The sequence below is a fragment of the Triticum urartu genome, chromosome 5A (assembly GCF_056163025.1).
Source record: "Triticum urartu cultivar PI428250 chromosome 5A, HENAU_Tu73, whole genome shotgun sequence".
Classification (NCBI taxonomy): domain Eukaryota; kingdom Viridiplantae; phylum Streptophyta; class Magnoliopsida; order Poales; family Poaceae; genus Triticum; species Triticum urartu.
The window spans coordinates 638,905,590-638,977,678 of NC_141877.1; positions in this window are offsets into that span (position 1 = coordinate 638,905,590).

Here is a 72,089-nt window from a genome sequence, read left to right on the forward strand (position 1 = left end):
CGGGGTAATAATAAAACTTGCTTTCCTTCGTCGACCATGGACAGATCCTTGGTCGATTCATTGAGCCAACTGACTGACTTTCGAGATTTGCAACGCTGCTACTTCTGAGGTCTCCGCCAAGGACGACGACCAAGAGATGGAGGATGCTGTTACCTCCAACCCCGGTACGATTACTGACGTTCTGCTTTGAGTCGACTAAACATTTATTGCAACCCTGGTCGATTGAACTTTTCCTTTGTAGCACCTCCTCATGTTATCGACCTCCCGGATGACGACGACAACGGTCCGTTGCGGGTGAGGAGGCACAAGAGGGCGTCGGCTGACAAGACCCCCCAATCCGCTCCGGCGTCCGAGGCCGTGGCTCGGGATGGTGGTGACACCACTTGGGCTTCTGTGACCTTCGCCGTTCCTCTGGCGAGTGCGCGGCCCTCGTCGTCGACTGCGGATCCATCTTTGCTTTTTGCCGGATACCCCGTCCCTGAGGACCAAGCGGCTGCTGCAAAAGAGGCTATACGCCAGGCGGGGATCATGATGGAGCAAGTGAAGATGGCTCGGGAGGCCAGCCAAGCAGCCTATGACGCGAGTTCGGCTCTTCAGAGCAACGTCCAGGTCAGTCGACTCAACACTTGGTCTGTTATGATATGCTGTTTGAAGAGTCTCTTTTCCGAAGATCTTTTGTATCTGTATCTGTACACCCACTGGGTGTGTCTGTCAATCCTTGGACGAGTGGGGGCACGCTAAGTGCACCCACTGGGTGTAGTCCCCAAGACTACGGTGGACTGCTGGCAGTCGACTGTAGTCTTTACATTGTGTTGCTGTAGCTGTATTTCTTCACTCGGTTTGGTCGGGCCAGGTCGAGTGGAACTGTATCCGGTCGACTGCGGGCAGTCGACTTTTTCTCTCTTTCTCTTTTTTTTGGTCGAACCAGTGGGGGCACGCTGAGTGCACCCACTGGGTGTAGTCCCCGAGACTACTGTCGAATGTTTTTGATTCGGCTGTGGTCTTAGAAACGTCATCATTGTCTCTTAGTTACTCGGAAGCAACTTATCTTGGACGTCTGTCGACTGATTTTTCTTTTTACAGAAATCTTGCGAACTTGTAGCTCGCTATACTGAGTTGGAGAATCAGCAGATCCAGCTCAACCTTAACTTGAAGCTTGCTCAGGAGAATTTGAAGAAGGCGCAAGAAGAAGCAAAAGGTATGGCTGGTGAGGTTCTCCATTCTTAACGGGTGGCTTTTATTTCCTATCCATTATTGATGTTGGTTCCACTCGACGCGGCGCAGATAAACTGGAGGAAGCTCTGAAGAAGAAGGATCAAGACCTTGCAGAGGCACAGAAGGAGGCCTCGAGCAAAACGAAGCTCGCAGAAGAGAAATTGGCTTCGGTCGGAGCTCTTGAACAGGAGAACTCCAGACTGAAAACTGCCCTCGAGACAGCTAATCGAGATGCCAGTCGATAGAAGAAGGAGAAGATGGCTCTGCACGACAAGGCGGGCGAGCTGGCGGGGAAGGCAAAAGATCTGGAGGCTTATCTCGGAGGACTCGCCAAGAAGCTGTTCGTCATGCTCGAAGGTAATTATTCCAACCCGGCTGTCTTGTAGTTGCCGAGCCCGCGTACGGCCACTGTCTTATTCTTGAATCGTGTTTGCAGAATTCTGCCGGAGCTTCGAAGAGGAAACCAGTCGAGTGGAGCCAGGCTTGGATCCCGCCAATTCTCTCGTGAAGGATGAGGCTTCTATGAACGTGCTCCGACTGGAGTCTCGTGTTACCAGCGTCGTTGATTATCTTGCTCGGCTGAAGGCTGTGATGTCGCGGATCGACACATCACTCTGGCCCGGAACGACACTTCAGAACAACCTCGAGTCCCTGATGGTCCGATTGAACGAAGTCCCGGGTCGAGTGGCGGAATGGAAGAAATCTTCTGCTAGATGTGGTGCTGATGTCGCTCTGTCTCTGGTCTGCGTCCATTGCAAGGAGGCGCGAGAAGAAAAGCTGGCCGCCATCCAAGTTGCCAATACCAGGAAGCACAACTTTCAGGACTTCATGGAGACTTTTATTGCTGCTGCCACTCGTATTGCAGATGGGATCGACTTGGACAAGTTCGTCGCCCCTTCCAGTCCTCCTCCTGAGGAATGAAAAACTTCTACGCTTCACTTTAAATTTGCCTCGGAATGCCGAGTGGATTGGTAACCGTTAAACTCCGCCGAGCCGAGGGCTTGAGTACTTTGATCTGAGGTCTGGGACCTTTTAGGCTTTATCTGATCTTGATTTGTCGTTGAATATCTTCATGGTTTGATTCGTCGAGCGGATCTTGATCTTCACTCGGAATAACCTTGTATTTGCGGCGCAGCTCCGAAGGGGAAGGTAGCAGTCGACTCGCGGATTGGGTTGTGTCTTGTACTTAGGCGAGCACTGGGCTGTAGCTAAGCCTCCGAGTGAGAGGTTTGTTCTCCACTCGGTAGGATTTTTAAACACTTAGGCGAGCACTGGGCTGTAGCTAAGCCTCCAAGTGGGAGGTTTGCTCTCCACTCGGTAGGATTTTTAAATGCTTAGGCGAGCGCTGGGCTGCAGCTAAGCCCCCAAGTGGGAGGTTTGCTCTCCACTCGGTAGGATTTTTTCAAACTTAGGCGAGTGTCTGACTGCAGCTAAGCCTCTAAGTGAGAGAACTTAGGCGAGTACTGGACTGCGGCTAAGCCCCCGAGTGGGAGGTTTGCTCTTCACTCGGTAGGATTTTTAAACACTTAGGCGAGCACTGGGCTGCAGCTAAGCCCCCGAGTGGGAGGTTTGCTCTCCACTCGGTAGGATTTTTTCAAACTTAGGCGAGTGCCTGACTGCAGCTAAGCCTCTAAGTGAGAGAACTTAGGCGAGTGCTGGACTGCAGCTAAGCCCCCGAGTGGGAGGTTTGCTCTTCACTCGGTAGGATTTTTAAACACTTAGGCGAGCACTGGGCTGCAGCTAAGCCCCGGAGTGGGAGGTTTGCTCTCCACTCGGTAGGATTTTTTCAAACTTAGGCGAGTGCCTGACTGCAGCTAAGCCTCTAAGTTAGAGAACTTAGGCGAGTGCTGGACTGCAGCTAAGCCCCCGAGTGGGAGGATCGCTCTCCACTCGGTAGGATTTTTTCAAACTTAGGCGAGTGCCGGACTGCAGCTAAGTCTCTAAGTGAGAGAACTTAGGCGAGTGCTGGACTGCAGCTAAGCCCCCGAGTGGGAGGATTGCTCTCCACTTGGTAGGATTTTTTCAAACTTAGGCGAGTGCCGGACTGCAGCTAAGTCTCTAAGTGAGAGAACTTAGGCGAGTGCTGGACTGCAGCTAAGCCCCCGAGTGGGAGGTTTGCTCTCCACTCGGTAGGATTTTAAACACTTAGGCAAGCGCTGGGCTGCAGCTAAGCCCCCGAGTGGGAGTCTGGCTGTCCACTCGGTAGGATTTTTCAAACTTAGGCGAAACGGATTCGCGGCTAAGCCACCCACTGAGGGATTTTGCACGCAAACAAAAGTGACAGCAATTATTGGAACACTCTTGTCTTTGATAAAAATGAACTGCGGGAATTTTTTTTTCTTATTACATCCCGTCCAAGGGAGAACTCAAGTGTAAAATGGGCGGAGTAGTTCCGCATTCCAAGCTCGTGGCTCGTCGATCTGGTGATCAACATTGTAGAGGTGATATGCTCCATTGTGGAGGACTCTGGTGACGATGAAGGGGCCTTCCCAAGTAGGAGCAAGTTTGTGCGGTTTCTGTTGATCCACTCGGAGGACCAAATCTCCTTCCTGGAAGGCTCGGCTCTTCACATTCCGGGCATGGAATCGACGCAAGTCTTGCTGATAAATGGTCGATCTGATCATGGCCATCTCCCTCTCTTCTTCTAGAAGGTCGACTGCGTCTTGCCGGGCCTGTTCTGCTTCATCCTCGGTGTAAAGCTCGACTCGGGGCGCGTTGTGAAGAAGATCACTCGGCAGGACTGCTTCGGCTCCATAAACCAGAAAGAATGGAGTTCTTCCAGTCGACCGGTTAGGGGTGGTCCTCAATCCCCATAGAACTGACGGAAGCTCGTCGACCCAAGCACCTGCCGCGTGCTTGAGATCACGCATCAGTCGAGGCTTTAGTCCTTTGAGAATCAGACCATTTGCTCTTTCAGCTTGTCCATTCGACTGGGGATGGGCGACCGATGCGTAGTCGACTCGAGTGCCTTGAGAGGCGCAAAAAGCTCTGAACTTGTCCGAATCGAAGTTTGACCCATTGTCAGTGATGATGCTATGCGGGACTCCATATATGAATGTTAGCCCTCTGACGAAACTGATAGCAGTGCAAGCATGAAGATTCTTGATAGGCTTAGCTTCAATCCATTTGGTAAACTTGTCGACTGCCACAAGCACACGAGTGAAACCACTTCTGCCTGTTCTCAGTGGACCAACCATGTCTAGTCCCCAGACCGCAAAGGGCCAGACGAGTGGAATGGTTTTCAGGGCTGATGCAGGCTTATGCGACATGCTGGAGTAGAACTGGCACCCTCCACACTTGTCGACTATCTCTTTTGCCATCTCATTTGCTCTAGGCCAGTAAAATCCCGCTCGGTATGCTTTAGCCACAATGGTCCGAGAGGACGCATGGTGACCACAGATCCCCAAGTGGATATCATCAAGGATTATCCGACCCTCTTCTGGTGTTATGCACTTCTGACCAATTCCCGTTGCGCTTTCTCTATACAACTGCCCCTTTATGATTGTGAAGGCCTTGGATCGGCGGACGATCTGTCGAGCCTCTTCCTCGTCTTCTAGGAGTTCTTTCCTTAGGATATACGCGATGTACGGTATCGTCCAGTCGGGAGTGATTGCCAAGACTTCCATGATTAGGTCGACCACAGCAGGAACTTCGACTTCAGTCGGATCTGTGGCACTTTTCGGCTGCGGGGCTTCTTCTATGAAAGGATCCTCTTGGACTGACGGCGAGCGGATGTGCTCCAGAAACACATTGCTGGGAACGGCTTCTCTCTTGGAGCCTATCTTTGCCAGATCATCAGCTGCTTGATTTTTCAGTCAGGGTATGTGATGAAGCTCTAACCCCTCGAATTTCTTTTCTAGCTTTCTCACTGTGTTGCAATAGCTAGTCATAGCCGGACTTCTGACGTCCCACTCCTTCATCACCTGATTAACTACCAAATCTGAGTCGCCATAGACCATGAGGCGACGGACGCCGAGTGAAATGGCCATGCGCAACCCGTATAAAAGTGCTTCATATTCTGCTTCATTATTGGAGGAATCGAAGTGAATCTGGAGAACATATCTGAGCTTATCTCCTCGGGGGGAGACTAGAACTACCCCAGCACCGGAACCATTCAGCATCTTAGATCCATCGAAGACCATGATCCAGTGCTCCGAGTGAACTTGAGTCGGAAGTTGCTGTTCAATCCACTCGGCGATGAAATCTGCGATTGCTTGGGACTTGATAGCCTTCTTTGCTTCAAACTTGATATCTAGGGGGAGGAGTTCAATCGCCCACTTAGCCACTCGACCAGTTGCATCTCTATTGTGCAAGATCTCTGACAGTGGAGCGTCGCTGACGACTGTAATGGAATGGTCAGAGAAGTAGTGTGCAACCTTCTTCGTGGTCATGTAGATCCCATATACAAGCTTCTGGTAGTGAGGGTATCTTTGTTTTGAAGGGGTCAAAACTTCAGACAGATAATAGACTGGGCGCTGAACTCTGAAGGCCTTTCCTTCTTCTTCCCGCTCGACCGTAAGTACTGTATTGACAACTTGTCCTGTGGCTGCAATGTAAAGCAGCAGAGGCTCTTTGCTGATTGGGGCAGCAAGCACCGGCTGGGTGGAGAGCAGAGCTTTGAGCTCTGCAAATGCTGCGTCAGCTTCTGGAGTCCACTCGAACTTGTCAGACTTCTTCATCAGTCGGTAAAGAGGCAACGCCTTTTTACCGAGATGAGAAATGAATCGACTTAGAGCGGCCAAGCAGCCTGTAAGCTTTTGGACATCGTGCATGCGTACAGGACGCTTCATCCGGACTATGGTGCCAACTTTTTCAGGATTGGCACCGATCCCCCGTTTGGAAACGAGAAAACCGAGTAACTTTCCACCTAGAACTCCGAACGTGCACTTTGACGGATTGAGCTTGATATCATACCTCCTGAGGTTGGCAAAGGTTTCAGCAAGGTCAGCCCGCAGGTCGGAACCTTTCCGTGACTTGACCACAATATCATCCATGTATGCCTCCACATTCCGACTGATTTGAGTGAGTAGACACTTCTGAATCATTCTCATGAACGTGGCTCCGGCGTTCTTGAGGCCGAACAGCATGGTGACGTAACAGAAGCATCTGAATGGAGTGATGAAAGTTGTTTTGATCTCGTCGGGTCCATACAGACGGATCTGATGGTACCCGGAATAGGCATCTAGAAAAGACAATCTCTCGCACCCCGCAGTCGAGTCGACTATTTGGTCGATGCGAGGGAGAGGAAAATGATCTTTTGGGCAGGCCCGATTGATATGTTTGAAATCAATGCACATGCGAAGTGACTTGTCCTTCTTGGGGACCATGACAACATTGGCGAGCCACTCGGAGTGGTAGATCTCTCCGATGAACTCTGCTGCTAAGAGCCGAGCCACCTCCTCGCCAATAGCTTTCCTCTTCTGGACGGCGGACCCTCGAAGATGTTCTTTCACGGGCTTGAACTTCGGGTCGACTCGTAGACGGTGCTCAGCCAGCCCCCTGGGAACTCCAGGCATGTCAGATGGCTTCCATGCGAAGACGTCCTAGTTCTCACGGAGGAACTGGATGAGCGCTTCTTCCTATTTGGAGTCGAGCGTCGTCGAGATGTGAGTCGGAGCAGCATCGGGGTCGGTCGGGTGAATGTGAGCTGTCTTAGTTTCACCGGACGACTGAAAAGCAGATTCTGAAGCAGGCTTCTTGGCTCGTAGCAGTTCACTCGGATCAGCAGTCCTCTGGTACTCTTGTAGCTCAACAACTGCCATCTGAGCGTCAGCAATCTTCGATCCTTTCTGAAAACACTCTTATGCTTTCTTCCGATTGCCGGTAACGGTGATCACACCTCTGGGGCCGGGCATCTTCAACTTGAGATATACGTAGCATGGTCGAGCCATGAAGCGTGCATAAGCTGGCCGGCCCAAAATAGCATGATAAACACTTTGGAAGTCCACAACCTCAAATGTCAACTTTTCCCTGCGGTAATTCTTTGAATCACCGAAAACCACGTCGAGAGCAATCTGGCCGAGTGACTCGGCTTTCTTTCCAGGAATGACTCCATGGAAGCTCATGTTGCTGGCACTGAGCCTGGACATCGGAATGCCCATCCCTTTCAATGTTTCAGCATACAATATGTTCAGGCCACTGCCACCATCCATCAGGAATTTGGTCAGTCGAGTGCCTTCGACAACTGGGTCGACCACCAAAGCCTGCCTCCTAGGGGTGGCAATGTGCGTAGGGTGATCGGACTAGTCGAATGTGATGGCAGTCTGAGACCACTTCAGATAACTGGGTGTTGCCGGAGCAACCATATTCACCTCACGGTTAATGACTTTCAGTCAACTTTTGCTTTCGACATCAGCAAAAATCATCAGGGTGGAATCGATTTGGGAGTATCCATTGTCACTGTCTTCCTTGTCCTTGACCCTGTCCGACTCCTTTTCCTTATCCTTGGACTGTTTGCCCTGAAACTGCTAGATCAGGAGCCGGCACTGTCGAGTGGTATGCTTTGGGTAAATGAAATTACCCTCTTCATCTTTCTTGGTGTGGATGTGACATGGCAGATCCAAAACATCGTTTCCATCCTGATCCTTGACTTTCTTGGGCTTCCAGGTGCCCTTGGGTTTTCCCTTGAAGTTTCCCTGGGCTACGGCCAGGGCCTCCCCAGGAGCGGCTGGCTCGGCCTTCCGCTTCTGTTTCCGACTGGAGTTTCCTCCGGTTTCTTGGGCGACTGCCTTGTGCTTGCCACTCCGGAGTCGGTCCTCGTCTTCACCATTAGCGTACTTGGTGGCAATCTCCATCATCTGATTCAGAGACATCTCTCCAGTTCGACCGAACTTCAGATTCAACTCTCTGTATCTAACGCCTTCCTTGAAGGCACAAACTGCTTGATGGTCTGGCACATTCTCAACCGAGTGATGAAGTGTGATCCACCTCTGGATGTATTCCCTCAGAGTTTCATTCGGCTTCTGCACGGAAGACCGCAACTCTGTAAGGCCTGCAGGTCGCTTGCATGTTCCTTCAAAGGTTGTGATAAACACTCGGGAGAGGTCCTCCCAAGTGTAAATGCTGCTGGGTGCCAACTGATTTAGCCACGCTCTGGCTGAGCCCTCTAACATGAGAGGCAAATTCTTCATGGCCACCTCATCATTGCCACCGCCAATCTGTATAGCCACTCGGTAATCTTCGAGCCAAGTGTCAGGCTTAGATTCACCGGTGAACTTGCTGATCCCAGTCGCCAGCCTGAAATTGGGAGGAATCACTCCGGCTCTGATGGCTCGACTGAAACACTCTGGCCCTGAAACACGTATTCTGCTGCTGGAGGGCGCATTTCTGTTCTGGCCTTCCCGATGAGCCATGTTCCTGTCAACCAAGCCTTGAACGAGGACAGATCTCGCGTCAAAGCCTGGGTCCCTGGGATCGACGGGAATCCTCTGCCCAACGCTATGAGGGCGCCTGTCATCTCGATGTCGAGGCGCATATGACCCACTCCTCAGGGGAGGGGTTGGCACTCGACATCGATCATCACGATCGGATCGGTGATCATACTACTCATTCCTTCTATATTGATCATGCCGGTCGCCACGTCCCTCACGCCTCGAGGGCGACCGCGGGCTGTGAGCCGACTGGACTGTATCTATTGCAACGGATCGACTGTGGATCCTATTCCGCAACTGGGAAACAACGGAATTCTGGTTTCCCGCCACCCGGAGCAACGCTCTGATCTGTAACAAGCCCCTGCCAGCCTCTGACTGGGAGGGCTGAATCGATTCTGCTATACGGGCCGCGGCGGCCAAATTCTGAACTAGGGTTCGGTATACCTGCGTCGGCGGGAAGAGCTGACGTCGAATAGACTCGGGAGCCCGCTGACGCGTTTGCTCATCGAGTGCTCGCTGGAGATTCTCCAGTCGAGTGCGCTCGGCCAAATTAGCCAAGCGCACGTCCTCCAAGGCCCGGGCCTCGGGGGACTCTCTGACGATAGGGGTGCGGAGGGCGTCCGTGTTCCGGCGGCGAAGCTCCTCTCGCTGTGATGACGTGAGAGGTTCGGGGAGATACTCATCGTGGGGATGCGACGGGTCGCCCCCACCCGCGCCTCCATCAGCGCGAGGGAAACCGGGAGGACCGTGCGTTCCATCGACCGCCAGGATCTCAGCCGCGGGGTCGCTGCTGTCGCACTCGGATGCGGTCTCCGCGGAGCCAGTCGACAGGTCGAACAGGCCGCAGAGGGATTCATCGGGCTCGATTGCCGCGACTTGCGGGGCGGCCGACTGGCGAGCCACGGCGTGCCTCACCCACCTTTGAAGTCTCGACCGACCGGAGCGCTTGCGCCGCTGGGAGACAGAGCGGGGAGACGATACGGGGCCGACCGATACTGGGTCGACGGCTGCCGTAGGAGGACGCCACGAACGCATGCGCGGAAATGCGTCGCACCGGGGACGGGGAGCGCGTCGACGTCGAGTGGCGCCTCCTGAAGCCAGGCGGAGTCGTCGGCGATGAACGTGAGCGCGCCGAGGCGGATCACGCGGCCCTCCACCAAAACTCCGCACGAAACCATGATCAAAGGAATCGGAAAAAACGCAACTTCTCCAATCAGGCGCTAAGATTCCTGCCCCACGGTGGGCGCCAACTGTCGTGGTTCTAACTCTGACAGTGATGTAGGGGGGTATGTATGGAGAGGCTAGATCTCAGCTATTGGGAAGTTTTGAACACACCAAGATGTACGAGTTCAGGCCCTTCGCGGAGGAAGTAACAGCCCTATGTCTCGGTGCCCGGAGGCGGTCGACTGGATTACTGGCGTGTGAATAACAGGGGTGCGAACCCTTCATACTGAGGAGGGGGGTGGCTTATATAGAGTTCGCCGGCCCCCTCCTGCCCTCAGTAATGCAGGGTTTAAGGTACATTTAAGGTGGGGCGTTACTGGTAACACCCCTAATAAAGTGCTATAATGACCATAAAGACTACTTAACAGCTGACCGTTTGCCTGCGGAGTGACTACAGGTCTCCTGGCGGTCGAGTGGTCGAGTGATAGCTTTCTGGTCGAGTGTCTTGAATCCGTCGAGTGGGATACCTTCAAGTCGATTGAAAGGTGACTTCTCCTGGGGATGTCCTAGGGTAGGGCTTCTTGGATAGGTCTGTGCGCCTACCCTAGGTACATGGCTTCATCACCAAATACTTGGGGTAGTTCCGCTTCCAGTGACCAGTCACTTTGAAGTAGAAGCATTCAGTCTCAGGCTTAGGTCCAGACTTGGGCTTCTTCACTTGAGCAGCAACTTGCTTGCTGTTCTTCTTGAAGTTCCCCTTCTTCCCTTTGCCCTTCTTGAAACTGGTGGTCTTGTTGATCATCAACACTTGATGCTCCTTCTTTATTTCTACATCTGCAGCCTTTAGCATTGCAAAGAGCTCGGGAATTGTCTTATCCATCCCTTGCATATTATAGTTCATCACGAAGCTCTTGTAGCTTGGTGGCAGTGATTGAAGAACTCTGTCAATGACACTATCATCAGGAAGATTAACTCCTAGCTAAGTCAAGTGGTTGTGGTACCCAGACATTCTGAGTATATGTTCACTGACAGAACTATTCTCCTCCATTTTAAAGCTGTAGAACTTATTAGAGACTTCATATCTCTCAATCTGAGCATTTGCTTGAGATATTAACTTCAACTCCTGGAACATCTCATGTGCTCCATGACATTCAAAACGTCGTTGAAGTCCCGGTTCTAAGCCGTAAAGCATGGCAAACTGAACTATCGAGTAGTCATCAGCTTTGCTCTGCTAGATATTCTTAACGTTGTCAGCAGCATCTGCAGGAGGTGTCGGTGTCAAAACCGACGGATCTCGAGTAGGGGGTCCCGAACTGTGTGTCTAAGGCGGATGGTAACAGGAGGCAGGGGACACGATGTTTTACCCAGGTTCGGGCCCTCTTGATGGAGGTAAAACCCTACATCCTACTTGATTTATTCTTGATGATATGGATATTACAAGAGTTGATCTACCACGAGATCGGAGAGGCTAAACCCTAGAAGCTAGCCTATGGTATGATTGTATGTTGTCCTACGAACTAAAACCCTCCGATTTATATAGACACCGGAAAGGGCTAGGGTTACACAAGGTCGGTTACAAAGGAGGAGATATACATATCCGTATTGCCTAGCTTGCCTTCCATGCCAAGTAGAGTCCCATTTGAACAAGAGACGAAGTCTTCAATCTTGTATCTTCATAGTCTAACAGTCCGGCCAAAGGATATTGTCTGGCTGTCCGGAGACCCCCCAATCCAGGACTCCCTCAGTAGCCCTTGAACCAGGCTTCAATGACGATGAGTCCGGCGCGCAGTATTGTCTTCGGCATTGCAAGGCGGGTTCCTCCTCCGAATACACCATGGAAAAATTTGAATACAAGGATAGTGTCCGACCCTGCAAAATAAGTTCCACATACCACCGTGGAGAGAATAATATTTCCACCAATCTAATTTGATGACTTGTTTTGGCAACATGACATTATGCCATGGCCTGGTGATTATTCGAACCGTTTCCTTTAACTAGCCCCGCACATAACGCGTGGCAGTTTTTTGACACGTCTTGTCAAAGCAGAGATCGTGTCCCCCCTATTATGGGATTCTCATCAATACGGGCATGGGTAACACAACTGCGCCATCGATCACAATGCTTGGGGGACAAGCGAGTTTCACCAAGCTAGTGGGGTGCGTAGTTTCGGCCGCCCTTATAAAGGGACAAGGTTTAACCTTTTTCTACCCACGCCTTCTTCCTCCTTGCCCATCCATTCTTGTGCACTCGAGCTCCAACGCCCAAGTCCACATCCTTCCCCTCAACCTTCTCCAATCATGTCCGGAGCGGGAGGCAAATGGATGGCTTCCTCCGTTACGGAGGGACAGATCAAGAAGTTGCGTGGAGCCAGATACATAGCTGCGAACATCGCGCGTCGGCTGCCCGCTGCGGGGCAGATCGTTCTTGCCCCTGAACCTCACGAGAGGGTAGTCTTCCTCCACCACTTCCTCCGCGGACTGGGGTTTCCCCTCCATCCATTCGTCCGCGGTCTTATGTTCTATTACGGGCTAGACTTCCATGATCTGGCCCCGAACTTCATCCTCAACATCTTGGTGTTCATCGTCGTGTGTGAGGCTTTCCTCCGCATCCGCCCCCACTTCGGCCTATGGTTAAAGACCTTCAATATCAAGCCGAAGGTGGTGGGCGGCCAACAAGCAGAATGCGGCGAAGCCATGGTGGGAAAGATGCCCAACTTCATATGGCTTGAAGGCTCCTTCGTGGAGACCATAGAGGGGTGGCAATCGGCGTGGTTCTACATCACCGAGCCGCACGACACCAACTGGGTGGCTACCCCTGAGTTTCGATCCGGAATCCCCACACGGATCACCTCCTGGAAAGAGAAGGGCCTATCCTGGGGTTCATCGGTGGAGCTATACGGACTCCAGAAATGTATCCAGAATATGGAGAGCAAGAAGCTCAAGCTTGTCAATATAGTCCAGGTCATGCTCATCCGCCGGATCCTCCCGTGTCAACAACGGGATTTCAACTTGTGGGAGTTCGACCCGGCCCAGCACCAGACTCTAAGCGAGCTCTTCGACACGACGCGCAAGGACGTCTGGAACGTGTTGTTCAAGGGCGCCGAGGTCCCTCCCTCCCTCACCGAGTACCGCGGGCTAAGCACGAAGCGCCGAGCGCATTCGGTGAGTTCCATACATCCGGTAGGATATTTTTTTCCCCTAGCTTAATCATGTGCGGGGTCTGATCTCCATGCCTTTGATAGGACTGGGTGGAGATGTCGGGGCAGATTAACTGTCCGGCCCCTCTGCCCGAAGACACTGCGGACGCTCTCCTTACGGAGATGCTAACTCCGCCCCCTTATAAGGTGCCAGAAAAGACCAAGAAGGTCAAGGGAACCCGAAAGAGTTCTCGACGCCAGGTGTTGTCGGACTCATAGTCTGATAACTCTCCGACACACTCCTCCCCCGAAGACGAGGAGGAAGAAGAAGATGCTCCCCCTTCAGTTGGGGGAGACAAGAAAAGGAAGGCCGCCCCAACCGGGGGGGGGGGGGAACGAAGGGTCCAAGAAGGGAAGGACTCTTCTTCCGGACTATTCCACTGCCGCCGCCGAAGGCGAAGACGAGTGGCTGCTCAGGTCCAAGCCCCTGGCGAAGTCGTAAGTATTCGGATGCCAGAATAACTCATAGCATACCTTTGTCGCACGGCCTCTCCTAACGTCGAATTATGACTATGCAGACCACCGCGAGCCCGTATCGACGTATCGTCGGACGGCTCCCTGGGCTCGTCGGATATGGATAGAGATCCACTTCTGACCGCCACCTCCCCTTGCCCTACGGACGACGCCTAGGTATTGTCTCAAGAGGCACCGGGCCGAGGGGAGACAGTCCCGGAGGCGCCTCAAGGCGACCTTCCGGACTCCGGGAGCAGAAGGAGCAAGGCTCCCGAGGTGTCCGAGTTCGGCCCTCAGCCGAACACCACGCCAGAACCCCCAGTGGTTCCGGACTCGGGCAGGCGGCCTCCTTCCAAAAGGGGCAAAACGCCTGTGCTGGTGACCTCTGTCCATCCAGAGGCACCGGACAATCTGCTGGGAGTGCTTCGCAGCGCTTCCATCGACGAAGAGCACCGCACTATTATGAGTGCGGTGGTCCAGAAGGTTCAGTCCGCCAAGAGCGGACTGACTGAAGACTGTGCCAGCCTTCTAAAAGGCTTTGAGGTAAGTTTTTGAAATGTAGGAAAAATATTACCGCATAGATAGTAGCCCCTGATGCTCTGTTCGGTGTTCAAAAAGAAAAGCTGAACGGAGGATCAAACAATATCGCAGGAGTCTAATATAAGTATGTCTATATGCGGATGCAGGCTTCGCTGTTGGCCTCTGCCGCACTGACTGTGGAGGTCGCCGCACTGAAGGAGGACCTTAAAGGGTCCAAGGACGAGCTCGACCTTACCAAGAGGCAACTCGAGGAGAACAAAGGTAAGTAGTACCTAGTCCATGGATATGTATAAAAAGAATGCGGTTGCAAAATGACAGGATCATCGTAAATTTGCCAGGGGCCACGACCGATGTGGCGACCCTGAAGCAAGCGCTATCCGAGGACGAAAACAAAGCGGCCAAGGAGCGCACCGAGTGGGAGAGGCATGAGGCTCGGGTGGCGAGGTGCAGCAAGAGCTCCACGCTCTCGTGACGAAGCACGAGGCGTTGGAGCTTGACTTGAAGACGCGAGAGTCCGAGCTTGCCGCGGTCCTCGAGAGCGCAAAGAGTGCCAAGGCCGAAGCCTAAAAGGCCCTCTAGGAGATTGATGCGATGAAGAAGATAGCGGCGGGTAAGGCATTCTATATGCAAAGCAAGCATGTGAAAGTGAATTACTTGTTACTTACCCGAATCCGGAGCTCTCCAGGAGCATTCGTAGATTTGCCCCGCAGCGTGTCGGATGCCGCACCGTTTTACCAGGCCGAGGAGGGAAGCTCAACGGAGAAGCTGTTCTGGTCTCAGTATACTGGGACCGAACACCCGATGCCTTTGAGCGACCAGCTGAAGCAACTGGTCGAGCTGCACAAGGCGGCCGAACAGGCCATGAAGAGCTTTATAGTCCGGATGTGGCCTGGTGACGCTCTTCCCAGCAGCTACTTCGGCCTGGTGAGGCGGCTTGTGGATGCCTGCCCGCCGCTTGAAGTCATCAAGCGGTCTGTCTGCATCGAGGTTGCATGCCGGGCTTTCGCCCGTGTGAAGGTGCAATGGGCCAAGATGGACGCCGTGAAGCTGGTGAAGGAAGGGCCGCCACAAGGCAAGGAGCATCGCCACCCCGAGATGTACTATGAGGGTGTCCTGAAGGGTGCTCGTCTCGTAGTGGACGAGTGTACGAAAGATATAATATTCGAGTAAACTTGCTCGTGTAATCATGTATTTATGAAAACTTGTTCATATGCGCTATGCAACGCTTGTTTGAATTTAAAATATTACCTTCTGTTCGGCTGTTTATCAAATCTGAGAGATGGCTAGTCGTCGGCTTCTGCCCCCATGCCACAAGTGCTAGGGTGTTCGGGATAAACCTGAGCACTCTTGTTCCCATTGTTGGGTCCTTCGAGGGAGGTGCTCAGTACAACGAACAAGGCAATCGAACTATAATGCGTTATCACTCTCACTGAGCCATAGAATTCTATAATTTTAAATTTCGGCGAAGCCCCTCGTATTCGGAAGGCCGAACTCGGGGCGTGATACACGCCTTAAGCCGGACAGGGCCGATTCCTCGCTCTAAGAGGCATAAGTCTTTAGGGACTTGAAAACCTCTCGAACAGCGACCAGTCTCTCGCCTTATCATGACAGTCAGTTTTAGCTTTCTCTACTGAGGTGCTTAGCCCAGCAGAACCGGGGCACAATCACAGTAGTTCTCCCAATGCTACCTTAGCCGATATAGCGGAACGTAAGCTACCAAAACATGGGAGCCGGGCAAACCCAACTATTGACCCAAGACATGATTCGGAGCTGATGCATATAATGCTATAAGTTCGGGGTGCCGCACTGTCGAAAGTGTTCGAACTTCTCATGCCGTATTATGGGGTATGCTTAAGCCCCTAGCGTATTGGCCGTACCAGAGTGTACGGGTGCTGGATGTCATGAATGAACATATATGTATATAAAAGAAGAATGCGATAATAGTCTTAATGCTAAGCATTTTTTATTCAAAAGGGTGCGTTAAAGCATAATGATACAAGTAGTGCGATAAGCAAAAAGTAGGACTGTTTAACGTGTCCCTTCCAATGGCAAGCTGAGGAATAGTATTAAAACAAATATTTCACTCGTTATGGTAATCCACCTGGGAGTTCCGTGGCGTGACGTAGCTTTCTGCCTCCTTGGTTGCTGCATCATGTGTTCGGCAATCACGCTGCCGGACAGGCTTTCCGGAGATTAAAGTCCTGAAAGAGAAAAATAACAAAGCGGGAAGCCCCTAGTGCGTGCCCCCGTCGTGCCCCCCTCCCCGCCTGTGCCCATGGTATTTTTAATGCATAATTATGTATGTGTGGCACAGATTTCGCCGTTTGGCTGGGGCCGGGGTGGGGGCCAGATTGCTATGCGAGATCGGGACGTGCCAGGCGGTCCAGTTGTCGATTACTCCGGGCGCTTGAAGTTGTCCGGGTCCTTGATCGCCGAACTAGTGGATTGCCTTAAGAGGATGCTTTGCGCCTCTGCTGCGAGGGCCGCAGTGTGCTCCTCCGTGCGGAGAGAGTGCTCTGTGTTTCCATTGACTGTGATGACCCTCGAGGCCCTAGCAGCTTGAGCTTGAGATATGCATAATGCGGTACCGCATTGAATCTTGCAAATGTGGTTCGCCCAAGCAGGGCATGGTAGCCACTGTGGAAAGGGACTATGTCAAAGATTAATTCTTCACTTCGGAAGTTATCCGGAGATCCGAAGACCACTTCCAGTGTGACTGAGCCTATGCAATGGGCCTCTACGCCTGGTATGACGCCTTTAAAGGTCGTTCTAGTGGGTTTGATCCTTGAGGGTGTTGGGGAACGTAGTAATTTCAAAAAAATTCCTACGCACACGCAAGATCATGGTGATGCATAGCAACGAGAGGGGAGAGTGTGATCTACGTACCCTTGTAGATCGACAACGGAAGCGTTAGCACAACGTGGTTGATGTAGTCATACGTCTTCATGGCCCGACCGATCAAGCACCGAAACTACGGCACCTCCGAGTTCTAGCACACATTCAGCTCGATGACGATCCCAGACTCCGATCCAGCAAAGTGTCGGGGAAGAGTTCCGTCAGCACGACGGCGTGGTGACGATCTTTGATGTACTACCGTCGCAGGGCTTCGCCTAAGCACCGCTATAATATTATCGAGGACTATTGGGGAAGGGGGCACCGCACACGGCTAAGAATATGATCACGTGGATCAACTTGTGTCTCTATGGGGTGCCCCTGCCTCCGTATATAAAGGATCAAGGGGGGGTGCGGCCGGCCAGGAGAGGGCGCGCCAGGAGGAGTCCTACTCCCTCCGGGAGTAGAATTCCCCCCTTTTCCTAGTTGGAATAGGATTCGGGAGGGGGGAAAGAGGAGAGAGAGAAGGAAGGGGGGCGCCGGCCCCCTCTCCTTGTCCTATTCGGACTAGGGGGGAGGGGCGCGCGGCCCAGCCCTGGCCACCTCTCCTCTCTTCCACTAAAGCCCACTAAGGCCCATATACCTCCCGGGGGGTTCCGGTAACCTCCCGGTACTCCGGTAAAATCCCGATTTCGCTCGGAACACTTCCGCTATCCAAATATAGGCTTCCAATATATCAATCTTTATGTCTCGACCATTTTGAGACTCCTCATCATGTCCATGATCACATCCGGGACTCCGAACAAACTTCGGTACATCAAAATGCATAAACTCATAAAATAACTGTCATCAAAACCTTAAGCGTGCGGACCCTACGGGTTCGAGAACAATGTAGACATGACCGAGACACGTCTCCGGTCAATAACCAATAGCGGAACCTGGATGCTCATATTGGCTCCTACATATTCTATGAAGATCTTTTATCGGTCAGACGGCATAACAACATACGTTGTTCCCTTTGTCATCGGTATGTTACTTGCCCGAGATTCGATCGTCGGTATCTCAATACCTAGTTCAATCTCGTTACCGGCAAGTCTCTTTACTCGTTCCGTAATACATCATATCACAACTAACTCATTAGTTGCAATGCTTGCAAGGCTTATGTGATGTGCATTACCGAGAGGGCCCAAAGATACCTCTCCGACAATCGGAGTGACAAATCCTAATCTCGAAATACGCCAACCCAACATGTACATTTGGAGACACCTGTAGAGCTCCTTTATAATCACCCAGTTACGTTGCGACGTTTGGTAGCACACAAAGTGTTCCTCCGGTAAACGGGAGTTGCATAATCTCATAGTCATAGGAACATGTATAAGTCATGAAGAAAGCAATAGCAACATACTAAACGATCGGGTGCTAAGCTAATGGAATGGGTCATGTCAATCAGATCATTCACCTAATGATGTGATCCCGTTTATCAAATAACAACTCTTTGTCCATGGTTAGGAAACATAACCATCTTTGATTAACGAGCTAGTCAAGTAGAGGCATACTAGTGACACTCTGTTTGTCTATGTATTCACACATGTATTATGTTTCCGGTTAATACAATTCTAGCATGAATAATAAACATTTGTCATGATATAAGGAAATAAATAATAACTTTATTATTGCCTCTAGGGCATATTTCCTTCAGTCTCCCACTTGCACTAGAGTCAATAATCTAGATTACACAGTAATGATTCTAACACCCATGGAGCTTTGGTGCTGATCATGTTTTGCTCGTGGAAGAGGCTTAGTCAATGGGTCTGCTACATTCAGATCCGTATGTATCTTGCAAATCTCTATGTCTCCCACCTGGACTAGATCCCGGATGGATTGAAGCGTCTCTTGATGTGCTTGGTTCTCTTGTGAAATCTGGATTCCTTTGCCAAGGCAATTGCACCAGTATTGTCACAAAAGATTTTCATTGGACCCGATGCACTAGGTATTACACCTAGATCGGATATGAACTTGTCACGACCGGATTCTCGGGGTATTGACTTCCCAGAAAATGGCCGTTGTGCTCACCAGCCCCAGGATTACTGTTAGCTGATGAGGCACCAACTTGATACAGAAATCCCAAGCAAAAATACAAAATATGCAATACAAGACCATTCGGGCCTGTGAGTACAATAATTAGTTTCTAGTGGTCGATGGCGGAAGCGGATTGTGGATCATCAGAGTCTATGGGACTCCATTTCCCACAGGAACAGCTGACCAGGTCAACTCCTATCTTCGCGAGGCTGCTATCACCGTTGCTTAGTTTCCGGGGCTGTCATCGCAACGCTCCTCTTCATGCAGAAATCTGGCCAAGATAATAGCCAGGGACAAGCCAGTGAGTACTTTGAATGTACTCACAAACATTATGAACACTGGGATAATATAATTGATAATCATGCACTGAAATATTCTATGATCACATCGTCAGTCATAAATAAAACATCTTTTAAGCACGCAAGCAGTTGTTTATATGCAACATGAATAAGGAATAATGGAGTGGGAATAAAATGCCGCAGTCGGGCGTCTGTGCGACACCACATAAAGGGCTTATAATGTAAATAAATAACAAGCAATGCCACAGTCGGGCGTCTCAGCGACACCACGTAAAGGGCTTATAAAGTAAATAAATAACATGCAATACCATAGTCGGGCGTCTCAGCAACACCACATAAAGGGCTTATAAAATAAATAAATAATAAGCAATGCCACGGTCGGGCGTCTCAGCGACACCACATAAAGGTCTTATAAAATAAATAAATAACAAGCAATGCCACAGTCGGGCGTCTCAGCGACATCACATAAAGGGCTTATAAAATAAATAATCACAATGAATATCCAAGAGGTAGAACTGTCCCAGGGATACTCAATGATATAATGGGTTAGTCCATAATAATAATAATCAAAATCTTCACAAGTCAGAAGTCACAATCCAAGTTCTGGTTTAACAATTTCTCCTCCGAAGACCGACACTAAGACCAACCCTTGACCCATCCCAGACTGAAATCCTTAAACATGGACACGGCTATTCGAATAGGTTTAATCTCTACAGAGGGTGTACTCTTTACCCACGAGTAACGGATTCCTTTAGTCCATCGGGACTAATTCCGTCTACGGTCTTTTAATTGAAAACACACCTGACTTGCACACGCCAGCTTAACTCACCGGTGTCTGGAATCACCCACGACACTTGTTAAGCTAAACTCTAAGTGGGGAGGCTACAAGCTCGCGTAGCATGGGATCAAATTTATATCGCGCGCTCTAAGGGGTGGGCTCCCCTCTCGGTCCCAACCAGAAACACCCATGCCCCCGGACCAGGTGGCCTGCCTACCGACTACAACCGGTATCTTCCACCATGGCCTCTCTGTACGATGTGTGCTTGAAAGGGGTTGACGACTTACTGAACCGTACCCTACCTGCGGCAGGGACAAGTGGTAGTACAAAACAAGTATGGGGGTTACTGGAACAAGACTCGATCTACAGTCGACTCAGGAGGTTTATAAATTCCCTGCATGACATGTATAACAAATATATTTCAACCAATAAAATAAACACTCATTATACCTTACTATGCCATACCGGACATAACCGTCCCGACGGAGACCGGCGACAAGCTCACGCCTACCCAAGGCTGAGGTTTTCCCGGATTCCTTTTCGGCATGCATGCAAGGCACATGAGGATGATTACCATCACAGGTATATTCATTTCCAATAGCAAGGAAATCACTAATATGCATTCATGCAAATGATCGTATCACCACATAAAATAACGAGTTTTTCCGAAGTAAGGTGGTGTTATAACCGTGTCAACTAACACACCAAAATATTATGTCGGGGTTCAGGATGCTTGCCTTCAAGTTGTGGAGGGGTGAGGTGCTCTCCAAAACTTTTGAAAGTTTTCTCCTCTCTCCAAAAATCCTATTCAAAATATTTTTGAATCAATATGTCGTTTCAAAAATAGTACCAAAAAGTTGTCTGAATTTTTTTTGAAATAAATCTTAAAATAAACTAGACAAAATTTGAGGAAGGTAGGAAAAAGAATCAACTCATTTGGAGTTGTATTTAAAAAGTTATAGCCAGTCAAAGATTTGGTCAAAATATGTTTTGAATAAAATCAGAAAAAGAAAATGGTTCACACGAGATTACGCTTTCGGGCAGAGAAAACATACTACGGGTTTTACACCTCCACTTATCCAGCATGGACCGCGCGGGGAGTCACTGACAGTGGGTCCAGGGGGCCCACTAGTTAGGTTTGACTAGTCCCCACTCCCTCCTCTTCTCTGCCCGAGCAGAGGCGGGACATCCGGCGATTGTCGCCGGCGAACGGCGGTTCTTCGCGGGCATCTTAATGCAGGGATGGATCCGCCACTCCTAGGCAGTCCTCCCGGTGGTTGTAGGGTCGTCGGGGGTGGAGGTAATCGCCGTCGACGAGCTTCGCGGCGGCCAGTGGCTTCGGGAGCAAAGTGGATTTGTGGCTTCGGTGGCTCTCCGTCGCGGCTGGGGGTCTGGGTGGCTCCGCAAGATGGAGTGGAGTCGTTTGGTGGCGTTGGGAGGGCCGGGGAGGCTCTGATTGTGCCGAACGGAGCCGGGAGGCGGCGGTGGCCGAACTGGCCGGAGTCGGGGAAGACGGCCCCATCCTTTTCAATTGACGGCAATGGGGGCACTAGGAGGACGGTGTGAGGCTGCCCGAGTGCTCTGAGGAGCTCGGGGCTCCTTAAATAGGCGAGTCAAGGCAGTTCCGCGGCGGCCGGGCATAAGTTCACCGGCGAACCGCCTCTCTGTTGCGGCAAAGCATCGTGGCGGCGACGAGAGCTAGCGGACACGCTTGTGGATGAGCTCGCCCTGCTCCAGGGGGCAGGTGGCGAGCGGGAGAGGCTCGGGCGGCGCCGACATGAGCAGGGGCTGTCGGGCGGCCGTGGCGGCTAGCTCCTGGCCTGCCGGGGACGTGGCGAGGGGCTGCTTGGCGTGATGCGGTGAGAAGGGGAGTGTGTGGCGAGGCTCTGCAGTGAGGGCAAAACCAGGGGCGCGACGTGGCGGCTCGGGCGCGGCACGTGCAAAACACGCGCTCTGCTCGTGCTCTGGGCGTGCACGGCACTTGTTCGACGAAATGCCAGGGCGACCAAAATTGCTACGGAGCTAATGCAAATCCACAGGCCTGGGTTAGAGACATATTGAAGGCTACTAGACAACTTGGTTTGGATAAGGGACAAGTTCACAACACAAAACTTTCAACCATGCCAAATCTATCTATGCACACAGGGTGTTTGACAAAATGCCAGAGGCATTTAGGAAGTTCTTGGAGTGGTCAAAACTTCCAGAGTGGGGTCTCTTTAGATGAATAAGAGGGTTGTGAGGTTAGTTTGCCAAAGACAGAAACTTGTTAGTGCAAGTTTTGCAAAACATCAATTCTGGACAGGAGACAAATGACATCACTTCATGAACCAAAAATGATCCAATGGGTGCATGCTCCTGGACTTAGGGGTTTGGTAGGGCTGAATACAAGTAGGAGAAAGCACAAGGTCACTAGAGCAAAAATAGATAGGGTTGTAGTAGAAATCACAAGGCTGGACCAGAATGAAAATGAGGTTGATTCACTCAATTTTTTCAAAGGACATCACTGGGTTTTTGCATAATGTTGAATCATGTGCAACTACCAACATCCCATAATTTTGGTGGAGTCTAGAAGAAAATATTTATATGGGTTGTAGTGCAAAATTGCACTCTGGACCAGAGAACAAAATTGGGTGTAGATCTCAAAATATTTCATGAATAAAAGATACTTTTGCATAAAAGTGATTTAAAAACATCACATGACATCTCCAAATTTTGGTTGGAATTGTAAGTGAATTTATCAAATGGTTGTAGTTCAAATATGGCCATATAACCTTGAAAAAACATTTTTCAAGAAAATAAAGATCAAGCAAATTAATTATGTAATTAGTTCTACTAATAAAAGAAGAGTTTTTCTTGAGAGGTTAAACAAGTCCAATAACATACTTGAAAAGTTTTCTCTTTGGGGAAAAACTCCATAATAACAAGGGAGAAAATGGTTCAAAAAAATCAAAAAGGGAGCCCAGAAAATAAAAGTTTTAATTTCTTGGCAAAATTTTAATTTATTAAAACAAGGTCAAAATTTTGGGGTGTCACAGCACTACCCCTCTTAAGAAAAATCTCGTCCTCGAGATTTGCTAAGAGATATTTTAAAAAAAATATGCATTACAACAATAGTGGCTATAGTGAGAGGGCAATAAGTGGTGCAAAAATACAGTGTGAGACACTGGCGCTGCGTGGAAAACTCCACGGCTTTGGGGAAAAACGAGCGATTTCTACGTCGGACGCAGTAAATTTAGAATAAATTCTAAATCTTGTAATACGCTGGTCGTACCTGAGAGCACAGTGCTCCCTCTGGCTGACAGGTGGATCCGGGGCCCACTGTCAGCCTCTTCTTCTTCCTCTGGCTCTTCTTCTTCCTCTCTCCCGTGCGCTTTCCCGTGCTTTCTCCACTGGCGACGTCTAGCGCGTAGGGCATCTAGGCCGTACCGCGGTAGTGCGCGGCGTGCTAGCTGTCGGGGCAGCGTGCACTCACCTCGCGGGCCAGCGTGCTGTCGGCACTGCTCGCGGATTCGCCTCCGAACACCGGCGGTCGGGCGACGAGCGGTGCTGGTGGACCTCGCCCACCGTACACCGAGCTCGAGCTATAAAACGGCCGAGGTGTTCCTCTCTTCTTCCTCACACTTGGCCTGGTTTCTCCTCCTCCTTCTTCCCGCATTTCTGTTTCCAGAAGCTCGAGACGAGGCTCTAATGGTGGAGGTGATGCCGGATTGGTTCGCGATCCTGGTATGCGGAGGGCTGGCGACACTGTTGGGGCTCTCCGTGCTCCTGTGCGCGATGATCCTCGATGATCATCGTGATGCTGCCGCTCGTGTGTTGGCTCTCCGCGGTGGCGGTGATCACGAGGAGTAGGTGGGGTGTGTCGGGTGCTAACTGTTGTCGGGAAGTGCTCAGTTAGATGCAACACAGTTTTAGTGTGTGTGTGTTCGAGTGATTGTGGTTGTGAGTCTGCTGCCGTGGTGCTGCGTGAAAAAAAATCCCATGCCATGAGAAGACATACGACGCAGCAGCTCCAGGAAAAGAAATCTTACTCTGGAATTTTTCGCGAGGGAAATCGGTTAATTTAAAGGAGCATAAACCACAACAAAAACTACACACATTAGTAGAAGCCAAATAATTGACTCGTCGTACAAACTTAGGGTATCACGCATAAGTCACACACATAAATTAATGTTGCAATAATGAACACAGCAGTGACGTCTAAAATGGAAACGGTAACTGGACGGGGTCCCGAGAAAACGTCTCTGGTACTGGGACACACTCCTCTTCTATCGGGGAAAGTGGATTGAACAGTCGATGTATGCGTCTCTCTTGGTCGGGCCTCAGAGTTCTGCCGATGGCGATCTGAGGATTTAAATCCGCGAGGCTCTGGAGGTAACCCATCACACGTTGGGTTAAACGCTCTTGAGCGATGACGTACTGGACAAGGTTGGCCAGTACTGGGTCTCTCTCAAATCGTCCTCCGAGAAAAGATGTTACTTCTCCGGGTGCTGCACGGCTCGAAAAGTAATAATACCCTCGTTCGCTGGCATAGGGTACCGCGAATCGAAGGCGAGCAAGCGCTTCATATGCAACAGCTTCTATGGCCATATGTGGGGTTGGCATAGATTTCCCCACGAAGGAGACCTCCGTTGGATCTTGGTTTGAGTTTACGGGAGGGATGTGTACTGCTGCCCAATATCTCGAGGTGGACGGGGTGATTCTCGATTTGAACAGCTCGTACTGGGGTGGCTGGGTAGCGCCCATGGTACTGCAGGTAAAAAATCCCACAATATTTTGACAAAACTACCCGGGGTTGCATCTGGAGTTCTTAGATAAATACTAGGGCTCAGCATGGCAAGAAATGGTTGTGAGGATGGTGCACAACATGAGGGGTGCTTGGGAAGGTCACGCGGTGGCCTTTTTATAGCACCGGAGCTGGGTCATTTTTACCGTGGTGAATGGTAATGAAATTTTCAGCTCTGCTCCAAGGGTCGAGGTCAAGCCACAGATACACACATTTCACTAAAGTGACGTGTTACTGTGGGGGTTGTCGGGGAGGTTTTTGGTAACTGTGTCTGGCATATCCATGCAAAGCTACTAGAGGCACGACAACATGCAGCGTTTATATACAACGCCACACGATTACAAAGCGGGGACTACACTGATACTTGACACTACTCGAGTGACTTAGTCTACCTCGTTTACATCCAAGCGGGCGTGCCTTGTGGATGTCGAGGCTTCTCCACGGGTCTCACCGTCGGAATTAGTTGGAGTGGGTTGAGGGGCTGCAGGCTCGGGGTAGCGATGATGACCATCTCGGGGATTGTTGGCCACCACCCCGTTGGAGTGTGCTCCCAAGAGGCAAAGAAGCACTTCTGGGGTCATCAGAGTACCTTAGCCAATGGCTGGGGCAGATCTCAGGGACTCGATCGGGTGTCCAAACAGCACGACTGGGTTGTCGGCGTTGGGCTCGTTCTCTTCTCTCACCGGGGCTTCACGAACCAGCTCTCCACGAGCTGCGATTAGATCAATGGTGATTTGATCGAACAGTTCCTCTAGTGCACTTACATAGCGCACTAGGTGCAACAATGCAGGATCTGTCTCGTGATCTCCGTTGGCAACTTGGGGTGATCTACCATACCCTTCACGTCTGGGGTAGTAGTGGAACGAGCGACAGTTAACTCTGGGCGACAAGTGCCGGAGATGAACTATAGCTTCTCGAGCAGCTAGTTTCATGGCTTGTGGCTCAAAGGAAGTTGTCCTTCCGGTGAACCTGTAGGGGCGCTCGGGCTCTAGACCCCTACCGTAGATGTGTACAGTGGCCCAGAATTGACGGCTCTCACCGCTCATGGGCCCTTGGTACACAACATATTCCGGGGGCTCTTCTAACGCATAGGCACGACGGGTGAGGTTTGCGAGTATGGTCACAAAGCCTCCAAGGTTGGTTGCTGTGGTCTCATTGTGCATGACGGGGCCATGCATTAAGGCTCGGTTTTGGGTAGCGGCTGTGCTGTGCTGAGTTGGGGCTAGCATGCCCTTTTTTATAGGAAAAGGGGACAGAGTCTTCCTTCGCACGCTTGCGAATGAGACACCTTGGGTGCTGGTCACTGGTGCGTGATCGACAGGCTAGGTTGATAGGTTGGGCACCGACTGCAAAAAGTGTCGGGGTCACTATGTGGCTATCTTGCATGAGAAGCTTGGCTGGGGTTTGGTTATGGCCTGGTCGGTTAGTTTACCTAGGTTTTTCGACCCGGCTAGATAGGATTAGCCAATGGTGAGCCTGGCTCTGATACCAAGTTTGTCACGACCGGATTTTTCGGGGTATTGACTTCCCAGAAAATGGATGTTGTGCTAACCAGCCCCAGGATTACTGTTAGCTGATGAGGCACCAACTTGATACAGAAATCCCAAGCAAAAATACAAAATATGCAATACAAGACCATTTGGGCCTGTGAGTACAACAATTAGTTTCTAGTGGTCGATGGCGGAAGCGGTTTGTGGATCATCGGAGTCTATGGGACTCCATTTCCCACAGGAACAGCTGACCAGGTCAACTCCTATCTTCGCGAGGCTGCTATCACCGTTGCTTAGTTTCCGGGGCTGTCATCGCAACGCTCCTCTTCATGCAGAAATATGGCCAAGATAATAGCCAGGGACAAGCCAGTGAGTACTTTGAATGTACTCGAAAACATTATGAACACTGGGATAATATAATTGATAATCACGCACTGAAATATTCTATGATCACATCGTCAGTCATAGATAAAACATCTTTTAAGCATGCAAGCAGTTGTTTATATGCAACATGAATAAGCAATAATGGAGTGGGAATAAAATGCCACAGTCGGGCGTCTGTGCGACACCACATAAAGGGCTTATAAAGTAAATAAATAACAAGCAATGCCACAGTCGGGGTCTCAGCGACACCACGTAAAGGGCTTATAAAGTAAATAAATAACATGCAATACCACAGTCGGGTGTCTCAGCAACACCACATAAAGGGCTTATAAAATAAATAAATAACAAGCAATGCCACAGTCGGGCGTCTCAGCGACACCACATAAAGGTCTTATAAAATAAATAAATAACAAGCAATGCCACAGTCGGGCGTCTCAGCGACATCACATAAAGGGCTTATAAAATAAATAATCACAATGAATATCCAGGAGGTAGAACTGTCCCAGGGATACTCAATGATATAATGGGTTAGTCCATAATAATAATAATAATCAAAATCTTCACAAGTCAGAAGTCACAATCCAAGTTCTGGTTTAACAATTTCTCCTCCGAAGACCGACACTAAGACAAACCCTTGACCCATCCCAGACTGAAATGCTTAACCATGGACACGGCTATTCGAATAGGTTTAATCTCTGCAGAGGGTGTACTCTTTACCCACGAGTAACGGATTCCTTTAGTCCATCGGGACTAATTCCGTCTACGGTCTTTTAATTGAAAACACACCTGACTTGCACACGCCAGCTTAACTCACCGGTGTCTGGAATCACCCACGACACTTGTTAAGCAAAACTCTAAGTGGGGAGGCTACAACCTCGCATAGCATGGGATCAAATTAAATCGTGCGCTCTAAGGGGTGGCCTCCCCTCTCGGTCCCAACCGGAAACACCCATGCCCCCGGACCAGGTGGCCTGCCTACTGGCTACAACCGGTATCTTCCACCATGGCCTCTCTGTACGGTGTGTGCTTGAAAGGGGTTGACGACTTACTGAACCGTACCCTACCTGCGGCAGGGACAAGTGGTAGTACAAAACAAGTATGGGGGTTACTGGAACAAGACTCGATCTACGGTCAACTCAGGAGGTTTACAAATTCCCTGCATGACATGTATAACAAATATATTTCAACCAATAAAATAAACACTCATTATACCTTACTATGCCATACCGGACATAACCGTCCTGACGGAGACCGGCGACAAGCTCACGCCTACCCAAGGCCGAGGCTTTCTCGGATTCCTTTCTGGCATGCATGCAAGGCACATGAGGATGATTACCATCACAGGTATATTCATTTCCAACAGCAAGGAAATCAGTAATATGCATTCATGCAAATGATCGTATCACCACATAAAATAACGAGTTTTTCCGAAGTAAGGTGGTGTTATAACCGTGTCAACTAACACACCAAAATATTATGCCGGGGTTCAGGATGATTTCCTTCAAGTTGTGGAGGGGTGAGGTGCTCTCCAAAACTTTTGAAAGTTTTCTCCTCTCTCCAAAAATCCTATTCAAAATATTTTTGAATCAATATGTAGTTTCAAAAACAGTACCAAAAAGTTGTGTGAATTTTTTTTGAAATAAATCTTAAAATAAACTAGACAAAATTTGAGGAAGGTAGGAAAAAGAATCAACTCATTTGGAGTTGTATTTAAAAAGTTATAGCCAGTCAAAGATTTGGTCAAAATCTGTTTTGAATAAAAGAAAACGGTTCAAACGAGATTACGCTTTCGGGCAGAGAAAACGTACTACGGGTTTTACGCCTCCACTTATCCAGCATGGACCACGCGGGAAGTCACTGACAGTGGGTCCAGGGGGGCCACTAGTCAGGTTTGACTAGTCCCCACTCCCTCCTCTTCTCTGCCCGAGCAGAGGCGGGACATCCAGCGATCGTCGCCGGCGAACGGCGGTTCTTCGCGGGCATCTGAATGTAGGGATGGATCTGCCACTCCTTGCGGTCCTCCCGGTGGTTGTAGGGTCGCCGGGGGTGGAGGGAATCGCCGTAGACGAGCTTCGCGGCGGCCGGTGGCTTCGGGAGCAAAGTGGATTTGTGGCTTCGGTGGCTCTCCGTCGCGGCTGGGGGTCAGGGTGGCTCCGCAGGATGGAGTGGAGTCGTTTGGTGGCGTTGGGAGGGCCGGGGAGGCTATGGTTGTGCCGAACGGAGCCGGGAGGCGGCGGTGGCCGAACTGGCCGGAGTCGGGGAAGGTGGCCCCTTCCTCTTCAATTGACGGCAACGGGGGCACTAGGAGGACGGTGTGAGGCTGCCCGAGTGCTCGGAGGAGCTCGGGGCTCCTTAAATAGGCGAGTCAAGGCGGTTCCGCGGCGGCCGGGGATAAGTTCACCGACGAACCGCCTCTCTGTTGCGGCAGAGCATCGTGGCGGCGACGAGAGCTAGCGGACACGCTTGTGGATGAGCTCGCGCTGCTCCAGGGGGCAGGTGGCGAGCGGGAGAGGCTCGGGCGGCGCCGACATGAGCAGGGGCTGTCGGGCGGCCGTGGCGGCTAGCTCCTGGCCCGCCGGGGACGTGGCGAGGGGCTACTTGGCGTGATGCGATGATAAGGGGAGTGTGTGGCGAGGCTCTGCAGTGAGGGCAAAACCAGGGGCGCGACATGGTGGCTCGGGTGCGGCACGTGCAAAACGCGCGCTCTGCTCGCGCTCCGGGCGTGCACGGCACTCGTTCGACGAAATGCCAGGGCGACCAAAATTTCTAGGGAGCTAATGCAAATCCACAGGCCTGGGTTAGAGACATATTGAAGGCTACTAGACAACTTGGTTTAGACAAGGGACAAGTTCACAACACAAAACTTTGAACCATGCCAAATCTGTCTATGCACACAGGGTGTTTGACAAAATGCCAGAGGCATTTAGGAAGTTCTTGGAGTGGTCAAAACATCCAGAGTGGGGTCTCTTTAGATGAATAAGAGGGTGGTGAGGTTAGTTTGCCAAAGACAGAAACTTGTTAGTGCAAGTTTTGTAAAACTTCAATTCTGGACAGGAGACAAATGACATCACTTCATGAACCAAAAATGATCCAATGGGTGCATGCTCCTGGACTTAGGGGTTTGGTAGGGTTGAATACAAGTAGGAGAAAGCACAAGGTCACTGGAGCAAAAATAGATAGGGTTGTAGTAGAAATCACAAGGCTGGACCAGAATGAAAATGAGGTTGATTCACTCAATTTTTTCAAAGGACATCACTGGGTTTTTGCATAAAGTTGAATCATGTGCTACTACCAACATCCCATAATTTTGGTGGAGTCTAGAAGAAAATATTTAAATGGGTTGTAGTGCAAAATTGCACTCTAGACCAGAGAAGAAAATTGGGTGTAGAGCTCAAAATATTTCATGAATAAAAGATATTTTTGCATAAAAGTGATTTGAAAACATCACATGACATCTCCAAATTTTTGTTGGAATTTTAAGTGAATTTATCAAATGGTTGTAGTTCAAATATGGCCGTATAACCTTGAAAAACCATTTTTCAAGAAAATAAAGATCAAGCAAATTGATTATGTAATTAGTTCTACTAATAAAAGAAGAGTTTTTCTTGAGAGGTTAAACAAGTCCAATAACATACTTGAAAATTTTTCTCTTTGGGGAAAAACTCCATAATAACAAGGGAGAAAATGGTTCAAAAAAATCAAAAAGGGAGCCTAGAAAATAAAAGTTTTAATTTCTTGGCAAAATTTTAATTTACTAAAACAAGGTCAAAATTTTGGGGTGTCACAGAACTCCTTCATCCAGACTCCTTCATTTGCTGCTTCTGAAGTAGCTATGTATTTCGCTTCACACGTAGATCCCGCCACGACGCTTTGTTTAGAGCTGCACCAACTGACAGCTCCATCGTTTAATGTAAACATGTATCCGGTTTGCGATTTAGAATCGTCCGAATCAGTGTCAAAGCTCGCATCAACGTAACCATTTACGATTAGCTCTTTTTCACCTCCATAAATGAGAAACATATCCTTACTCCTTTTCAGGTATTTCAGGATGTTCTTGACCGCTGTCCAGTGATCCACTCCTGGATTACTTTGGTACCTCCCTGCTAGACTTATAGCAAGGCACACATCAGGTCTGGTACACAGCATTGCATACATGATAGAGCCTATGGCTGAAGCATAGGGAACATCTTTCATTTTCTCTCTATCTTCTGCAGTGGCGGGCATTGAGTTTGACTCAACTTCACACCTTGTAACACAGGCAAGAACCCTTTCTTTGCTTGATCCATTTTGAACTTCTTCAAAACTTTGTCAAGGTATGTGCTTTGTGAAAGTCCAATTAAGCGTCTTGATCTATCTCTATAGATCTTAATGCCTAATATGTAAGCAGCTTCAGCGAGGTCTTTCATTGAAAAACTCTTATTCAAGTATCCCTTTATGCTATCCAGAAATTCTATATTATTTCCAATTAGTAATATGTCATCCACATATAATATCAGAAATGCTATAGGGCTCCCACTCACTTTCTTGTAAATACAGGCTTCTCCAAAAGTCTGTATAAAACTAAATGCTTTGATCACACTATCAAAGCGTTTATTCCAACTCCGAGATGCTTGCACCAATCCATAAATGGATCGCTGGAGCTTGCACACTTTGTTAGCTCCCTTTGGATCGACAAAACCTTCTGGTTGCATCATATACAACTCTTCTTCCAGAAATCCATTCAGGAATGCAGTTTTAACATCCATCTGCCAAATTTCATAATCATAAAATGCGGCAATTGCTAACATGATTCGTACAGACTTAAGCATCGCTACGGGTGAGAAGGTCTCATCGTAGGCAATCCCTTGAACTTGCCGAAAACCTTTTGCGACAAGTCGAGCTTTGTAGACAGTAATATTACCGTCAGCGTCAGTCTTCTTCTTGAAGATCCATTTATTCTCAATTGCTTGCTGATCATTGGGCAAGTCAACCAAAGTCCATACTTTGTTCTCATACATGGATCCCATATCAGATTTCATGGCTTCAAGCCATTTTGCGGAATCTGGGCTCACCATCACTTCTTCATAGTTCATAGGTTCATCATGATCTAGTAGCATGACATCCAGAACAGGATTACCGTACCACTCTGGCACGGATCTTACTCTGGTCGATCTACGAGGTTCAGTAGTATCTTGTTCTGAAGTGTCATGATCATTATCATTAGCTTCCTCGCTAATTGGTGTAGGTGTCACAGAAACTGGTTTCTGTGATGTACTACTTTCCAATAAGGGAGCAGGTACAGTTACCTCGTCAAGTTCTACTTTCCTCCCACTCACTTCTTTCGAGAGAAACTCCTTCTCTAGAAAGTTTCCGAATTTAGCAACAAAAGTCTTGCCTTCGGATCTGTGATAGAAGGTGTATCCAATAGTTTCCTTTGGATATCCTATGAAGACACATTTTTCCGATTTGGGTTCAAGCTTATTAGGTTGAAGCTTTTTCACATAAGCATCGCAGCCCCAAACTTTCAGAAACGACAACTTTGGTTTCTTGCCAAACCATAGTTCATAAGGCGTCGTCTCAACGGATTATGATGGTGCCCTATTTAACGTGAATGCGGCCGTCTCTAGAGCATGTCCCCAAAACGATAGCGGTAAATTGGTAAGAGACATCATAGATCGCACCATATCTAGTAAAGTACGATTACGACGTTCGGACACACCATTACGCTGTGGTGTTCCGGGTGGCGTGAGTTGCGAAACTATTCCACATTGTTTCAAATGTACACCAAACTCGTAACTCAAATATTCTCCTCCACGATCAGATCGTAGGAATCTTATTTTCTTGTTACGATGATTTTCAACTTCACTTTGAAATTCTTTGAACTTTTCAAACGTCTCAGACTTGTGTTTCATTAAGTAGATATACCCATATCTGCTTAAGTCATCTGTGAAGGTGAGAAAATAACGATATCCGCCACGAGCCTCAATATTCATCGGACCACATACATCTGTGTGTATGATTTCCAACAAATCTGTTGCTCTCTCCATAGTACCGGAGAACGGTGTTTTTGTCATCTTACCCATAAGGCACGGTTCGCAAGTACCAAGTATTTCATAGTCAAGTGGTTCCGAAAGCCCATCAGTATGGAGTTTCTTCATGCGCTTTATACCGATATGACCTAAACGGCAGTGCCACAAATAAATTGCACAATCATTATCAACTCTGCATCTTTTGGTTTCAACACTATGAATATGTGTGTCACTACTATCGAGATTTAATAAGAATAGACCACTCTTTAAGGGTGCATGACCATAAAAGATATTACTCATGTAAATAGAACAACCATTATTCTCTGATTTAAATGAATAACCGTCTCGCATCAAACAAGATCCAGATATAATGTTCATGCTTAACGCTGGCACCAAATAACAATTATTTAGGTCTAATATTAATCCCAAAGGTAGATGTAGAGGTAGCGTGCCGACTGCGATCACATCGACTTTGGAACCATTTTCCACGCGCATCGTCACCTCGTCCTTAGCCAATCTTCGCTTAATCCATAGTCCCTGTTTCGAGTTGCAAATATTAGCAATAGAACCAGTATCAAATACCCAGGTGCTACTGCGAGCATTAGTAAGGTACACATCAATAACATGTATATCACATATACCTTTGTTCACCTTGCCATCCTTCTTATCCGCCAAATACTTGAGGCAGTTCCGCTTCCAGTGACCAGTCTGCTTGCAGTAGAAGCACTCAGTTTGAGGCTTAGGTCCAGGTTTGGGTTTCTTCTCTTGAGCAGCAACTTGCTTGCTGTTCCTTTTGAAGTTCCCCTTCTTCTTTCCTTTGCCCTTTTTCTTGAAACTAGTGGTCTTGTTGACCATCAACACTTGATGCTCCTTCTTGATTTCTACCTCCGCAGCTTTCAGCATTGCGAAGAGCTCGGGAATAGTCTTATTCATCCCTTACATATTATAGTTCATGACGAAGCTTTTGTAGCTTCGTGGCAGTGATTGGAGAATTCTGTCAATGACGCAATCATCTTGAAGATTAACTCCCAATTGAATCAAGTGATTATTATAACCAGACATTTTGAGTATATGCTCACTGACAGAACTGTTCTCCTCCATCTTGCAGCTATAGAACTTATTGGAGACTTCATATCTCTCAATCCGGGCATTTGCTTGAAATATTAACTTCAACTCCTGGAACATCACATATGCTCCATGACGTTCAAAACGTCGTTCAAGTCCCGATTCTAAGCCGTAAAGCATGGCACACCGAACTATCGAGTAGTCATCAGCTTTGCTCTGCCAGACGTTCATAACATCTGGTGTTGCTCCAGCAGCAGGCCTGGCACCCAGCGGTGCTTCCAGGACGTAATTCTTCTGTGCAGCAATGAGGATAATCCTCAAGTTACGGACCCAGTCCGTGTAATTGCTACCATCATCTTTCAACTTAGCTTTCTCAAGGAACGCATTAAAATTCAACGGAACAAAAGCACGGGCCATTTATCTACAATCAAACATAAATAAGCAAGATACTATCAGGTACTAAGTTGATGATAAATTTAGGTTCAATTAATCATATTACTTAAAGAACTCCCACTTAGATAGACATCCCTCTAATCCTCTAAGAGATTACGTGATCCAAATCAACTAAACCATGTCCGATCATCACGTGAGATGGAGTAGTTTCATTGGTGAACATCACTATGTTGATCATATCTACTATATGATTCATGGTCGACCTTTCGGTCTCCGTGTTCCGAGGCCATATCTGTATATGCTTGGCTCGTCAAGTATAACCTGAGTATTCCGCGTGTGCAACTGTTTTGCACCCGTTGTATTTGAACGTAGAGCCTATCACACCCGATCATCACGTGGTGTCTCAGCACGAAGAACTTTCGCAATGGTGCATACTCAGGGAGAACACTTCTTGATAATTAGTGAGAGATCATCTTATAATGCTACCGTCAATCAAAGCAAGATAAGATGCATAAAAGATAAACATCACATGCAATCAATATAAGTGATATGATATGGCCATCATCATCTCGTGCTTGTGATCTCCATCTTCGAAGCACCATCGTGATCACCATCGTCACCGGCGCGACACCTTGATCTCCATCGTAGCATCGTTGTCGTCTCGTCAATCTTATGCTTCCATGACTATCTCTACCGCTTAGTGATAAAGTAAAGCATTACAGCGTGATTGCATTTCATGCAATAAAGCGACAACCATATGGCTCCTGCCAGTTGCCGATAACTCGGTTACAAAACATGATCATCTCATATAATAAAATTTAGCATCATGTCTTGACCATATCACATCACAACATGCCCTGCAAAAACAAGTTAGACGTCCTCTACTTTGTTATTGCAAGTTTTACGTGGCTGCTACGGGCTTAAGCAAGAACCAATCTTACCTACGCATCAAAACCACAACGATAGTTTATCAAGTTGGTGTTGTTTTAACCTTCGCAAGGACCAGGCGTACCCACACTCGGTTCAACTAAAGTTGGAGAAACTGTCACCCGCTAGCCACCTTTGTGCAAAGCACGTCGGGAGAACCGGTCTCGCGTAAGCGTACGCGTAATGTCGGTCCGGGCCGCTTCGTCCAATCAATACCGCCGAACCAAAGTATGACATGCTGGTAAGCAGTATGACTTATATCGCCCACAACTCACTTGTGTTCTACTCGTGCATGTAACATCAACATATAAAACCTGGCTCTGATACCACTGTTGGGGAACGTAGTAATTTCAAAAAAATTCCTACGCACACGCAAGATCATGGTGATGCATAGCAATGAGAGGGGAGAGTGTGATCTACGTACCCTTGTAGATTGACAATGGAAGCATTAGCACAACGTGGTTGATGTAGTAGTACGTCTTCACGGCCCGACCAATCAAGCACCGAAACTACGGCACCTCCGAGTTCTAGCACACGTTCAGCTCGATGACGATCACCGGACTCCGATCCAGCAAAGTGTCGGGGAAGAGTTCTGTCAGCACGACGGCGTGGTGACGCTCTTTGATGTACTACCGTCGCAGGGCTTCACCTAAGCATCGCTATAATATTATCGAGGACTGTGGTGGAAGGGGGCACCGCACACGGCTAAGAATATGATCACGTGGATCAACTTGTGTCTCTATGGGGTGCCCCTGCCTCCGTATATAAAGGATCAAGGGGGGGGGTGCGGACGGCCAGGAGAGGGCGCTCCAGGAGGAGTCCTACTCCCTCCGGGAGAAGGATTCCCCCCCTTTCCTAGTTGGAATAGGATTCGGGAGGGGGGAAAGAGGAGAGAAAGAAGGAAGGGGGGCGCCGGCCCCCTCTCCTTGTCCTATTCGGACTAGGGGGGGAGGGGCGCGCGGCCCAGCCCTGGCCACCTCTCCTCTCTTCCACTAAAGCCCACTAAGGCCCATATACCTCCCGGGGGGTTCCGGTAACCTCCCGGTACTCCGGTAAAATCCCAATTTCACCCGGAACACTTCCGATATCCAAATATAGGCTTCCAATATATCAATTTTTATGTCTCGACCATTTCGAGACTCCTAGTCATGTCCATGATCACATCCGGGACTCCGAACAAACTTCGGTACATCAAAATGCATAAACTCATAAAATAACTGTCATCAAAACCTTAAGCGTGCGGACCCTACGGGTTCGAGAACAATGTAGACATGACCGAGACACGTCTCCGGTCAATAACCAATAGCGGAACCTAGACGCTCATATTGGCCCTACATATTCTACGAAGATCTTTTATCGGTCAGACCGCATAACAACATACGTTGTTCCCTTTGTCATCGGTATGTTACTTGCCCGAGATTCGATCGTCGGTATCTCAATACCTAGTTCAATCTCATTACCGGCAAGTCTCTTTACTCGTTCCGTAATACATCATATCTCAACTAACTCATTAGTTGCAATGCTTGCAAGGCTTATGTGATGTGCATTACCGAGAGGGCCCAGAGATACCTCTTCGACAATCGGAGTGACAAATCCTAATCTCGAAATACGCCAACCCAACATGTACCTTTGGAGACACCTGTAGGGCTCCTTTATAATCACCCAGTTACGTTGTGACGTTTGGTAGCACACAAAGTGTTCCTCCGGTAATCGGGAGTTGCATATTCTCATAGTCATAGGAACATGTATAAGTCATGAAGAAAGCAATAGCAACATACTAAACGATCGGGTGCTAAGCTAATGGAATGAGTCATGTCAATCAGATCATTCACCTAATGATGTGATCCCGTTAATCAAATAACAACTCTTTGTCCATGGTTAGGAAACATAACCATCTTTGATTAACGAGCTAGTCAAGTAGAGGCATACTAGTGACACTCTGTTTGTCTATGTATTCACACATGTATTATGTTTCCGGTTAATACAATTCTAGCATGAATAATAAACATTTATCATGATATAAGGAAACAAATAATAACTTTATTATTGCCTCTAGGGCATATTTCCTTCAGAGGGGTCTATACCCATTTTGCGCACTGTGTCCTGATAAAGCAGGTTCAAGCTACTGCAGCCGTCCATTAGGACTCGAGTGAGGTGAAATCCGTCAATGATTGGGTCTAGGACCAGTGCGGTGAATCCGCCATGACGGATGCTAGTGGGGTGGTCCCTGCGATCGAAGGTGATCGGACAGGGGGACCATGGGTTGAACTTGGGGGCGACTGGCTCCAACGCATATACGTCCCTGAGCGCACGCTTCCGCTCCCTCTTGGGGATGTGGGTTGCGTATATCATGTTCACCGTCCGCACTTGTGGGGGGAACCTCTTCTGTCCTCCGGTGTTCTGCTGCCGGGGCTCCTCCTCGTCATCTCTATGTGACCCCTTATCTTTGTTTTCGGGATTTAGCATGTCGGCCTTCTTGAACACCAAACAGTCCCTGTTGGTGTGGTTGGCTGGCTTGTTGGGGGTGTCGTGTATTTGACACAAGCGATCGAGTATACGATCCAAATTGGACGGGCCCGGATTGCTTCTTTTGAATGGCTTTTTCCGCCGACCGGGTTTAGAGCCTTTGAATCCGGCATTGACTACCGTATCCTCGGTATTGTCGCTGTTACTGCGGCGCTTATGCTTGTTGCGACGTGACCTGCCATTACCGTCCTTGGTATCCGAAGTACCATGGTTCTTTGATATGTTATTATTGCGAGCCAGCCAGCTGTCTTCTCCCGCGCAAAAGAGGGTCATGAGTGTCGTGAGGGCTGCCACAGATTTCGGCTTTTCATGACCAAGGTGCCAGGCTAGCCACTCGTCGTGGATGTTGTGCTTGAAAGCTGCTAGGGCCTCTGCATCCAGACAACCGATGATTTGATTTTTCTTTATTAGGAACCGTGTCCAGAATTGCTTGGCCGATTCCTCTGGCTGCTGAATTATGTGGCTCAAGTCATCGGCATCTGGTGGTCGCACATAAGTTCCCTGAAAGTTGTCGAGGAATGCGGCTTCCAGATCTTCCCAACAGCCAATGGACTCTGCTGGCAAGCTGTTGAGCCAATGCCGAGCTGGTCCTTTGAGTTTGAGTGGGAGATATTTGATGGCGTGTAGGTCATCACCGCGGGCTATGTGGATATGCAGGAGGAAATCCTCGATCCATACCGTAGGGTCTTTTGTGTCGTCGTATGATTCTATATTCACGGGTTTGAAACCCTCTGGGATTTGATGATCCATCACTTCATCTGTGAAGCATAAGGGGTGTGCGGCGCCTCTGTACTGGGCTATATCGCGACGCGGCTCGAATGAGTCTTGCCCGCTGTGTTCGGCCCGGCCGGACTTACTTTTACTGTGCCCGGCGTGACGATTATCGTCCCGCATAGTGGCGCGCCCTCTTGATCCATAGATCGATCTTGCATGTTTTTCTTTGTCCTCTAATACGTCTCGCAGGTCTGGCATATTTCCCCCTGCCTTTTTATTTGAATGACGTCATGGTGCGGGCTGAGCTTTTGGCTGGAATGTCTCTCTGTCGCGGCCACGAGGTGGCCGATTAGCTGCTGTCGGATTTCGAGTTCCGGCAGACCCTTGAGGTTCGAACACTAGGGTGCGCGCGGAGATTTCGCCTCCTACCTCCCTGCACCCCTCCGCCACGCTAGGATCAAAGCTACGAAAAGAACAACACGAGGGACACAGGGTTTATACTGGTTCGGGCCACCGTTGTGGTGTAATACCCTACTCCAGTGTGTGGTGTGGTGGATTGCCTCTTGAGCTGATGATAATGGACAGTACAAGGAAGAACAGCCTCGCGAGGGTCTGTTCTTGGCTGGGGCGATGAACTGCTGGGAGGAGTTCAGCCACCTTTCTCTATCTCTCTCTCTCTCTTTACCACCTCTCTACTTGTCGAGCCCTTGGAGGAGACTGAGCCGAACCCCCTGCTACGCGGGTGGCCGGTCCTATTTATAGTGGCCCTGGTCCTCTCCCCAAATATTGAGCGGGAAGGGAGCCAACAATGGCGGGCTAATTTGAAGGGGGACATCAAGTATCAACTATCCTGACAAAAGTAGTCTTCGCCTGCGCAAAGCTCTGGTGATGACGCCGTCTTGGGCTCCACGGTGACCTCCATCTCGTAGTCCTCCTGGTCTTGGTCTCGTTGCACCGAAACGGCAACCTTTGCCTGATGCCTCGGTACCCCGCGCCTGCGCTTGCCCCCTTTGCGCCAAAGAGGAAAGAAGGACGATGCGCGGGCTGGCACCCGCCTGGCGCCCTGAGTCGTCATGGCTTGCGTCACGGGCACCTCGCGAGGTACCCCTCCTTGATCTCTCCGCCTCCTCGTGAGCCAGCCTGACGAGGCCGTGCCTGAGGAAGCTCCGTGTCGTCTGCCCCGCGAGGCTTGGCCCCTCGCGAGGGTCTTGAGTTTGTGTTGGTGAAGATGGGCCGTGCTGGGCCCCCCTTTGAGCCACGCCACAGGCCGCAGGCAGGCAAGTCTGGGGACCCCCGTTCCCAGAATGCCGACAGTAGCCCCCGGGCCCAAGGCGTGCCCGGACTTGGCCGTGCAGGGAGGCGGAAGGGCAAGAGCGAAGCGCCGCGGGCCCTAACAGCCTGCGGCCTTGGGCACCGCGTGGCGGTTGATTGGACATGGGCGTCTCCACTTCCCCACGGTGCCTCGGCAACTGCACGGATTGGACAAGCCCTTGCATGCAAAGTGGGTTATAATTACCTGCGATCGTGGGGGCCGTTGGTTGGCCATCGCCAGCCATAAGTATGGACCAGCGCTTGCCCTTCCAGTTCATCCCCCCTTGCTTCTCCTTTTTCTTCATGGCCCCGTCGAGGAGGTTCTCAGCCGCCGAGAAGGGGAAGGCTTGCCGGGTTGAGCCCACCTCTCCCACACCCAAGCGCGGCCGAGGGCGCCCTCGCAAGCATCCTGTGGCCACCGCGGTGGCTCCCCGCGGCCGGGGAGGCGATCTTCAGCACGGCGACGGGCGGATTGCTGCAGCCGGGGGGCGCGCTCCGGTTGCGTGTCCCCCCAAGCCGCGCGTTCGTGCTGCTGAAGTGCTGCCGGAGTTCATCGTGTGGTCAGCGGAGCCCGCTAGCACCGGGCTTCCGCTTCCTCGCTTCCTCCTCGGCGAGCTCCCGGCCGGCGCCCTAGGCGGCCTCTGGCTCCAGGCCAATGGCTGCTGCAGCCAGGCCTGATGGGTCTCTCTGGAGGCCTCCGCAGCCGGGAGCCTGTCCCTGGCCCGCGGTTGGCAGACGTTTGCCCGCGCGCGTGGCCTGAGCCGTCGGTGCACCCTACACTTCAAGTTCGACGGAGACACCACCCTCGACGTGAGTGTCTTTGGGGAAGATGGTCGCCTCGCAGGGTGTTTCCCCGAGGATGACAACCGCGGCTGGGAACCCAGCTCCGGTGATGGTGGAGAGAGCAGCGCTCGCACGGCTGGCGGCGTTTGGGGTTCCCCAAGCTTCTCCGGTTCTTCTTCAGGCGGCGACTCCTCTAGCGGTGGCCGCGATCAGCCTCCACGCCGTCGTATCTTCTTGGGGGGTGGTAACGTGTCCGCCCGCTGCCGCGCCCTGGTGAAGCGCGAGAGGGAGTCCGCCTGAGCTCCGGAGGCAGCTCGGGCCTTCCCTGCGGGCCGGTGTGAGGCGAGCCGCGCCGGATTTGTTCTTCCTCTTCCCTTTTTCCTGCGTAACAAAGACAATAGTGCGGAGCCCCGCGGGGGCATGTTTGGGTTATTGCTTGTTAATCATCGTTTTGCTTTCATTACCGTACCTTCCGGCTATGTGCTCGAGCGTGGATAGTTCCCGGCCCCGGCCGTGGGGGGCGACCGACACAGGCCCTTTGTTTGTGTCGCGGTGCCCGTGGGGCACGGACTGGAGGGGTGCTCCTGTAAGGGGCCTAGGTCGCGAACTCTTTGAGTGACTAGGATAGGAACACTCGCGAGGGCGCCCGGCTCTCCCCCTCGCGAGGCCTTGCACAAGAGAAACCGAGGCAGGAGAGCGAAAAGCCGAAGAACCGCAAGCCAAAGACGACAACAACTTCAACAAAACTCCAAGCGAAGAGGAACAAGCCAACTACGGAAAGCAAATGAAAAGCCGCATCCGGCACCTAGTCTAGTCTTCGACGTCTTCTCACCAGCGCGGAGCTAAGTGCTGCCACTAGGCGTGGGAGGGAGCCCCAGGGCCTGAGGCCAGCGCTCCTGAGACTCCGGGGCATGTACAGCACCAACTCATTATTACGTGAGAGTGTCACGGGCGGCGAGCTTCACAGGCGTTGGCCTTCTTCACAGGCTCCGGGCCTTTTCCAAAACGCGATAGCTTCACAGGCACTCGCCTTGCTTCATAGGCTCTGGGCCTTTTCCAAAACGCGATAACTTCACAGGCTCCGGGCCTTTTCCGAAACGCGATAGCTTCACAGGCACTCGCCTTGCTTCACAGGCTCCGGGCCTTTTCCAAAACGCGATAACTTCACAGGCACTCGCCTTGCTTCACAGGCTCTGGGCCTTTTCCGAAACGTGATAGCTTCACAGGCACTCGCTTTGCTTCACAGGCTCCGGGCCTTTTCCGAAACGCGATAGCTTCACAGGCACTCGCCTTGCTTCACAGGCTCCGGGCCTTTTCCGAAACGTGATAGCTTCACAAGCACTCGCCTTGCTTCACAGGCTCCGGGCCTTTTCAGGGGTAGAACCTCTGGAGGTGCTGGATGTTCCATGCATTATGGACCGGCACTCTCTCTTGAGTCTCCAAGCGCGCGGAGCCGGGCCTGGAAACATGAACAACCTTGAACGGTCCCTCCCACATGGGAGAGAGCTTGTGCAATCCCTCCCTGATGAGAACCCGCCTGAGCACTAGGACTCCTACCTCAAGAGTCCTGGGGCGGATGTTGCGGTAGTGATATCGCCGTAGTGCTTGTTGGTACCTTGATGCTTCCAGCACGGCTTCCCGGCGACGCTCCTCCCCTAGCACGAGGTCCGTCCCCCGCATGGCGCCCTGCTGCGCCTCGTCGAATGCCAGGACCAGCGCGGAGCGACGTGTGACCTCGTGAGGGAGGACTGCTTCTGCTCCGTATACCAGGAAGAACGGGGTCTCTCCAGTCGGCTTGGTCGCGGTGGTGCAGATGGACCACAACACGGACTGCAGTTCGTCATACCAACCTCTGCCGCAAGCCTCCAGCTTCTTCTTGAACGTCCTGGTCTTGAGGCCCTTCAGGACCTCCGCGTTAGCTCACTCGGCCTGGCCGTTGCTCCGGGGGTGCGCCACTGAAGCGTAGCATATCTGCGTTCCAAGGTTAGCACAGTATGTTTTGAAGAGGTTACTGGTGAACTGCGAACCATTGTCCGTGATGATGCGATTCGGCACCCCGAACCGGCTCACGATGCCCTTGATGAACTTGACTGCAGAACCCGCAGGAATGGTGCGGACAGCCTCCACTTCAGCCCACATGGTGAATTTTTCCATGGCAACGTAAAGGTAGTGGTAGCCCCCTGGCGCCCGAGGAAACGGACCCAAGATGTCGAGCCCCCACACTGCAAATGGCCACGAAAGGGGGATAGTCTGCAAGCCCCCTGCCGGCTAATGGATCTGCTTGGCGTGGAACTGGCAGGCCTCACAAGCCTTCACTAGTTCAACGGCGTCATTGAGCACGGTGGGCCAGTAAAACCCACTGCGGAACACCTTGCCAACGAGGGTCCGTGATGATGAATGATGTCCGCAGTCTCCGCCATGTATATCTTCCAGTAGTTCCTTCCCTTGCTCCCTGGAGATGCAGCGCAGGGATACATCGTTTGGTCGCTTTCGGTAGAGCTCCCCATCTTTGATGCAGTATGCCGTGGCCTGGCGCGCCACTCGCTCTGCTTCCTCCTCCTTCTCCGGCAGGGTCCCTTGCGTTAGGTAGCTCCCGAGCTCCGTGATCCAACATCCCTCCTAAGGTTCCATCGTCAGGAGCAGGCGTGCTCCCGAGGCCGGGCCACAAGCCGGAGCTCCTGAGGCAGGTGGCTGAGGGAGCTCCTCCCTGTGCTGAGCTGTGTTTGATAATGACGGTAAGGCTGAAGGCTTGAAGAGCCGCTCCTCGAAAACGCCAGGCTCCTGAGGTAACCGCCTGGACGCGCGTTTGGCGATGTCATCAGCTTCCTGATTGGTGCCATGGGGCACATGCTGCAACTCCAACCCCCAGAACTGCTTCTCCATCCTGTGGACCTCTGCAAGGTAGGCCTCCATGTGCTCATCGTTCGGCTCGTACACCTTGTTGGAGAAATTGACAAGGAGCTGCGAATCGCCCTTGATGGTGAGGCGATTCACCCCCAGGGCAGCTGCGGCCTTCATGCCCGCTATTAAGCCTTCATATTCCGCTATGTTGTTGGTGACCTTCTCGCCTTGTTGGAAACAAAGCTGCACGGCGTAATAGAGCTTGTCCTGGGTGGGCGATATAAGCACCGCCCCAGCCCCTACGCCGTGTCTGGAGAACGCCCCATCAAAGTACATAACCCAGCCTTCTGGCGCCTCGCTTCCCGGGGACAGGGACCGATCCTCACCAGCCTTGAGGCTTGGCGCCTCCGTCCATTCTGCCACAAAATCTGCCAACGCTGCTCCCTTGATGACTCTGGTCGTGCTGAATTCGAGCTGAAATGCTTGCAGCTCTATGTTCCACTCAGCGACCCTCCCAGCTGAATTGGGGCTCCTGAGCACCCTCTCCAGGGGGTATGACGAGACGACCTTGATGGGGTGACCCTGAAAATAGTGCCACAGTTTGCGCGAAGCCACCAGTAACGCGAGGAGGAGTTTTTGAGGCATGGGGTACCGTGCCCTTGCATCCCGTAGCACTGTGCTGACGAAGTACACCGGGTGCTCAACAAGGTGGAGTGCGTCAGTGCAGGTGGCTCCCTTCGGAGACCGTGGCGCCTCTTGGGGCAATGGGGCCTCCTAAGACTAGCCGTCTGGAAGAGGGGCCTCTTCCGCCTCTGGTGCGCCCCTCTGCGGCGGCTGATCCTCCTCAGGCATGATGGCGGTTTCTGTGGGCCTTACTTGTCCCTGTTCTGCCTTATCCCGGGCTGCTGCCGCGGTTTTGATCCGGCGCTCCTCTCTGACTGCTACCAAGGCTGCGCTGGCGGAGTAGGGAGTGGCGGCGAGGTAGAGCACCAGGGGCTCCTGAGGGCACGGGGCCACCATGACTGGTGGGCTGGTCAGGTATCTCTTGAGATCTGGGAACGCCTTGTCGGCCTCTTCAGTCCACTCGAAGGGCCCCTTTTTCTTCATTAGCTGGAAGAAGGGCAGGGCTCGTTCCCCCAGATTGGAGATGAAGCGCCCTAGCACGGTCACGCGCCCCGTGAGCTTCTGCATTTCTCTGAGGGTCTTTGGCGGGCTCATCTCTTCCACCGCCTTGACCTTCTCCGGGTTAGCCTCGATGCCTCGGTGGGACACGAGGAAACCCAAGAGCTTGCCCGAGGGGACTCCGAACACACACTTCTCTGGGTTGAGCCGTAGGTTCACTGCGTTGAGGCTCGCGAAGGTTTCCTCCAGGACTTGTATCAAGGTCCTGGCCTCCCGAGATTTTACCACGATGTCATCGACGCAAGCTTCAACATTGTTCCCGAGCTGCGGGCCCAAGGTGATATGCATCAGCCGCTGAAAGGCCGCCCCTGCGTTACGCAGCCCGAATGGCATGCAGGTGTAGCAGTACACCCCGTATGGGGTTAGGAAGGCCGTCTTCTCGACGTCTTCCACCACCATCTTGATCTGGTGATACCCGGAGAAGGCATCCAGGAAGCACAATAGGTCGCATTCCGCGGTGGAATCAACGATCTGGTCGATGCGGGGGAGCGGGAACGGATCTTGCGGGCACGCTCTGTTGAGGTTGGTGAAGTCGACACACATGCGTTCCTTCCCTCCCTTCTTCGGCACAACGACAGGGTTGGCCAACCAATCTGGGTATCGGACCTCGCGAATGACCCCAGCGGCCTCTAATTTGCGGGTCTCTTGGACGATGAAGGCCTGCTTTTCTATGGACTGCCGCCTGGCCTTCTGCTTCACAGGGCGCACATTGGGACACACGTTGAGGTGATGCTCGATTACGCTCCTGGGGATCCCTGCCAACTGGTCCGGCTCCCAAGCGAATACCTTCTTGTTTGCGCGCAGGAACGCGACCAGGGCCTCCTCCTGCTCGGGTTTGAGGTGGGTGCCTATGGTGAAAGTGGCGTTGGTGGACCCGTCCTCATCGACGGGCACCTGCTTGGTTTCTGCCTTGTCCTGGGTGAACAACTGCTTCTTCTTGGCGGGCGCAGCCCCCTTGGGCTCGGGGGCCCCCGAGTCGGCAGGCTGTGCTGACGCTGCTGTCCTGAAGACGAGCTTGAGCACCCGCAGAGCGTCACCAGTATCCCCGTGCACGGTGAGGTCACCGCTGCTCCCGGGCATCTTCATGAGGTTGTACGCCGGGTGCATCGCGGCCATGAACTGGGCCAGCGCTGGGTAGCCGAGGATGGCGATGTAGAGGAGGCCAATGGGGGCGATGTCGAAGTCGACCAGCTCCGTGCGGAACTTGTCGTAGGTGCCGAAGGCCACCGGGAGCCGGATCTGCCCCAAGGAGCTGGATGACCTACCCCCAACGCCTGAGAAGGGCCGGCTGGGCTGCAACAATTCCAGGGATATGCAGAGGAGGTTGAAGGCCTCGACTGAGAGCACGCTGAGGCCCGCCCCGCCATCAATAAGAGTTTGGTGACGGCCACCTGGCAGATGGTGGGGGTGCATAGCATGCGGAGCGCACCCGAGCCGGCCGAGTTGGAGCGGTGGTCCTCCGGGCTGAAGCTCAGGCCGGTCTCGGGCGCCGCCCGATCCAGGGGAGCCCCCTGCCGTGTGGAGGCGGCGCTGACCCGGCGGATGAACGGCTTGGCGTGGTAACTTGTAGGCGGCGCCTGCGAGCCGCCCAAGAGGGCCGCGACGACTGGGTGTGCTGGTGCAGCACGATAAGCGGGGAAGAGGTCGCGGGGCTCCGTGGGTGCGCGGAGCGCGCGGGACGAAGAACCAGCTGGGGTGAGCGAGTGAGTTGCGGCGCGGCCGTCTTGCCGCACGGACAGATGCCGCGACGATGCTTGCCGCTCGTCCCCCGCCGGGCCGGTGGCGGCGTGGATGGCAGGTGATGGGGAACGGCGAGGGCGCCCGCCGACAGGGGCCGTCTGGGCGACGTGGGAAGCAAGGGCGGCCCGGCGCTCCACGCGGGCCCGACGTGCGTCAGACATGGGCGTGATGGTCGGAGGAGAACGGAGCGGTGGAAGACGAATTCCGGCGCACCCCCTACCTGGCGCGCCAAATGTCGGATTTCGGGTTCTGGTAGACCCTTGAGGTTCGAACACTGGGGTGCGCGCGGAGATTTTGCCTCCTACCTCCCTGCACCCCTCCGCCACGCTAGGATCAAAGCTACGAAAAGAACAACACGAGGGACACAGGGTTTATACTGGTTCGGGCCACCGTTGTGGTGTAATACCCTACTCCAGTGTGTGGTGTGGTGGATTACCTCTTGGGCTGATGATAATGGACAGTACAAGGAAGAACAGCCTCGCGAGGGTCTGTTCTTGGCTGGGGCGATGAACTGCTGGGAGGAGTTCAGCCACCTTTCTCTCTCTCTCTCTCTCTCTCTCTCTACCACCTCTCTACTTGTCGAGCCCTTGGAGGAGACTGAGCCGAACCCCCTGCTACGCGGGTGGCCGGTCCTATTTATAGTGGCCCTGGTCCTCTCCCCAAATATTGAGCGGGAAGGGAGCCAACAATGGCGGGCTAATTTGAAGGGGGACAGCAAGTATCAACTATCCTGACAAAAGTAGTCTTTGCCTGCGCAAAGCTCTGGTGATGACGCCGTCTTGGGCTCCACGGTGACCTCCGTCTCGTAGTCCTCCTGGTCTTGGTCTCGTTGCACCGAAACGGCAACCTTTGCCTGATGCCTCGGTACCCTGCGCCTGTGCTTGCCCCCTTTGCACCAAAGAGGAAAGGAGGACGCTGCGCGGGCTGGCACCCGCCTGGCGCCCTCAGTCGTCATGGCTTGCGTCACGGGCACCTCGCGAGGTACCCCGCCTTGATCTCTCCACCTTCTCGTGAGCCAGCCTGACGAGGCCATGCCTGAGGAAGCTCTGTGTCGTCCGCCCCGCGAGGCTTGGCCCCTCGCGAGGGTCTTGAGTTTGTGTTGGTGAAGATGGGCCATGCTAGGCCCCCCTTTGAGCCACGCCGCAGGCTGCAGTCAGGCAAGTCTAGGGACCCCCGTTCCCAGAACGCCGACAGCTGCGTCATACGCCGGGGATGTAGGTTTTGGTGCTTCCTCCTCCAGTCGGGGTAGCAACCTGCACTTTGGGTAACTCTTGGAGGGGCGTTCGAGTTTATACTCCTCGGCCGCCAAGACTTCAGTCCATCTGTCAGCTAGCAAATCTTGATCAGCTTGAAGCTGTTGCTGCTTTTTCTTAAGGCTATTTGCTGTGGCTATAAGCCGGCGCTTGAAGCGCTCTTGTTCGACGGGATCCTCCGGCACGACGAATTCGTCATCGCCGAGGCTTGCCTCATCTTCTGAGGGAGGCATGTAATTATCATCCTCTGCCGCTCTCTCAGGAGAGCTGGCTCCTCCATCCTCCTGCTCTAAATCTTGCTGGAGGGGATTGTTGTTCTCTTCGGCACTGTCCGGAGTGCTATTATCTCCGGTGCCGGTATCACCACTTTTTCCTTGGCGGGACTTAGAGCGGCGCCGCTGACACCGGCGCTTGGGTTGCTTCTTGGAGGGGTCATCTTCCGTTGTCGCGTCGCCATTGCCTTCTTTGGGTGTGTCCACCATGTATATATCGTATGATGAGGTGGCTGTCCAGTGCCCTCTGGGCAGTGATTCCTCGTCGACTCCCGTATCGTCGTCCATACCGTCGATGTCTTCAGAGTCGAAGTCAAGCATGTTAGTTAAGTCATCGAAAGTGGCTACTAAGTGGGTGGTGGGTGGGCGGCGAATTTCTTCGTCATCCGCATCCCAATCCTGCCGAACATAGTTCGGCCAGGACTCTCCTAACAAGGAGAGAGACCTTAATGAGTTCAGTATGTCGCCGAAAGGCGAGTGCTGAAAGATATCCGCGGAGGTGAACTCCATGATCGGCGCCCAGTTGGACTCGACAGGCACGGGCGCAGGCGGTTCGTTGTCCGTGGCCGGAGAAGGATCCGGCAGTTTGGCAACACGACTCTCGTGAAGGGTAAGGTCGATATTCGGCTCGATCGCTGCTGAGGGTACGGCCTCCATGACGGGGTCCATTCACCCGTCCATGGAAGGCGCAACTGGCTCCGGATTGAGGCTCGGAGCGGCTGCCGGTGCGATCTCCTGAATACAGTCCGATGATAGAGCTAAATCATACTCATCGTGACCGCGCGGCACACAAGGCAGGGGCTCGAATCCGTCGAAGATCAAGTCTCCGCGGATGTCGGCCGTGTAGTTTAAGCTTCCAAACCTGACCTGGTTGCCAGGGGCGTAACTTTTGATCTGCTCCAGATGGCCAGGCGAGTTGGCCCGCAGTGCAAAGCTGCTGAACACAAAGATCTGTCCAGGGAGAAAAGTCTCACCCTGGACTGCATCGCTATCGATGATCGTAGGAGCCAGCAAGCCTAACGGCGACGACACAGAGGAACTCTCAATGAAAGCATCAATGTCGGTGTCAAAACCGGTGGATCTCGGGTAGGGGGTCCCGAACTGTGCGTCTAAGGCGGATGGTAACAGGAGGCAGGGGACACGATGTTTTACCTAGGTTCGGGCCCTCTTGATGGAGGTAAAACCCTACGTCCTGCTTGATTTATTCTTGATGATATGGGTATTACAAGAGTTGATCTACCATGAGATCGGAGAGGCTAAACCCTAGAAGCTAGCCTATGGTATGATTGTATGTTGTCCTACGGACTAAAACCCTCCGGTTTATATAGACACCAGAAAGGGCAAGGGTTGCACAAGGTCGGTTACAAAGGAGGTGATATACATATCCGTATTGCCTAGCTTGCCTTCCACGCCAAGTAGAGTCCCATCCGGACACGAGATGAAGTCTTCAATCTTGTATCTTCATAGCCTAACAATCCGGCCAAAGGATATAGTCCGGCTGTCCGGAGACCCCCTAATCTAGGACTTCCTTAGCAAGCTTGTCACCCAGCGGTGCTTCCAGGATGTAATTCTTCTACGAAGCAATGAGGATAATCCTCAAGTTACGGACCCAGTCCGTGTAATTGCTACCATCATCTTTCAACTTAGGTTTCTCTAGGAACGCATTAAAATTCAATGGAACAACAACACGAGCCATTTATCTACAACAACATAGACATGCAAAATACTATCGGGTACTAAGTTCATGATAAATTAAAGTTCAGTTAATCATATTACTTAAGAACTCCCACTTAGATAGACATCCCTCTAAAAATCTAAGTGATCACGTGATCCATATGAACTAAACAATGTTCGTTCATCACGTGAGATGGAGTAGTTTTCAATGGTGAACATCACTTTGATGATCATATCTACTATATGATTCATGCTCGACCTTTCGGTCTCAGTGTTCCAAGGCCATATCTGCATATGCTAGGCTCATCAAGTTTAACCCGAGTATTCTGTTGTATGTGAACATAGAGCTTATCACACCCGATCATCACGTGGTGTCTCGGCACGAAGAACTGTAGCAATGGTGCATACTCAGGGAGAACACTTATACCTTGAAATTTAGTGAGAGGTCATTATAGGTGTCAAAATAGGGGGATCTCGGGTAGGGGGTCCCGAACTGTGCGTCTAAGGTTGATGGTAACAGGAGAGAGGGGACACGAAGTTTTACCCAGGTTCGGGCCCTCTTGATGGAGGTAATACCCTACGTCATGCTTGATTGATATTGATGAATACAAGTATTACAAGAGTTGATCTACCACAAGATCATGATGGCTAAACCCTAGAAGTCTAGCCTCTATGACTAAGGTATTGAGTATATCCTTTCCGGACTACACCCTCTGGTTTATATAGACATCGGGGGGATCTAGGGTTACGTAGAGTCGGTTACTTAAGATGGAATCTTCATAGTTGTTTGCCAAGCTTGCCTTCCACGCCAAGGAGAGTCCCATCCGGACACGGGTACAGTCTTCGGTCTTCATATCTTCACAGCCCATCAGTCCGGCCCATAGATAATAGGCCGGACGCCCGAGGACCCCTTAGTCTAGGACTCCCTCCGTAGCCCCTGAACCTGGCTTCAATGACAAGGTATCTGGCGCGTAGTGCTGTCTTCGGCATTGCAAGGCGGGTTCCTCCTTTCGAACTCCTGAAAAGTCTCCAGACAAATTGATCGTGTCCGGACCTGTAAGACACACTGCACACATCCCCAGAGATAATATAATAACACACAAGTCCAATCTACTGACAACTTTAGTAAGGCGACGTCACGCCGGTCCGGTCATAATTTCGAACCGTTTTTCGCCCCACGTTTCGAGACGCGGTTGCCATTGGCACGTCTTGTCAAAACAGAGATCGTGTCCCTTTATTATGGGATTATCGTCAACACGGGCCTGGGTAACCCAACCGCTCCATTTACACAGCCCTTGGGAGCAGGTGAATTTTAGGGCGAATAGGGGGGCGTTCGATATTGACCGCCCTTATAAAGAGATAAGATTCCCCTTTCTTCTCCTACGCTTTCTTCCTGCCTCTCCGCCCTTGAGCTCCAACTCCGAAGTCCTCATTCATTCCCATTCAAACAAACACCCCACCATGTCCGGATCCAGGGCCGGCGGCAAGTGGATGGCCTCCTCCATTAAGAGGAAAAATATAGAGGAGCTCTGAGAGGCCGGATACCTGGCCAAGGAGATCGTTTACCAATTGTCGGTGTCAAAACCGGCGGATCTCGGGTAGGGGCTCCCGAACTGTGCGTCTAAGGTGGATGGTAACAGGAGGCGGGGGACACAATGTTTACCCAGGTTCGGTCCCTCTCGATGGAGGTAATACCCTACTTCCTACTTGATTGATCTTGATGATATAAGTATTATAAGAGTTGATTTACCATGAGATCATAGAGGCTAAACCCTAGAAGCTAGCCTATGATTATGACTGTTGTTGTCCTATGGACTAAACCCTCCGGTTTATATAGACACCGGAGGGGGCTAGGGTTACACAAAGTCGATTACAAGGGAGGAGATCTAATATCCGAATTGCCAAGCTTGCCTTCCATGCAAAGGAGAGTCCCACCCGGACACGGGATGAAGTCTTCAATCTTGTATCTTCATAGTCCAACAGTCCGGCCAAAGTATATAGTCCGGCAGTCCGAGGACCGCCTAATCCAGGACTCCCTCAGTAGCCCCTGAACCAGGCTTCAATGATGATGGGTCCGGCGCGCAGATTGTCTTCGGAATTGCAAGGCGGGTTCCTCCTTCGAATACTCCATAGAAGATTTCAAACACAAGGATAGTGTCCGGCTCTGCAAAACAAATTCCACATACCACCGTAGAGAGTATAATATGTCCACAAATCTAATCTGCTGACAACTTTTCATAACGTGACATCACGCCATGGCTCGGTCATTATTCGAACTGTTTTTCTCAACCAGCTACTGCACATATTGCAAGGCGGTTTTCTTGGCGAGTCTTGTCGAAGCAGAGATCGTGTCCCCTTATCACAGGATTCTCATCAACACGGGTGTGGGTAACCCAACCGCGCCATCAATCACGGCGCTTGGGGAATAAGCGAGTTTACCAGGCAGGTGGGGAGGCGCATAGTTTCTTCCACCCTTATAAAGGGACAAGGACTCCTCCTTTTCACCCACGCCTTCTTCTTCCCTGCCCATCCATTCTCGCGCACTCGAGCTCCAGCGCCCAAGTTTGCATTTTCTCCGCAAAACCACTCCAAACATGTCCGGAGCGGGAGGCAAGTGGATGGTCTCCTCTGTTATGGAGGAGAACATTACGAAGCTCCGGGAAGCCGGATACCTGGCCGCAGATATCGCGCACTAGCTCCCAGATGCGGGGCAGATCGTCCCTACCCCCGAACCCCACGAAAGGGTTGTATTCCTTACCCATTTCGTCTGCGGGCTAGGATTTCCCCTCCACCCATTTGTCCGCGGGCTCATGTTCTACTACGGGCTGGACTTCCACGATCTGGCCCCAAATTTCATCCTCAACATCTCGGCGTTTATGGTCGTGTGCGAGGCCTTCCTCCGCATCAAACCCCACTTCGTCATGTGGCTGAAGACCTTCAACGTTAAACCGAAGGTGGTGGTCGGCCAGCAAGTGGAGTGCGGAGGCGCCATGGTGGGCAAAATGCCCAACGTCACCTGGCTCGAAGGCTCCTATGTGGAGACTGTGAAGGGGTGGCAATCGGGGTGGTTCTACATCACCGAGCCGCGTGACACCAACTGGGTGGCGGCCCCTGAATTTTGATCCGGCATCCCCATGCGGCTCACCTCCTGGAAAGAGAAGGGCCTATCCTGGGGTTCATCAGTGGAGCTGACCGGACTACAGAACTGTGTTAAAAACATGATAAGCAAGAAAATCAAGCTTGTCAACGTGGTCCAGGTCATGCTCTTCCGTCGGATCCTCCCGTGTCAAAGACGGGCATTCAATATGTGGGAGTTTGACCCGGCTAAGCACCAGACGCTGCGAGAGCTCTTCGACATGATGCACCAGGACATCTGGAAGGTGCTGTTCAAGTCCGCCGAGGTACCTCCTCCCCTTACCGAGGATCACGGACTGAAGACAAAGCGCCCTGCCAATCCAGTGAGCTCCTTATATCTCGTAAGATATTTCTTTCCCCAGTATAATCATGTGGGGGATCTAAGCTTCCACGCCATTTAACAGGACCGGGTCGCGACAGCGGAGCGGATCGATTGTCCGGCCCCACTGCCCGAAGATCCAGCAAGGGCTCTCTTAACGGAGATGTTGGTTCCGGTGCCCTATGAGGCGCCGGAGAAGAAGGCCAAGAAGAAGGCCACGGGGACCAGGAAAGGTCTCCGGTGCAAGGTCGTATCAGACTCATCGTCCGATAACACCGAGGTGCCCTCCTCCCATGAAAACGAGGAGGAAGAGGAAAGTCCCCCCCCAGCCGGGGGAGACAAGAAAAGGAAGGCCGCCCCGTCAGGGGAGGCTGAAGGGTCCAAGAAGGGATGGACTCTCCTTCGGGACTGCTCCACGGCGGCCGCTTTTAGCAACGAGGAGTGGTTACCCAGGGACAAGCCCCTGGCGAAGTCGTAAGTATCCGGACACCATAATACTTCTCGGTATGTTTTATTTTATTGCTTCTTATCATGCCAAACATGATCATGCAGCCCATCCAAAGCCCATATCGACGTATCCTCTTCGGATGAGTCTTTGGGCCCGTCGGAGATGAACAGCGATTCACTCCCGACCGCCTCCTCCTCCCCCCCCCCCCCCCGCCCTATGGACGATGTCGAGGTGTTGTCTCAAAGGGTACTGCACCAAGGGGAGACAACTCCGGGGGCGCCCCAAGGCGACATTCCGGATGCTGGGTGCACGAGGGGCAAGACTCCCATGGGCTCTAATGCCGGGGGCAGCAAGTCTAGCCCCCAGCTGAATACTGCGTCGGAACCTCCAGTGGTTCCGGATTCTGTCAGGCGACCCCTCGCCAAAGGGGGGCAAGCCGTCTGTGCCGATGGCCTCTGTCCATCCAGAGGCATCGGACAATTTGCTGGAATCGCTTCGCGGCGCTTCTATTGACGAAGAGCACCGCACTATCATGAGTGCGGTGGTCGAGAAGGTTCAGTCCACCAAAAGCGGACTGACTGAAGCATGTGCCAGCCTCCTAACAGGCTTTGAGGTAAGTAATCAAATTATGAGAAAATGTTACAGCATAGACAGTAGCCCATGATGCTCTGTTTGGTGTTCGCAAAGAAAGGCCGAATAGAGGATCAAATAATAATCACAGGAGTCTAATCAGAATATGTCTATGTGAATAAGCAGGCTTCACTGCTGGACGCTGCCGCTCGCACGGTGGAGGTCTCCGCACTGAAGCGGGACCTTGAGTGGTCCGAGGAAGAGCTCGGCCTTACCAAGAGGCAGCTCGAAGAGAATAAAGGTAAGTAATACCTCGTCTATTTATTGATAAAGAAAAAGGAAAGTGGTTGTTAGATCACAGGATCATCATGAATTTTTCTAGGGGCCACGTCCGAAGTGGCAGCCCTGAAGAAGGCGTTGTCCGAGGCTGAAGGCAAAGAAGCCAAGGAGCGCGCCGAGCGCGAGAAGCAAGAGGCCCGAGTCGGTGAGGTTCAGCAAGAGCTCTAGGAGTTTGTCAAGAAGTACGAGTCCTTGGGGCGTGACTCTAAGACGCAAGGGTCCGAGCTTGCGAAGGCCCTCGAGAATGCACAAAATGCCAAGGCCGAAGCCCAAAAGGCCCTCCAAGAAATTGAGGCGGTCAAGAAGATAGCAGCGGGTAAGGCATTCATTATGCAAAGCAAGCATGTGAGGGAAACTTTCCTGTTACTTACCCGAATTCGGAGCTCTCCAGGAGCGTTCGCAGATCTACCTAGAAGTGTGTCGGATGCCGTGGAGTTCTACCAAGCCGAGGAAGGGAGCTCGACGGAGAAGTTGTTCTGGTCTCAGTATACTGGGACCAAACATCCAATGCCCTTGAGCGGCCAGTTGAAGCAACTACTCGAGCTTCACAAGGCGGCCGAACTGGCCATGAAGGGCCTCATAGTCCGGATGTGGCCTGGCGAGCCCCTGCCTGGCAGCTATTTCGGCCTGGTAAGGCGGCTTGTGAGCGCCTGCCCATGGTTTGAAGTCATAAAGTGGTCCGTCTGCATTGAGGGTGCGCGCAGGGCTTTTGCCCGAGCGAAAGTGCGCTGGGCGAAGATGGACGCCGAAAAGCTAGTGAAGGAGGGGCCACCGGAGGGCAGGGAGCATCGCCACCCCGAAAAGTATTATGACACTGTCCTGAAGGGTGCTCGCCTTGTGGCAGAGGAATGTGCTAAAGAGGTAATATTTGAATGAATGTGCACATGTGATCCTGTAATGTGGAACAAGTTCATGTGCGCTATGTAACGCTTGTTAATTTAAAATATTACCTTTTATGCGGCTATTTATAAAATTTGAGAGTTGGCCAGTCATCGGCTTCTGCCACCATGTAACTAGTACTGAGGGGTTCGGAATAAACCTGACCACTCTTTATCCCAGTTTTGGGTCCTTCGAAGGAGGTGTTCAGCACAACGAACCAGGCAATCGGACTATAAAGCTTTATCACTCTCACTTAGCCATAGAAGTCTACAATTTTAAATTTCGATGAAGCCCCTAGTATTCGGAAGGCCGAACTTGGGGCGCTATGTACGCCGAAATCAGACGAGGCCGACTCCTCGCCCGAAGCGGAAAAAATCTTGAAGGATTTGAGACCTCTCGAACAGCGACCAGCTCTCGCCGCATCATGACAGTAAGTTTTCGGCTTTCTCTACTGAGGTGCTCGTCTGGAAGAACCGGGACACAATCGTAGTAGTTCTCCCAGTGCTACCTTAGCCGATACAGCGGAACGTAAGGTACCAAAACATGGGAGCCGGGAAAACCCAACTATTGACCCAAGACATGATTCGGAGCTGATGCACATAATGCTATAAGTTTGGGGTGCCGCACTGTCGAAAGTGTTCGGACTTTTCATGTCGTGTTATGGGGTACACTGAAGCCCCTGGCGCACTGGTCGTATCAGAATGTACGGGTGCGATTTGTCGTAAATAAGTAGACAGGGAAAAAAGATAAAGGAATGCAATAATGAGCTAATGTTGTACATTGTTATTTAGATGATGCGTCAAAGCGTATGCATACATGTAGTGCAATAAGTAAAAGATATGACTATTTGACACGTCCTATCCAAGGTCAAGCTGTGTGTGGGTATGCAAAACAGGTATATAGATCGTTATCAGAGACCACCTGAGAATTCCCTTGTACATCAAAGCTTCTTGCTTCCTTGGTGTTTCCTTCCCATGACGGGTCCGATAATCAGACGATCGGAGAGGGCCTTTAGAGAATAGGGTGTGTGGGTATGCAAAACAGGTATATAGATCGTTATCAGAGACCACCTGAGAATTCCCTTGTACGTCAAAGCTTCTTGCTTCCTTGGTGTTTCGTTCCCGTGACGGGTCCGATAATCAGACGATCGGAGAGGGCCTTCAGAGAATAGGGGCCTGAAAGGAAGAAAATGTTAAAGGTATACGGGTCCTGAAGCGGTTGAGCTGCATTGTGGGTCGTGCCATGGCCGTGCCTCCGCCTATGCCCATGGTATCTTGAGTGTGTAATCATGTACGCGCGGCGCAAATTTCGCCTCTTGACTGGGACTAGGACGGAGGCCAAATTGCTAGGCGATCTCTAAACGTGCCTGGCGATCCTCTTGTAGGGTACTCCGGACTCGCTTGAAGGTGTCCGGGGTCTTTTTCGCCGAATTGGTGGTTTGCCTCATAAGGCTGCTTTGCGCTTCTACTATGAGGGCCGCAGTGTGCTCCTCTGTGCGGAGCGAGCGTTCTGTGTTTCCCTTAACTGTTATAACCCTGCGAGGTCCTGGGATTTTGAGCTAGAGGTATGCATAATGCGGTACCGCATTGAATCTGGCATATGCAGTTTGTCCGAGCAGTGCGTGATAGCCACTGTGGAAGGGGACGATATCGAAGATTAACTCCTCGCTTCGGAAGTTGTCCGGAGATCCGAAGACCACTTCCAGTGTGATTGAGCCCGTGCAACAGGCCTCTACACCTGGGATGACACCTTTAAAGGTGGTTTTGGTGGGTTTGATCCTCGAGGGGTCTATACCCATTTTGCGCACTGTATCCTGATAGAGCAGGTTCAGACTGCTGCCACCGTCCATAAGGACTCGAGTGAGGTGAAATCCGTTAATGATGGGGTCAAGGACCAATGCGGCAGAACCGCCATGACGGATACTGGTGGGGTCGTCGCTGCGATCGAAGGTGATCGGACAAGAAGACCATGGGTTGAACTTTGGGGCGACTGGCTCCGTCGCATACACGTCCCTCAGTGCACGCTTCCGTTCCCACTTGGGAATATGGGTTGCGTATATCATGTTTAACATTTTCACTTGGGGAGGAAACTTCTTATGTCCTCCTGTGTTCGGCGGCCAGGGCTCCTCCTCATCGTCGCTATGCAGCCCCTTTTCCTTGTTTTCGGCATTCAACTTGCCGGCCTGTTTGAACACCTAGCATTCTCTGTTGGTGTGGTTGGCTGGTTTATCGGGGGTGCCGTGAATTTGACACGAATGATCGAGTATGCGGTCCAAGATGGACGGGCCCGGATTGCTTCTTTTGAACGGTTTTTTCCGCTGACCGGATTTAGAGCCACTGAATCCGGCATTAACTGCTGTGTCTTCGGCGTTGTCGCCGTTGTTGCGGCGCTTGTGTTTGCTGCGACGTGGCCTGCCATTGCTATCTTTGGCATCTAAATTGCCAGGGTTTCTTGATGTGTTGTTGCTGCGAGCCAGCAGCTATCCTCGCCCGCACAAAAGTGGTTCATGAGTGTCGTGAGGGCTGCCATGGATTTCGGCTTTTCTTGGCCGAGGTGTCGGGCGAGCTCCTCGTCGCGGATGTTATGCTTAAATGCCACTAAGGCCTCGGCATCCGGATAGTCGACAATTTGGTTCTTTTTAGTTAGGAACCGAGTCCAGAATTTCCTGGCTTATTCCCCCGGCTGTTGGGTTATGTGACTCAAGTCATCGGCATCCGGTGGTCGCACATAAGTGCCTTGGAAGTTGTCAAGGAATGCGTCCTCCAAATTCTCCCAACTGCCAATGGAGTTTTCCGGCAGGCTATTGAGCCAATGTCAAGCAGGTCCTTTGAGTTTTAATGGGAGGTACTTGATGGCATGTAGATCGTCACCACGGGCCATGTGGATGTGGAGGAGGAAATCTTCAATCCATACCGCGGGGTCTGTTGTACCATCATATGATTCAATGTTCACGAGTTTAAAACCTTCTGGGAATTCGTGATCCATTACTATATCACGATGCAGTTCATACGAGTCTTGTCTGCTGTATTTGGCCCGGCCGGATTTGCTTTTAGTATATCCGGCGTGACGGTCGTCGTCACGCGTTGGGGTGCGCCCCCGTGATCCGTAGATCGCTCCTGCCTTGTTTTCCAATACGTCTCACAGGTCCTGTGTGTTACCCCGAGCCTTGGTATTTTTGTTTGACTGGCGACGGGGTGCGGGCTGGACTTCGGCCTGACATGCCACTTTGTCTCAGCCACGAGGTGGACGGTCAGTCGCATCATACGCTGGAATTGTAGGCTTTAATACTTCTTCCTCGAGTTGGGGTAGCAACCTACGCTTTGGGTGACTTTTGGTTAGGCGCTCGAGTTCGTATTCCTCGGCCGCCAGGACCTCAGTCCATCTATCCGCTAGCAGATCTTGGTCAGCTTGAAGCTGTTGTTGCTTTTTCTTCAGGCATTTTGTTGTGGCTATAAGCCGGCGCTTGAAGCGCTCCTGTTCGGCGGGATCCTCAGGCATGATAAATTCTTCGTCGTCGAGGCTCACCTTGCCTTCAGAGAGAGGCATGTAATTTTCATCCTCTGATTCTCCGTCTGCTGCATGTTCCTTAGGGCTAGCTTGCCCATCCTCCCGCTCGAGGCCTAGCTGGAGGGGATTGTCTTCGTCTTTGGCGCTATCCGCAGCATTATTGTCTCTTGTGTCGGTATCGCCATTTTTGCTATGGCGGGGCTTAGAGTGGTGCCATTGATGCCAGTGCTTAGATTGCTTCTCGAGGGGATTATCCTCTATTGCCTTATTGTCATCGCTTTATTTGGGGGTGTCCACCATGTATATATCATATGATGAGGGGGCAGTCCAGCGCCCTGTGGGCGGTGGTTGCTGTTCTTCTCCTACATCGTCGTCCATACCGTCGATGTCTTCGGAGCCGAAATCAAGCATGTCAGTTAAGTCGTCGACAGTGGCTATTAAGTGGGTGGTGGGTGGGGAACGAATTTCTTCATTGTCTGCTTCCCACTCAAGCCAGACATAGTTCGGCCAAGGGCCTTCCGACAAGGAGAGAGACCTTAATGAATTCAGCACGTCGCCCAGGGGAGAGTGCTGAAAGATATCTGCGGACGAAAACTCCATAATCGGCGCCCAATCATATTAGATAGGCATGGACGCAGGCGGTTCGGAACCCGTGGCCGGGGACGAATCCAAGGGTCCGACAACACAGGTCTCGTAGGAGGTGAAGTCAATATTCGGCTCTATCGCCGCTGAGTGTGCGGCCTCCATGGCGGGGTCCATCCACCCGTCCTCGGACGGCGCGATCTACTCTGGATCGAGGGCCGGAGTTGCCACAGGTGTGATCTCCCGAACACTATCCGGTGGCAGAGCTAAGTCATGCTCGTCGTGGCTGTGCGACGCACCTGACACGGGCTCGAATCCATCGAAGATCAAGTCTCTGCGGATGTCGGCAGTGTAGTATAAGTTTCCAGACCTGACCTGGCGGCCAGGGGCGTAGCTCTCGATCTGCTCCAAATGGCCAAGCGAGTTGGCCCGTAGTGCGAAGTCGCCGAATGCGAAGATATGTCCGTGGAGAAAAACCTCACCCTGGATCGCATCGTTGCCGATGATCGAAGGAGCCATCAAGCCTTATGGTGACGACACAGTGGAACTCTCAATGAAAGCACCAATGTCGGTGTCAAAACCAGCTGATCTTGGGTAGGGGGTCCCGAACTGTGCGTCTAAGGCGGATGGTAACAGGAGGCGAGGGACACAATGTTTACCCAGGTTCGGGCCCTCTCGATGGAGGTAATACCCTACTTCCTGCTTGATTTATCTTAATGATATAAGTATTACAAGAGTTGATCTACCACGAGATCGTAGAGGCTAAACCCTAGAAGCTAGCATATGATTATGATTGTTGTTGTCCTACGGACTAAACCCTCCGGTTTATATAGGCACCGGAGGAGGCTAGGGTTACACAGAGTCGGTTACAAGGGAGGAGATCTACATATCCGAATTGCCAGGCTTGCCTTCCATGCAAAGGAGAGTCCCACCCGGACACGGGATGAAGTCTTCAATCTTGTATCTTCATATTCCAACAGTCCGGCCAAAGTATATAGTCCGGCAGTCCAAGGACCCCCTACCGAGATCCGCCGGTTTTGACACCGACACCGACTTCCGGCCAAGGGACAGATCGTCCCCGTCCTCGAGCCTCATGAGAGAGTGGTGTTCCTCACGCATTTCGCGGGTTGGGATTCCCTCTCCACCCGTTTGTCTGCGGACTGATGTTTTATTATGGGCTAGATTTCCATGATCTAGCCCCCAACTTTATCCTCAACATCTCGGCATTTATAGTCATGTGTGAGGCCTTTCTCCGCATCCCACCTCACTTCGGCCTATGGCTAAAGACCTTCAATGTGAAGACGATGGTGGTGAGAGGTTAACAGGCAGAGTGCGGAGGAGCTATGTAGGGTAGGATGCCCAATGTCACCTGGCTCGAAGGTTCTTTCATGGAAACGGTGAAGGTGTGGCAGTCGGGGTGGTTCTACATCACCGAGCCGCGCAACACCAAGTGGACGGCGGCCCCTGAATTCCGATCCGGAGCTCCGATGTGGCTCACCTCCTGGCAAGAGAAGGTCCTAACCCGGGGTTCTCCGTGCGAGCTGACAGGGCTCCGGACATGTGTCCAGAACATGATATCCAACAGGATCAAGCTCGTCAATGTGATCCAGGTTATGCTCATCCGCCGGATCCTCCCGTGCCAACGCCGGACTTGCTATTTGTGGGAATTCGATCCGGCCAAGCACCAGACACTGCTAGGGCTCTTCGGCACAATGCACGAGGATATCTGGAAAGTGCTTTTTAAGGCCGGCGAGATGCCACCACCTACAACCGAGGATCGTGGGCTTAGCTCAAAGTGCCAAGCTAATTTGGTAGGTTCTTTCACGCTCTCAAGGCATAATCTTTACTAGCGCATTGTGACAAAGAACTCTAAGCTCTCATGTCAATTTTTTCCTTAGGCCTAGACCGACATAGCAAGGCGGATTGACTGTCCAGCCCAGCTACTCGAAGACGAAGAGACCCCACTCCTGACGAAGATGTTGTTCCTGGCGCCTTATGAAGTACTCCCTCCGTTCCGAATTACTCGTCGCAGAAATGGATGTATCTAGATGTATTTTAGTTCTAGATACATTCATGTCCACGATGAGTAATTTCGAACAGAGGGAGTACCAGATAAGAAGACCAAGAAGGCGGCCAAGGGGACTAGGAGTGGCCTTCGGCGAAAGGATACTTCGGATCTGTCGTCCGAAGACGAGACTGACCCCTCGATCACTGAAGACGACTACGAGGAGGAGGAATAAGACAACTCCCCTCCTAAGGGAGGGGGAAGAAAAGGGTGGTCTCCACGAACCTGGAGGTGAAGGCACCCAAGAGGGGGAAGGGCTCTCTCGCGGATAACTCTGTGTGGGATGTCGATAGCAGTCCGGAACGAATGCCCCGGACCAAGCCTCGGGCCGCTTCATGAGTACAAAATACCTTATGTTCGTCCAAATGTATGGCCCTTCCCCTTGGCCATATTAATATGTTTAGTTTATGTTATTGCAGTCCGTCCCGTGACAGTTCTCCGCAATCCTCGACAGAGGGATCGCTAGACTCGAAGGAGATGGCTAGCATGTCGCCGCCACCTGCTCACTCTGCCTCGCCCAAAGGCAATGACGAGGTGATGTCCCAAAGGGCCTTTCCTGACCAAGGGGAGGCTACGGAGATCGTCAGGGCGGCGTCCAAGGATGACTCCACGGCCTCCGAACACATGGGGGAAGAAACCCCCATGGGGACTGATGGTGGGGGCCAAGTTTCATTCGGCCCTCAGCCGGATATCATTCCGGACACCTGCACGGCTCCGGAGTCTGGCGAACGGTCTTCCCAGAAAGGAGGTGGTGTGCCTGTTCCGCTGGTGTCTTTCGTCCAACCAGAGGCGCCGGATGATCTGCTGGAAGCACTGCGAGGTGCTTCCATTGTAGATGAACACCGTGTCCTCATGGGTACAGTGATCAAAAAGGTTCAGTCTGCCAAAAGCAGGCTGACCGAATCCTACACTAGCCTTTTAACAGGCTTTGAGGTAATAATAATTGTAGAAAGAATATCACAGCATAGATAGTAGCCCCTAATGCTCTGTTCGGTGTTCGGAAAGAAAGGCCGAACAGAGGATCGAAACAATTTTCGTACGAGTCTAACATATGACGTCTATGTAAATAAGCAGGCGTCGCTGCTGGCTGCTGCCGCTCATACTGCGAAGGTCTCCGAACTGAACAGAGCCTGGAGTGGGCCGAGGAGGAGCTCAGCCTTATGAAGAAGCAACTGGAGGACAGCCAAGGTATGCAGTAACCTGTGCGTCGTGTATGTTAGGAAGGATGAATACTTCGTGCTGACTAAAGTGTCATGGACTATGCTAGCGGCCACGACCGAGGTGGCGGCCCTTAAGAAGGCATTAGCCAATGCCGAGGACAAAGCGGCCAAGGAACATGTTGTATGCGAAAAGCACGAGGCCTGGGGCAGCGAGGTTTAGCAAGAGCTTCAGGATGCCGTCAAGAAGTACGAGTCCCTGGAGTGTGATTCTAAGATGCGGGTGTCCATACTTGCGAAGGCCCGCCAGAGCGCACAAGAGGCTCGAGCCGAGGCCCAGAGTGCCCTTCAGGAATTCCAGGCGGCTAAGAAGATTGCGGAGGGTAAGGCTTTCATTATACAAAACAAGTCTATGAAGGAAACACTCCTTTTACTTACCCGAATTTGGTGCTCTATAGGGGCGTTTACGGATTTGCCACGTAGCGTATCCAATGCTACTAAATTCTATCGAGCCGAGGAAGGGAGATCGACAAAGAAGCTGTTCTGGTCTCAATATCTTGGACCAGAACATCCGGTATCCTTTAGCGACCAGCTGTAACAGTTGGTCGAGCTACACAAAGCGGCCGAGCTGGCCATGAGGGGCCTGATAGTCCAGCTATGGCCTGCCACGCCGGTACCCAGCAGCTACTTCGGGCTAGTAAAGCGGCTTGTTAGTGCTTGCCCGCGCTTGAGGTCGTAAAGCGGTCGGTCTGTATTGAGGGTGCCCGGATGGCCTTTGCTTGGTGCAAGATGTGGTGGGCGAAGATGGACGCCGTCGAGCTGAACAAGGGGCCGCCGAAGGGAAAGGAGCACCATAGACCCGAGCGCTATTTTGCGGATGTCCTAGAGGGGTCTCGTATTGTAGCCATGCAGTGCGGGCAGGACATTATTTTCGAATGAATACACTCGTATTTTGTCTTGTATGATGACAACAAATCCGCTTTGTGATATAATTTATGTTTTGATTGAGTCCTCCTGTGCGGACGTGTTATTTGAAATCTGAGGGTTGGCCAGTCGTCGGCTTCTGCCCTCAAGTAGGTAGTACAGAGGTGTTCGAGATGGTATCTAAACAATCTTGATCCAATTGTATGGTCCTTGAAGGAGTTGTTTAGCGCACGAACCAGACAACTAGACTATACGGCTTGAACGCCCTCACTTAGCCATAGGAGTTTTATAATAAAACATAGGCGCAGCCCCTGGTATATGAACCAGAGTGCTGTCAGCGTCTGATCGGGAAGTACGATCCTTCGCAAAATGCAGAAAAAACTCCAACAATTTGAGACCTTCGAACAGCTGACCGGCTCTCGCCGCATCATGACAGTCAGTTTTCGCCTTTTTCTACTGAGGTGCTCATCCATTTTAGACCAGGGCACAATCACAGTAGTTCTCCCTTTACTACCCTAGCCGATGTAGTGGAACATAGGATAGCAAGCACAGGAGCCAGGCAACCCAACTATGACCAAAGACATGATTCGGAGCCAATGCATATAATGCTAAATTCGGGGTGCCATAATGTGGAGTGCTATAAAGCCCCTGGAAAACATCAAAAATGTACCAAAGTGTACGGGTGCTACCTGATGCAGTTATCCATAGGGAAACTGAAAAAATAAAGAAAGAGAGAAAAGAAAACAAAAAAGGTGTAAAGGTAAAAGGCTAGGGTCCTACAGCTCCAGCTACAAACTGTTTTCACTGTAATGTAATTAGTACGTCAAGGCGCATTGATACAAGTAGTGAAATAAGCAACAGACTATTTAATATGCCGAAACTAGGGAAGAGCTGCATGTGGGTCCTGGAAGACAGGTAGAGTTATCGTTTAATGGAATCACCTAAAAAGTCCTTGTATGTCTGCGCTCCTTGCCATCTTGGTGTGTTTATCCTTCAAGAGGACCGATAACCAGACCACCCGATGGGGTTTGTGGAATTAAAACCTGCAAGAAAACAAGCAAAAGTAAAAGTATGTTTGTATCCGATGTCGGTTGAGCCATGCTATGGATCACAAGCTAGCTATGCCTCCGTCGATGCCCATGGAATTTTGAGTGCGTAGTTATGTATGCGCGGCATGCAGGCCACCGCTTGACCGAGACTGAGACGGACGCCGGATTGCTAGTCGAGCTCCTGATGAGCCGAGCTCTCCTGCTGCAGAGTAGTCCAGACCCTCTTAAGGGTGTCCGAGGGCTCGGCAGCCGAATGAAGGTTCTGCTTGAGAAGGCCGCTTTGTACTTCTGCTTCTAGGGCATTTGTGTGCTCTTCTGTACAGAGAGAGCGTTCTGTATTTCCATTTACTGTTTTGACGCTGCGTGGGCCGGGAATCTTGAGCTTGAGATAAGCATAGTGTGGCACTGCGTTGAATCGAGCAAACGCAGTTTGTCCGAGCAGTGCGTGATAGCCGCTACGGAATGGGACGATATCAAAGACTAACTCCTCGCTTCGGAAGTTGTCCGGAGATCCAAAGACAACCTCTAGTGTGATTGAGCCCATACAACGGGCCTCTATGCCTGGAATGACTCCTTTAAAGGTGGTCTTTGTGGGCTTGATCCTTGACGGGTTAATGCCCATTTTTTGCATTGTATCATGATAGAGCAGATTGAGGCTGCTACCGCCGTCCATAAGGACAAGAGTCACGTGGAACCCATCAATTATTGGGTCTAAGACTAGTGTGGCTGAGCCTCCGTGACGGATACTGGTCGGGTGATCCCGGCGATCAAAAGTGATTGGGCATGACGACCATGGGTTGAATTTTGGGGTGACTGGCTCTATCGCGTAGACGTCCCTAAGCGCACGCTTGCGCTCCCTCTTGGGGATGTGTGTAGCATATATCATGTTCACCGTTTTGACCTGAGGGGGAAACTTCTTTTGTCCCCCTGTGTTCGGTTGCCGTGGCTCTTCGTCATTGTCCTCGCTTTGTGATCCCTTTTCCCTGTTCTCGGCATTTAATTTGCCGGCCTGTTTAAAAACCCAACACTCTCTATTTGTATGAGTACGAGGCTTGTCGGGGGTGCCGTGGATCTGCCATGGACGATCAAGTATGCGGTCCAAGCTGGATGGGCCCGGAGTGTTCCTTTAGAACGGCTTCTTGCGTTGACCAGACTTAGAGCCACTGAATCCGGCATTAACCGCCGTATCCTCATTGTTGTCATTGTTGTTTTGGCGCTTGTATCTATTGCGTCGAGACTTGTCTTTGTTGCTTTTAACTTTCAGGGTGTCGGCGTCGCTCGCATTGTTTTTGCTACGGGCCAACCAACTGTCCTCGCCCGCACAAAAGCGGCTCATGAGTGCCGTGAGGGCCGCCATGGATTTTGGCTTTTCTTGGCCGAGGTGGCGGGCGAGCCATTCATCGCGGATGCTATGCTTGAAAGCTGCTAGAGCTTCGGTGTCCGGACAGTCGACAATTTGGTCCTTTTTAGTTAAGAACCTTGTCCAGAATTTCCTGGCGGACTCTCCGGGCTGTTGAACTATATGGCTTATGTCATCAGCGTTCGGAGGTCGAACGTATGTACCTTGGAAGTTATCGAGGAAAGCCTCTTCCAAGTCCTCCGAACTGCCAATGGAATTTTCAGGCAGACTGTTTAGCCAATGTCGGGCTAGCCGTTTGAGCTTTAGAGGGAGGTATTTTATGGCGTGGAGGTCATCTCCGCGGGCCATATGGATGTGGAGAATGAAGTCCTCGATCCATACCGCGGGGTCCGTGGTTCCATCATATGATTCTATGTTCACGGGCTTGAATCTTTCTGGGAATTCATGATCCAGGACCTCATCAGTGAAGCAATGAGGATGTCCGGGGCCTCTGTATTGGGCCGTATCGTGGCGCGGCTCTGATAGAGTCCGTCTGCGGTGTTCAGCCCACCCATGACTGGGTTTTTCACCCCCGAATAGGTGGCCGTTGTCGCGTGTCGAGGCGCGTCCTCGCGATCCGTAGATTGATCTAGTGTGTCATGGTTTATTGTTCAGTGTCTGTCGGAGGTCATATCTATGGCCGTGGGCTGATTTACCTCTACCTGAGTGATGAGGCGGGGCGAGCTGGTGTTCGGCATGAGTTGTCGTTTTGTCCCGACCACGTGGTGGTCGATCGGCCGTATTGTGTGATGTGGTATGTACTCCGGTGCCTCCTCGTCGAACTGAGGTAGCAATTTGCGCTTTGGGTAGGTTTTGGTTGGGATCTTGAGGCCGTATTCTTCGGTTGCTAGGACATCAGTCTATTTATCGTTGAGCAGGTCTTGGTCAGCTTGAAGCTGCTGCTGCTTCTTTTTCAGGCTCCTTGCCATGGCTATTAGCTGGTGCGTGAAGCTCTCCTGCTCAAGAGGTTCCTCGGGCACGATGAAATCTTCGGTGCCGAGGCTCGCCTCAACTTCGGGGAGCGCAAGGTAATTATCGTCCTCCTAATCTTTGTGTGTGGCCTGTTTAACAGGGCTAACCTGCTTATCTTCCCGTTCATCTTGTTTGTTTGCTTTATCGACGGCGTCTTCGTTGTCTTTGGCACCTTCCGGAGTGTCATCTTCTCCTGTGGCGGTGTTGTTGTCTTTACTGCGGCGTGACTTAGAGTGGCACCGCTGACGACGGCGCTTTGACTGTATTTCGGAAGGTTTATCCTCAACTGGGTCTTCCTTATCGTCGCCGCTGTGCTCCTTTGGTGCATCCACCATGTATACGTCATACGAGGAAGTGGCCGTCCAGCGTCCGGTGAGTGGCGGGTTCTGCGCCTCGTCTTCTCCGGCATCGTCGTCCATACCATCGATGTCTTCAGAGTCGTAATCAAGTTCGTCAGTCAAATCCTCGATCGTGGCTATAAAGTGGTTGGTGGGTGGGACGTAAAATTCTCCATCGGCAGCCCGTAGTTCGAGCCGGATATAGTTCAGTTGTGGGTCCTCCGCCAAGGACAAGTTTTTTAATGAGTTCAGCACATCGCCGAAAGGCGAGTGCTAGAAGATGTCTGCAGCACTGAATTTGAAGATCGATAAACGATCAAGCTCGGCGTCCGCGAGCTTGCGCGGTTTGGAACCTGTGGCCCGAGACGAGTCCGACTTCCCGGTGGCATTGGCCTCGTGTGAGACCAGGTCCATGTACGGCTCCGACGCCATGGAATCTGCGGCCTCCGAGGTGGGGTTAATCCTTCCGTCTCTGGAATGCGCGGCCTGCTCCGGCTCTAGGGCCAGAGCGGTCATAGGAGCGATCTCCTGGATGTGGCCCAATGACAGATTTAGGTCATGATTATCAAGGTGACCGGGAGCAGCCACCGTAGAATCGAATCCGGCGAAGATCAAGTCTCCACGGATGTCCCCGACGTAGCTTTCGATCTGCTCTAGATGGCCAAACGAGTTGGCCCGCAGTGCGAAGCCGCCGAACACGAAGATCCGCCCGGGGAGGAAAGTTTCTCTGCAGCCAGTGTCATTATTGACGATTGAAGGGGCCATCGAACCTTTCAGCGACAGCACAGAGGAACTCTCAATGAAAGCACCAATGTCGATGTCAAAACCGATGGATCTCGGGTAGGGGTTCCTGAACTGTGCGTCTAAGGTTGATGGTAACAGGAGACAGGGGACACGAAGTTTTACCCAGGTTCGGGCCCTCTTGATGGAGGTAATACCCTACGTCCTGCTTGATTGATATTGATGAATACGAGTATTACAAGATTTGATCTACCATGAGATCGTGATGGCTAAACCCTAGAAGTCTAGCATGTATGACTAAGGTATTGAGTATATCCTTTCCGGACTACACCCTCTGGTTTATATAGACACCGGGGGGATCTAGGGTTACATAGAGTTGGTTACATAAGATGGAATCTTCATAGTTGTTCGTCAAGCTTGCCTTCCACGCCAAGGAGAGTCCCATCCAGACACGGGTACAGTCTTCGATCTTCATATCTTCACGGCCCATCAGTCCGGCCCATAAATAACAGGCCGGACGCCCGAGGACCCCTTAGTCCAGGACTACCTCAGTCATCTTATAATGCTACCGCCATTCTAAGCAAAATAAGATGCATAAAGGATAAACATCACATGCAATCAATATAAGTGATATGATATGGCCATCATCATCTTGTACCTTTGATCTCCATCTCCAAAGCACTGTCATGATCACCATCGCCACCATCATCACACCTTGATCTCCATCGTAGCATCATTCTCGTCTCGCCAACTATTGCTTATACGACTATCACTACCGCTTAATGATAAAGTAAAGCAATTACATGGCGATTGCATTTCATACAATAAAGCGACAACCATATGGCTCCTGCCAGTTGCCAATAACTGTGTTACAAAACATGATCATCTCATACAACAATTTATATAATCACGTCTTGACCATATCACATCACAACATGCCATGCAAAAACAAGTTAGACGTCCTCAACTTTGTTGTTGCAAGTTTTACGTGGCTGCTTGATACGTCTCCAACGTATCTATAATTTTTGATTGTTCCATGCTATTATATTATCAGTTTTGGATGTTACTGGGCTTATTTATACACTTTTATATTATTTTTGGGACTAACCTACTAACCCAAGGCTCAGTGCAAATTGCTATTTTTTTGCCTATTTAAGTGTTTTGCAGAAAAGGAATATCAAACGGAATCCAAACAGAACGAAACCTTTGGGAGAGTTATTTTTGTAACAAACGTGATCCAGGGGACTTGGAGTAGACATCAAGAAAGAAACGAGGTGGCCCTGAGGCAGGAGGGCGCGCCCACCCTCGTGGGCCCCTCGTAGCTCCACCGATCTACTTCTTCCTCCTATATATATATATATATCCATATATCCCGAAAACATCCAGGAGCACCACGAAACCCTATTTCCACCGCCACAACCTTGTGTTCCCAAGAGATCCCATCTTGGGGCCTTTTCCGCAGCTCCGCCGGAGGGGGAATTGATCACGGAGGGCTTCTACGTCAACACCATAGCCTCTCCGATGATGTGTGAGTAGTTTACCACAGACCTTCGGGTCCATAGTTATTAGCTAGATGGATTCTTCTCTCTCTTTGGATCTCAATACATAGTCCTCCTCGATCTTCTTGGAGATCTATTTGATGTAATTCTTTTTGCGGTCTGTTTGTCGAGATCCGATGAATTGTGGGTTTACGATCAAGTTTATCTATGAACAACATTTGATTCTTCTCTGGAATCTTTTATGTATGATTGGTTATCTTGGCAAGTCTCTTTGAATTACCAGTTTGGCTTGGCCTACTAGATTGATCTTTCTTGCAATGGGAGAAGTGCTTAGCTTTGGGTTCAATCTTGTGGTGTCCTTTCCAAGTGACAGCAGGGGCAGCAAGGCACGTATTGTATTGTTGCCATCGAGGATAAAAATATGGGGTTTATATCATATTGCTTGAGTTTATCCCTCTACATCATGTCATCTTGCCTAATGCGTTACTCTGGTCTTATGAACTTAATACTCTAGATGCATGCTGGATAGCGGTCGATGTGTGGAGTAATAGTAGTAGATGCAGAATCATTAGGGTCTACTTGTCGCGGACGTGATGCCTATATACATGGTCATGCCTAGATATTCTCATAATTATGCACTTTTCTATCAATTGCTCGACAGTAATTTGTTCACCCACCGTAATGCTTATGCTATCTTGAGAGAAGCCACTAGTGAAACCTATGGCCCCCGGGTCTATCTTTTATCATATAAGTTTCCCATCTACTTTATTTTCCAATCTTTAATTTCAATCTATATCATAAAAATAACAAAAAACATTTATCTTATTATTATTATCTCTATCAGATCTCACTCTCGTAAGTGACGGTGAAGGGATTGACAACCCCTTTATCGCCTAGGTTGCTAGGTTCTTATTTGTTTGCGTAGGTACGAGGGACTTGCGTGTAGTCTCCTACTGGATTGATACCTTGGTTCTCAAAAACTGAAGGAAATACTTACGCTACTTTATTGCATCACCCTTTCCTCTTCAAGGGAAAACCAAAGCAGTGCTCAAGAGGTAGCAAGAAGGATTTCTGGCGCCGTTGCCGGGGAGATCTACGCACAAGTCAAGACATATCGAGTACCCATCACAAACTCTTATCCCTTGCATTACATTATTTGCCATTTGCCTCTCGTTTTCCTCTCCCCCACTTCACCCTTGCCGTTTTATTCGCCCTCTTTGTCCGCTCGCCTCTTTTTCGTTCGCCTCTTTTTGTTTGCCTCTTGCTTGCTTGTTTGTTGGATTGTTTGTCACGATGGCTCAAGATAATACTAAATTGTGTGATTTTTCCAATACCAACAATAATGATTTTATTAGCACTCTGATTGCTCCTCTTACCGATGTTGAATCTTGTGAAATTAATACCGCTTTGCTGAATCTTGTCATGAAAGATCCTTTTTCTGGCCTTCCTAGTGAAGATGTCGCTACCCATCTAAACAACTTTGTTGATTTGTGTGATATGCAAAAGAAGAAAGATGTGGATAATGATATAGTTAAATTGAAGCTATTTCCGTTTTCGCTTGGAGATCATGCTAAAACTTGGTTTTCGTCTTTGCCTAAAAATAGTACTGATTCTTGGAACAAGTGCAAAGATGCTTTTATCTCTAATTATTTTCCTCCCGTGAAGATCATCTCTCTTAGAAACGATATTATGAACTTTAAGCAACTAGATCATGAGCATGTTGCACAATCTTGGGAGAGGATGAAATTAATGATTCGCAATTGCCCTACACATGGTTTGAATTTATGGATGATCATACAAATTTTTTATGCTGGATTGAATTTTTCTTCTAGAAATCTTTTAGATTCGGCCGCGGGAGACACTTTTATGGAAATCACTTTATGAGAAGCTACCAAACTCCTAGATATTATTATGGTTAATTATTATCAATGGCACACCGAAAGATCTACTAGTAAAAAGGTTCATGCTATAGAAGAAATTAATGTTTTGAGTGGAAAGATGGATGAACTTATGAAATTGTTTGCTAATAAGAGTGTTTCTTCTGATCCTAATGATATGCCTTTGTCTACGTTGATTGAGAATAATAATGAATCTATGGACGTGAATTTTGTTGGTGGGAACAATTTTGGTAACAATGCGTATAGAGGAAACTTTAGTCCTAGGCCGTATCCTAGTAATTCCTCTAATAATTATGGTAATTCCTTCAACAATTCTTATGGAAATAATAATAAGATCCCCTCTTATTTTGAATCTAGTATTAAAGAATGTATTAGTTCGCAAAAGAGTTTCAATGCTTTGATTGAAGAAAAAATGTCTAAGATTGATGAGTTGGCTAGGAACGTGGATATAATTTCTCTTGATGTTGATTCTTTGAAACATAGATCTATTCCACCTAAGCATGATATCAATGAGCCTCTCAAAGCCATGAGAATTTCCATTGATGAGTGCAAAGAAAGAACGGCTTGGATGCGTGCTAAAAAAGATTGCTTCATAAAAGCGTGTTCTTCTAGTTTTGATGATAATAAGGATGAAGATCTAAAAGTGATTGATGTGTCCCCTATTAAATATTTGTTTTGCAATATGAATCTTGATAATGATGGGACTGGAGATCAGTCAACTTTAGTTAAAAGGCGTCCCAATGATTCGGAATTTTTAGATCTTGATGCAAAAATTGGTAAAAGTGGGATTGGAGAGGTCAAAACTTTACATAGCAATGAACCCACTATTTTGGATTTTAAGGGATTTAATTATGATAATTGCGCTTTGATAGATTGTATTTCCTTGTTGAATCCGTGCTAAATTCGCCGCATGCTTATAGTCAAAATTAAGCTTTTACCAAACATATCATTGATGCTTTAATGCAATCTTATGAATAAAAGCTTGAATTGGAAATT